Source organism: Chanos chanos, chromosome 2, assembly GCF_902362185.1.
Source record: "Chanos chanos chromosome 2, fChaCha1.1, whole genome shotgun sequence".
In the NCBI taxonomy this organism is placed as follows: domain Eukaryota; kingdom Metazoa; phylum Chordata; class Actinopteri; order Gonorynchiformes; family Chanidae; genus Chanos; species Chanos chanos.
The window spans coordinates 45190547-45261431 of record NC_044496.1 but is presented as its reverse complement, the minus strand read 5'-3'; the positions used below and the strand labels follow the sequence as shown (position 1 = coordinate 45261431).

The window sequence follows — 70885 nt, the reverse complement described above, 5'->3', positions numbered from 1 at the left end:
ACAGAGAAAGACAGACAACAGAGCTGTTCAGAGTCCAGCGGGGAGTCTGCTTATCGACAGTGCTTTCAGCTGGAAATACACACACACACAGACACACGCACATATTTAACACAAACTCACAGAGACCTTCAGTGACATACACGTACCCTGTATGGTCTCTTAATTAAATCTCAGGAGGGGTACTAATGCGTATACCTCCTTAACATTCTCTCTCTCTCTCTCTCTCTCTCTCTCTCTCTCTCTGAGGATAAACAGATGGTGTATCTGATGGGTGGCAGCAACACACTCTGACTGTCTCTCTGTGAAGTCTAATGCACCAATGCTAATAGATCTGAAAGAACGTGCACATTCCCCCTGTATGCCTGTCGTGTTTCAGAAAATGACACAGTGTATACAGATGCTAGAGGGGGTGTCTGCTCTAATACACTACATGCTTTCTCTCTTTCTCTTGTTCCTTGTCCTCTACCAAGGTTGGACCCCAGGGCGGATAAGATTCTTTCTGCACTGTCGCCGGGCAACAGAGTTTCCCCGTTGGGCAGTTCTTGAGCAAACAGGTTAAGCTGTGCAATGTTGTTTGAGCATGAGTGTGTGTGTGTGTGTGTGTGTGTGTGTGCATGTGCGTGTGCATGCAGTGTGTGACTGTCTGGTGTGTGTTAGCCTGGTATGTGCGTTTGGTGTGAATGTAAATGTCTAACGGTTCTGATTTAAACTTCCATCTCTCTTCACTCATGTATTGCACAGCCAAAGCCTTTGTTTTACAACCAGGTATATATGCCATTATACCCCCTCCTATCTCTGTCAAGGTTGGGCTTTACAACTGCAGTGTGTGTGTGTGTGTGTGTGTGTTGAGGGGTAAAGTGAGTTCTAAAGAGAGCTTCATTGTGTGTGTGAGTTTATGGTCTCTCTCTCTCAGGATGCAGAGTAACGACCTGCCAACCCACCAGCACAAGAGCCATTCATCCTTCAGCAAGCCATATTTCATCCTTACACAGAAAAAGTGTGTGTGTGTGTGTGTGTGTGTGTGTGTAGTGTTGGTTGGGTGGAGAAATATGCATGAGACTGCATAAACATATGCACCAACGTGTCTGTGTGTATGTAACTGTACACGTAAACTGAAGACTATGTATGGACATATGTCCTTGCACATACATTTTCTTAGCAACTACATCACTTTTCTGGAACAGTTACAAACAAAAACACCCCTTGTTTCTTCCTCTTTTCTTTTTTCCTGTGCTGAAGTCTATTCCACTGTTTTGTCCTGTTTCTGAAGTAAGATAACTCAAAGAGAACCAAACAAGTTTAAATATGAAAATATGTCTTTTTTCTGCTTCAGTGCAACATAGCTGCATGCTTTCACTCCAAGACTGGAAGTGTCTAATTTATATGAGGTAGACGAGGTTGAAAATTAGAGCTATGATTGTATTCTACTCACTGCCCTGCAGATCCCACACTCCAGGCCAGCAGAGAAAAACGAGTGTGACCTTACACACAAGGTCAGACACACACACACACATAAATACACATTCACACAGAGAGGCACACACTGATGTGTCCTGCATTCTCATTCAGTCATTAAGTCTGCTCCTGGGTCTCTGTCAATGCTCATGCTCATCACAAAGCTAGTCTCACACACACTCACATACATGCACACACACACACACACACACACACACACACACACACACATGTATGCATACAGACTGAAGAATTCATCATTCTTTGTTCATCATTAAGCTGCCTTTGTGTTTCTTAGAGGAAAGTGTTGTCAATCCCATAAACACACACATACATGCACAAACACACACACACACACACACACACATACACACAAACCTGTGAGCATTTATAACTCGGGATAGTTTTGAGTTGGGAGTTGAGCAGTAGTTTGTTATTAACTCCCTGAGCTAAAGATTAATTAGTTATGAAATGGAAGCCACCCACAGGAAATAAAACAGAAACACTTCGGGCTCCAGCTGAAAAACAGCACAGAAAAGTAAAGCAATTCATCTCAAAAACAGTGCAAAGAATTTTGGTGTGACTTACCATCTGCTTACACCACTCTGAGAAAAAGAAAAGAGATTTAACCAATCGAGAGAAAATATAGAACCTCTACACACACTCACCACTGGCTGAGAGAGATAGAAGCAGCTGTCAATCAAAATGTCCTCCAGCAGCTCTTGATCTGAAGGGAAGGAGAAATATCAACTAAAGAAATGACACAATAAATAGACATAGAGAAATATCTGGAAAAAAAAACACCACTACCGACAACTAAATGAGCATAAAGACTACAGGTTAAAATTTAAAGATGTGACATAACACGAGAACATAACAAAAGGTTTCTGAAAAGCACAAAACTCTTTTGTCATAACTGAAATTACTGAACATCTAACACACAGACAATGGTGACTAAGAGACTAAGCCAGGCAATCTTAGTCAAGTTCAATTAAAATTTCACTTTAAAAATGCTTTCTGAATAAAGCTCACGATGCAGTATAATCCGTTGGGCCATATGAAAAGACTGGAAGTCAGAGCATCCGTGATAAAAAGGCTGTGAAATTCAGTCACTGAGAAAAGAGATTAACATTAGTAAATGGACCTCATTTCTTGACTGATGGACAAATACACAATTCACTGTGTTCTTAATGAGATGGCTGTTCCAGGTCCACTCCACGGCAGACATTACACAACCCCTGTCACCACCACTTAGTGCTGAAGGACTCAGCAAGCAAGTGAATAAAAGTTTGTATGTGGGTATTTTATTGTTTAGTTAATCTAAAGACATTTATCTGTTGATTAAGATAGCATACAGACTGATCTACAGACATGGAGAGGAGAGAGGAGGAGAGAGGTAGAGTGAGAGAGAGAGCGAGACAGAGAGATTGTTGAAGACACAGCCAGCACCCTCCACAATAGCACCCTCTCCTAGACCACTCTCCAAAAATGTCTCTGAATTTTCTACCACAGAGTTTTCACTCCATATTTGAACTTCAAGCAGAGAGAAAAAACTTGCCCAAATCCTCTTCATCTAAGGGGGATTAAAACACACTGGCCTGTAAAAATCTGCACTGTTTGCCTGAGCAGTCCCTTTGAGGTGCGAGATAGGGAGCTTCTAGCCAATATGCAGACATCATATGGTCATTTTTTGGATGAGTAACTTTTTTTTAATCGAATAAATACAAGCTGTAAATTTTTCAGTTAGAGTAAGATAATGTAAAACAACTTCACAATCTCTCTCTGAGTGTGTGTGTGTGTGTGTGTGTGTATGCGCGCGCATGTATGTGTGTGCGTGTGTGTGTTTGCACGTGTGTGTGGTGTCTGAATTGAACAGATTAAGCCCTTATCTGAAGTGACAGCCGGTATTGTAACTTTTGTCCATCACCACAGGACCACATGATAATAGTAGTTGCCCTGGTAACCACCACCACCTTATCCATCCATAATGACAACATATGTTCAACTGTGTTGAACCAATTTGTGCGTATGTGTGCAATGAGTGTGCGTCAAAGAGAAGGACCAATAGAACTGACTTTCTAAACTTCACTAACGATGTTGAACATAAACCTTACATGAACACACCCCAAAAAACACACTCACACACACACACATGCATGCCTGCATGCACGCACGCAAACACACACACACACACACACACACACACACACAGAGAAACAGAGTGTTGTACTCCAAGACGATGCATGGCTGTGGTCATGGACTGCTGGAAGCCCGCGGATAGAACCATTAACCTTCAGATCAAAAACACATTATCAGCTCAGAGCCAAACTAATCTCTGCCAACAATCTCTGTTCCCTACAAAATTACAAATGAGCCTGAGGTACCACCTACAAATCAATCAACCTGTTACCATAACAACAAAGGGCGTGGCTAAGACAATGTTTTGAGCCAACAGGCTGAGGCAAAAAGGGGAAACAGAAGAGGACGTGGGAACTCCTGCCAAAAAAGGCAAGACCACAACAAGGGCTGCAAATAGGAGCCAAAAGAAATTTAGTGGAAAAAACAGAGCAGCCAAATCAATCAACTTTATGGAGCTGCACTCACCACACCTGTGGAAAAATGAAAGCAGTCACAACCATAAGATCTTGGAAAGCTTTAACCCGCAAACCGAATAATTTACCAAATAAGGAAGTTCTCGTGTAGAGACAATGGCATGTCACAGTTCCTGTTCTACATTTTCAGTGATCAAACTCGAATTTTCTGCTTTGAGAGTTAATGTTTAACGTGGTAATAAACTCGAAGTTCACATTTTTTTTTTCCAGAAGGTGAGAATTTACGGGAAAAGTACAGATGATGTCATTGCTCCTGGACCTTGTCCTAGAACAACACGGGGACCCGGAGATGGATGGGCACAAGGGAGAAGCAACACAAAAGATTAAAAAAGGAGGAGGGATACAGATGAATACTGGGGTTTTTTTTTTCTTTTTATCCGTCTGATGTGCGTGCTTCTCTCTCGCCAATTAAACATTTATCTGTAGAGAGGACATGAGTGACAGAACGAGAGAGAGCACGGGGAGAGATAATCGGGGCAGTTTTAGATAGCTTACATGTTATTCATCAACACGGGATGATATTTACTGAAGCACAGAGACCATTTCCCTCTTCAAGGACACTATTATTTTTGTCCATTCCTAATAGGCAGTCATTCCCCCACCAGTACTTTAAGACTGAATCTTCAGTAATCTGAGAACCACGTGGCAACCTCCTCGCGGTGAAGAGATCTGAGCTTTTAAAACTGCTAATACGATGTGAAAATGGCATATGAATTAACGTGGAATAATCTTTGGGCCATTTCCCCTTTTGCCGACAAAGGGAGAGAGAGAACTATCACACCCAAGGGAGCAACATAAAGCAAGGTCATTCTCACCAGTAGAATCGCTGCCCTTTATTTTCACACCTGGAGTCATTTGCATATAATGTAATTTCCCTGATGTTAGATGAGGGCACACTACATGCATGACAAACCAAAACCCATCTCTTAGGGGCGATAAGCCTGAACCAGAGGGAACAAAACCAAGGCCAAGGCTTCTCTACATATGGCCGCCCCCCAAAGACATCAAGGACGTCCAGGATCAAGGAGATGGGAGGACAGAGAGGGAGATAGAGAAGGAGGGAGAGAGAAGGAAGGCGTAAAAAGATTGAGAGAAATACAGAGAGCGAGATGAGGCCACGTTGTGGGGGTTAAAAGAGGAGAGGAAAAACAGGAAGGTACATAGAATGTGACAGAGAGACAGTCAGACAGAAAGTGGTAGGGAGACAGACAGGACGAAAGATAAAAAAAAGAGAAAAGCGAAGAGATGGACAGAACTTACTCTGTGTTTGTCTGACCTGCTGATTTCTCTATCTGGTATCTCAACTGGGGGCAACTGTGACTCTGTGTCCTTACAGCTGCCTAGTTCTACCTCGCTCTCTCTCTCTCTCTCTCTCACACACACACACTACATTTCCACCTCATGTCTCTGCAGCATTAGCTCAGACACACGCCGTGCTGTGTGTTCTCTGTGTACTGAACGGATGGGAGCAATAATCAGATAATCAATACTAAAACTCATTCCCGTTTTCACTGGAACCTTTTTTCGCCACTTAAGCGTTTTTAAAACAATCTGGCTTACTTCGATTTTGGATCATTGTCATTCTCCCTGAAGGGTGTGAGGACAGAAAATGTGTGTGTCTGCGTGTGAATGTGTGTCAGTCAGGATGTGTGTGTGTGTGTGTGTGTGTGTGTGTGTGAGCATGTGTCAGTCAGGGATTGTGTGTATGTGTGTGTGTTTGTGTGTGTGTATGTGTGAGTGCTGGGTTGTGAGAATATTGATTTTGTGCCATGGACTGCCCTCCTCCAGATTCAGGGCAGATTAATGCCCGGTTCCCAGGTGTGTCATCTCATTTGAATTTGTGTGACAGACAGAACATGTTCTCCAAACCGACCTGGACTTCATTGATTTCTGTACATTTCTCTTCATTTCTTCTTTTTTTCCATATCTCCAAGCAAAAGCTCCTCTTTCTTACAAAGTTACAGAATCTTAGAGGATATGCGCAGAAACATTAATATTTTCATCATCTGTGAATTATGTGATGGCTTGACTCATGCTACACAGATGGTTATACAACTCATTTAAATTCCATCCCATAATCTGTCTCATATTTTTCATAGTAGCTATGCATAATTACTGCTTAGCACAATTATCATAGTTCTTGTAACCCTGTGTAAACTTCTGGAAGAGAGAAAAAAAGGGGCACTGTGGGAGATGTAGTGCTGATCCACATATTGACATTGATGGATGGGTGAAAACTCACCCTCTTGACTATGGCCGTCCTTCCCATTTGCTTTATACCACATAGTGAAATCAAGCCATCCCCCATCCTGCTTAATCCCGCTGTCACTTAAAGACATAGCCAAATATTCTCCCTCATGTCCTTGCAACTATGAATCTCAACAGGCAGCAAATCCCCAATGGCAGAATATTGGCCCAATTCATGACACATCACAGCCCAGACACCACCACCACCACACACACACACACACAGACACACAGACACACACACACACCAGTAAGGTTTTTCTCTCTATCCTTCCATCAAGAAAACTACCCAAATTCGATTCCCTGTCAATTTCCATCACCAGGGCAAGTTATCCTCGTTCATTACTAGTTAACTGTTCACTGGAGCATTCATTTACATTCGAGGAGAAGCTTCTTTCTGACTCAGAGGACTTAACATGATGGAGTTAAACATGTTTGTGATGATTGTTGTAATCCTATTCTAACCCTGGACTGGTGCCCGACTTACATTTGAGTGCATTGAATGCCAGCTCATATGCCTGGCGTTGTGAAGTCTCATCCTTGGCCTCTGGCATTGTCATCTTTGTCCTTTTCTTCCCGTAGTTGATCAGCCTCTGGGCTGCCGGCTTCTCCACATGTGTACTCTGGAATATCTCCGCAGCCTTGAGGTAAACCCGGTCGGGAATCCCTTGCGGAATATCCACGGGCTCTGACAGGAGCAGGGAAGGTTGGTTGGAGGGTTTATCTGCTCCATTGTCTGGAGGAGCTTTGTGCAGTAAGGTGAGGTCTTTGAAGCTAGAGAGTTGGGAGCGACGTTTGTTAACCTTGGATGAGGAGCGGTGTGATTGATCTGCACCCTGTTTCACCATCCTTTCACCTTCTCTCACTCAGAACAGCAGATACACAGCTCACTATACACAACAGCAATGCAATGCGTCCACGCACGCACACACATACACACACACACACACACACAAACAAAAATACCCTACTTAGAAACATTTTCGCACAAGAGAAAACAAAAGTGAATAATAACATTCACAAAGATGAAACATACGTGATACAATTAAATTTTAAATGTTCAACCAGTCCAACTTGGCAAAATCAAAAGTCTGACTTTACAAAATACATCTCAAATTTCAACTTCACTCCAAAAAAAAAAGTTTGCAGTTCTTCCCTCCTTTCACGGGTCACATCAGCCGGAAAAAACAATTATGTTACACCCCTTGATTATGATAAGTTACCTAAGGGAACAATAATGAAAAAAAGATCTTTGTACAGTGAGTCCAATACGGTCTCACGGATAGTAGGCTAATAAACTGTTATAGCTTTTTCATATACTTTATTAGAATCAAATATTGCTGGTAGGCTATATGACTGATACAAGTTGATTAGCATCAAATTCACTTGAAAACTGTTGGGTATCAATCTCTGGATATTGACTGTTTTCCAAATCCGACACAGTTGACTGATTACTGCTGCACTGTTTAACGAGCCGTAAACATCAACTATTGATAAATTATTCATGGTCCTTCCAGTGATTACGACATCCAAGGGTTAGAAAAACACTCATCTACGCTACTTATTCACCTTCTGGTTGGCATCTAAATTTGAGCTTTGCGTTCAAGTTATGGGACCCTGTTTTGATCAGTGTTGTTATTACATTAAGTTATTTATGGCGTTTGCCGTTACTCACCGGATCCTTGACAACGGGCTTCTATAATCTTTTCACTTTCGAAAACAGAATTTGTAATAATACTTCTCTGGTTTTGTTGGCATGCTGTGTTTTCAAGAGTGAACAATCGGTTTAAATGTTCTTGGCATAGTTGCACCTATCTTCCTTAGCGGCACGTTAAATCAAGCCAAACCCTCCCTTGCCATAGGCGGGCACTGTTAAAGCCTCCTCGCTTTCAAAACATTATTGTAAAAAACATAAAAGAAAAGAAAAAAATAATTAAAAGGACTGTCAAAAATACCAGTGCATTATCAGCGCTCAGCGGATTTGTATTCATCCATCAGAGAAAATGCTACGGGAAGCTAATTAGATAGCACACAAGTTACAGTACCAGAGCTGAACTTGTTGGCACCGAAAAACCCTCGTTACTATGGTAACTTTATACTTAATAAATCAGTTCGCCTTGAACGATTGAAAAAAGCGCTTGGAGTCATGCTGCATATATTAACACAACTCTAAAATCCCTAGCCGACATTTTGTAAATATGCGTTTTTTTGGGATAGTTAATGTACCAAATTGTGACCTAGCCTATATCACTTTTAAATGTTTATGAGACGCACTGGAAAATGCCTCTTAATTTCAAAGTACTTTGAGGGGATATCATGCTTCTGTGTAGAAACAGGTCATAGTGTCCTCGAATTAGGTAAAATCTGAAATATTTTTTCCTTCACTGTTCTCTCCATCTCGCCACATTTGCAGGGACAACTACAGTCACTAATGTGAAAACTGATTGGAGGCAAATGGTGTTCAATTAAAATGTGCAAATTCGTCCCACTTCAGTGTACCAGATGAGATTTCAAAGATTTTCCCATTGCATCCTCACAAAATGAGTTTGGCATGCATTATAAATCAGCTACAAGCAGCAAAATGAAAGTCCTCTCTTAGAGACTCTTTGCAGTTACGCTTTCATGACCAGAAGGTAATGCTTTCATCGACAAGGCCCCGTGTAATTTTACCGTGTAGTTACGGTTTTGTAACATCGACACACTCGATTATAGGCTACAAAACTCCCACAGGTGTGTGCTAATGGACAATGATGCAAGCTCCTTTCATGGTTCTCCTGTCTCCTGTTTTCTCTAACACTGCACTGTAAGAACAATACCCAATAAAAGATCTGCCTGGCGAATTTGAATACGTCGCTCTCAAATAGCATGTAGGCATATTCTGGCGCCACTGGGTTCAGCAATGCATTTGCTCTATTGGATGAGGTAATTAACTGCAATCACGGATATTTTGTATAACAATACGAATTAGGGACGTCCCGAGCAATTTTTTTGTGTGCCTCCAATCCCGATCCGAGTCATTTAATATTGAGTATCTGCCGATACCAAGTCCCGATCCGACACTTGTATTTTCCTAGGTTGCACAGAGCACATTTCAAGTAGGCTACATTAAAGTTATTAAAATCAGTTAAATGTATATGCTTGACAACTGAATAGCAAATTCATTAAGAAAAAAATGCCTGCTGCCAAGATGTACCTTAATTTTATTTATCAATTTGTTTATTTTACAAAATAACAAAGTAAAGCTCCGATAGAGCAGTGTCTGAAATGTAGTGTCGAGACGGTAAGGTGTAGCCTACTATGGGAGTTATACCAGAATTATACATAAGTGTTCGATTTTATTTAATCTTACAATAATTCAAGTGGTTAAATTGTCTAACTGTCAGTTACGGTGATACTTTTTCTGAGGGCCTCTTTTTTGTATGCTATCCTTATCAATCCTTAGCGTTAGTTCAGCGACTGCATTGCTCTCTGTGGTCGTTAGTTTAGGCTAACTCGCATACATCAATTAGGCCTACAGCTAAAGCTTTAGGTGTTTCAATTTTGAAATGATGCCATGGTTGTTAATAGTAGATTGTAAGTGAGCAGTGATCACTGCATCACAGCCACCTATGAAAAAAGTTAGTTCAGCGACTGCATTGCTCTCTGTGGTCGTTAGTTTAGGCTAACTCGCATACATCAATTAGGCCTACAGCTAAAGCTTTAGGTGTTTCAATTTTGAAATGATGCCATGGTTGTTAATAGTAGCCTTGTCATTGGAGTATGCTGGCCTAAAAAACGTTCAAGTTTAAAAGTTAAAAGAAAACCCGTTCGCCTCAATTTGCCGACTTAAAGCACCTCTGTATTCGCTACCATATGGGCTGGTCAACCAAAGCGATTAAGGCCATGTCGCTGTCTCTCTCCTTTTAAAATATATCCTCCAATGTCTGTTGCTTTGGGGCAGCCTTTGCCTGTGTTGCCTGAGTGAACTCTCTGTATTCCACTGAGTGTTTATTTTTTAAGTGCCGTATCAAAGTGGTTGTAGCCTACTGAACGCAGCTCTGTGTTACTATCGCCTCGCGAAATGGTCGCATTGCAAACACTACAAGTGGGTGCTTTCGTTTCCCAATTTAAAACAGATCCACACTGCAGACATTTTAGCCGCGTCCTGCCACAAATTATGCTCTCTGTTTATGACACCTGTGTGACAGCTGACGTAAAACAAAGGATCGGGCTTAGGTTTCTGTTCAGCAAAGCCGATACCCATCAGCTAAAAAATGCCTTGATCGCTCCGATACCGATCTTTGAGATCGGATCGGGACATCCCTAATACGAATCGATAAATGCTACTAATATTAACGGTGCACAAATAGAATAAGTAGTGTATATCCCCTCTTACATTACTCCCTCTCCAACTGCATTGAAGGTTTCTCAGTGGAGCGCGTCGAGAATAGAGCACATACCCTGTTATGTACTTTGCATCAATCATTTTGCTGCAAAGTGACACTCCTCACGGTCTCCACACTGCCTTGTAATAATTATGTCTCACAGAGGCATAATTATCGGATAGTCTTCATACTACTGTGGAAAGACTGCCCCCTGCTGGACAAAAAGGAGTGGTACACTATTGCTTTCGTATAGCAAATGTTACGATTGAGCGACTTATCCTTCCCTTTAATGGGGTAGCCTGTATGCCTAATGCAATTTAGCAGTTTTACCTCATGGTTCATTTGATTTTATTTGAAATGCAATCTAAAGTTTACACTTTTTTTTAAAGATAACTTTCCAAACAGACTCCCTTAATACCTTCCACAATAATCACAACTGCTCTTTATTTTTATTTTTCATTTTTGATATTACTGTCAGTTTCACTTCTGCATAGAGTATCACACTCTAAATGTGCAAACGAGCTCCCAAGTCACAAAGTATTCTGTCAAGTCAGGTCTAGTCAAGTATTCTGTCAAGTGTTTCTCTAAATAAACTCCTGAAGTCACTGCATCCAGAAACAGCACTGTTTCAGGAAAGTACTGCTGCTGAAAAGATCTCCGTATCCTTAAAGTTTGAAATGTGTTTATCACCTCCATTAAGCATTCGATAATAACTTATGTACACCATGAAACTATGATTAGACTCATTTATAAAGGGGACAGAAACAATATGAACATTTCATTTTAATGAGACTGTGATTACACACTGAAATTTTATTAAAGCATTCAGTATTTACAATTGTGATATCCAGCTACTCAGTTTATCATCGAGCGTTTTTTTTAAAGTACTGTGAGTTTTTAGTTGTTTTTTTTTAAGTACTGTGACTCAGCAAGGCTACCTAAATGTGACTCTGGGAGTGGAACTTCATGCTTTGGGTTTTTGTCAGTTAATTAGATGTCAGATTTGCTAAAAACTTGTAGAAATACATACTTTGAGAAGTCATTATACAACCGATTAGTTCTGCACAATATATTGAACAACTGGCTTATGAGAATGCAAGTGTAGATTTATATGTACTTTATATATAAAATTGTACTTATTTTATGACTGAGTCAGGGAACAGATGTGAATTGCTATGTTCTCCTGAGCTGAAACTGCAGGAGAAGCAAATTCCATCATTAGGCATGCACAACATTATTATGAGGAGAACAAAAATCATTCTTGAGTGAGGTAGAGGCATTCAAGCAGATAGTATTGGAGTCTAATTTCAGACCATGCCATTAGATATGCAACAGCTGAACTCATCAGATTATATTAAACCCTATTCAGCAGCAAAGGGGGAATTCTAACTATCACCTTACCAGCTTACAGTACTGAACAGATGTCTCTGTGTGTGTGTGTATGTGTGTGTGTGTGTGTGTGTGTGTGTGTGTGTGTGTTTGTGAGTGTATGCCAGGCTAATATCCCCCCACCAAAAAAAAAAGATTGGAAAAAAAAAAAAAACTCCATCAAAATGACAACTAAGGTTGCCTAGGATTTCATTTGTTTTTTCAGTGTTAGCATTTTAATACACTGAAACAAGTTTTCTAATACACTGAGGCAGGTTTATGTTCTGACCTTTTCTAGGGTAATTTGTTTACCTTACACAACTGAGGCTAAAAGCGACATCACTCACACTGACAGACTGACAACATATTATTCCAATACATAGTAAACACTCAATATCAAGCACTGAATGGATTAAGTGGGAACGCAAATCTTTTTGTCATACAAGCTGAAATTCCGTGTCTCCTAGAATTTTCCAGCCTTCATGGAGCCTTGCCCATGATAAGGATGCTCATGAGGAAGACCATGATGAAAAAGATCCACATGAAGAACCTGTCCATCACCTTGGCAACCTTTTTCCACTCTGCTACCTTAGCACAGGTTGCACGCTGCTCCCGGAAACAGTTAGCGATGTACTCCACATTCCTCGCCAGTTTAGAGTTGCCTCCAATGACTGTCCCATTGCAACAGTGACCACAAAACACACAGGGGTCAAAGTTCAGGACAGAAGCAACAGGGATGTTTGGTGTTTTTTCCTCCGGGCAGCAGGGCAGTGGCGCCCCCCTCAGGCAGGTTGACTCACAGCCTTCAAAACTTTTGGAGGTCTGGGAGAGACAGGAAGCTTGTTGCTTCTGCTCCCCAGGAACAGCAGCCTGAGGCTGGGGAAGACGTGTCAGCGTTTGCTGGTAACATGAACCCTGCTGGTTCTCCTGGCCCATGGGTCCTTTCAGTTTGCCATTGAGCTGAGGTTGCCGGCTCCGACTCGGGTGCTGCAGGTTCTGGTTTCGGGGGAGCTTACTCTGGAGGTAATTTTGGTTCCGGTGGTCTGACTCTTGAGTTTGTCCTACTGGAGAAGCACAGTTCTCTCCTACCTCATAGACAAAGAAGATTTTGGACATGTAATCGATTATTAGAACTTTGGCCCAGTGTGGGACAGGTTTGGCTTCAGCACCACAAAAATGGATGTTCATGATGAAGATGGTAAGAGCGGTTGATGCAGTAATCATTGTCATTGTCGCAATGTAGTACTTCCCTGAGTGATGAGATAAGAAAAAGGATTTGGGTTGGTTTTACTTTGTTTCAACACAATTGATCATTTGACCCATTAATTGACCCCCGTTCTCATGCATTCATTGTTTCAGTGTTCCTCCTGTATGTGACTCAGTGTACCATTATCCAACTCAGCTCAGTTCTGCTTTGGTTAATTCACTTCAGTGCCATAACACAGCTTAATACAATTTCATTTACCAAGTAATTCACAGGCTGAATTTTGGTATCTTAATCACAGTGATGGTAGATTCACACACATTTTATCCTCTATCAGAATAAGTCAGACAGAAAATAAAAAAATCAGACAGATTCACTCATGTACACACACACACACACACACACACACACACACTCCAGCTCTAGATACACAAACCCCCTCACTCACTTACACAAACACACACGTAATCACACTCACCAATGAGCGGGACACTCTCCGAGGGCGGCATGCTCTCAGCAACCATGAGCTGGAACACAGTGAGAGCCAGAAGCACTGTGACCCCCAGAGACACTTTCTCCCCAGAGTCAGCAGGCAGATAGAAGCCTAGCGGGGCCAGAAATGAGATGAGGAAACAGGGTAACAGCAGATTAAAGATGTAGAAAGAGGAACGCCGCTGAAGCAGAACCGTGTAGGTGATGTCCGGGTACGGATCGGAACAGCAACCATACATGATCACGTTTTTAGTCGCCGGCATTCCGTGACATTCCCATTCCACATTCTCCACAAAGTCTGACAGGTCCCCACTGTCCATCGGCATAGTGATATCCACCTGAGAGGGAGAGAGAGAGAGAGAGAGAGAGAGGGCCTAACAATCAGGGTGGAGTTAATGGTGGTGTAAGGCTTTGTGTTGGGTGTGTCACAGCAGGTTCATGGTGATCTGTCTTTGAAGGTGTGGGTTTATCTGTGCATATGGATGCATTTTTACCCATTCCATTTTTGTTCTTCTGCCTGAGTCCATGATTATCACTATGTGTCTAGGATACACAGGTGAGAATGAAGTGCTGGCTGTTGAAAGTGCACATGTGGACACACACTTGATTGCCATTGCAATTACAGGCTCAAAGATGGAATTGCGCATGTGTGTATGTCTGTGTTTGTGTGTGTGTACCTGATTGCCATTGTAGGTCCAGGATCCGAAGGTGAGGTTGCATTGCTGACTATCGAAGGGGAAATAGGAGACATCCACCACACAGGAGCTCTTAGTGATCGCTGGAGCATCCCAAGTGATCTCCCCAGTATAACGCAGAACAACATTAGTATCCACTGGCCCTGAGAAGTCATCATCTGCCCTGCACACACACACACACACACACACACACACAAACACTACCATAATATATAAAGGAGAGGAGAGGAGCAAAAGTATACCTGTGTGCAGCACAACTTAATATTCAGCTGTACTTTTGTGCGTGTGTGCATGCACATACTGGCGTACTTGTTATAGAGGACAATGTCAGGTCTCCAGACAAGACTGCTGGGGATTCGTATGACCTCCAGCCCATCATATTCCTCTTTATCCCACTGCAAGTAGGCATCACGCCATGTTTGCCTTATCCACAGGTATGCTATCAAAACCTGATTCCTCTCATCCTACTCACAGAGACAACCACACACACACACACACACACATGCATTACCTCATTAGTTTGTTACATAAGCAGATGATCCTTAGAGTGAGGTCAGTATAACAGAGTGTAACCCAAACTGTGTTGTCAATATTAGATACATGACCAGACTATCACTCTCTCTCTCTCTCTCTCTCTCTCTCTCTTCCTCACACACACACACAATCAGTCACTCTCTGTGACAGTATGATTATACAGGCCTCCCCGTCTCTCATCCTGAGTAACAAGACACACACAGACGTGTAATGATACTGTTCCTTTGACAGAAAATTATTCACCTGTAATACTATATAATGAGGTGACCTTATTTATCTTTTAACACAATACACTCATTTAACCCGCTGCAACAAATCAGTTTCTTTAAAACTTCTTCCAGTTGCATTTATGTATTTTGAAAGTTAAAGGTCTTCTTAAGGTAAGAAGGAATTTCACAGAGTGAAACAAAGTGAAAACAGCTGAGAGATGGTTGGAGCTCTTACCATATCTTTTATCTGAGAGAGAGTGATCTGCAAGGTAACGTTGAGGGCTTTGTCCGTGTCCTCCACGGGCCGCAGCGCATTGGAATAGTTCTCCATCAGGTCGTTCAGTAGTTTCTGGGCGTAACGACCCTGGGGCGCGTAGGCCACTTGAGCCAACACAACCAGGCGCAGACGGCAAGGGCACATAAAAATAATAATAATAATAATAATAATAATAATAATAATAATAATAAAATAATAATCAAAATAAGTTAAAATAACTCAGCCGCTGAACTTTTGATTTAGAAAACTGGCCAGATGTCCATATAGAACGTGAATATATTACGCTATTCATTGTCTCTTATGTTCATAAAAGCGCAATCAACAGTATGGCACACCCTTGAAAAGTAAACGAAGTAACGTGGAGTAAATAACTGGTAATCTTCTAATGCACTCAAACAAGTTTGTGCGCTCTTACCTTCAAGAAGCATTAAAGCAAAATACACAGTCATGGGCGAACTTCGCATCTTTCGTGGGAAAATTCAGAGGTGGCCAACAGCTAACTTTTCTGAGTAGCTTGTTTATTCTACCCGAAAAAGCATGTGAACCCAGCGCCATGCGTCTCCACGCGCCGCAATTCAAGGCACCATGAGCGACAGAGCACTGGCGGTTTCCGTTTGTCCCATTAAAATCTAGTTCTCTTAACGGTTTTGGCACAGACAGCCCGCTTGCACGGAAAAGGAACCCGGGGCTATCGCATGGCACACGCAGAGCCCTAAAGGAAATAAGATGCCCTCAAACCACAACGCCTCACCGAGCAGCACACCCTATTCAACTGTCAATCAACACTTGGCAGGTGGGCGCGCGGGTACCACGGCAGGTTGGTAATGTAGCCGCCTGATGTGATGAAGATAAACGGATCATAGGGCGCTGAGAAACTGCAATCCGGGACGGCCATGGCCGTCTGCAGCCTGACAAAATTATTCCGCAATTTCCCGAGGAGATCGTTGTAAAATAAGTTCTTTAAATAGGTTAATACACCCAAAGAGACTTTGTGACACCCTCGTTTTTGTTTTTGTTCTGTCGAGACCTAGGCTACACAGTTTGATGAACTGTGAGCCAAACGCATAGTTTCTTCCAGATAAGGTTGGAAAAGTTTCTTGTAGAGACAAACGTCAAATATTATAAAATGTAGACCTTGCACAGTATTTTTCAATATCCTTTTAGAACTGAATTTAGTTGTGGTTAACTCTTCTCTTCCCCTGAACCCACCTGTTACATCCAGTTCTCACAAGTGTGAGTAAGATGGTTAAAACCACAGGCATGTCCTAGCAGAGATAATCATCTGTCCAAAAGGAGAAGTACAAAACGGACTTTTGTCACAGTCGGCGTTGGTGTGAAACCTGAGGCCCAAATGGATTGTAGCTCGATAGTGCACTAACAAGGAAGGAAGGCAACACGGGGCCTCTATCTGAACCTCTCTCCTGCTCTCTGTCTCGCTCACACAATTCCATAGATATATCATTAACAGTATTAGATTTGACTGAAATTTACTACACAGAAATAATCATATCATTAAAATGTAAGAGGATCCTGTTGAAAGAGTAAGAATGTAAGAGGATCCTGTTAGCAGAGATAATACCTTGCTGCAGTAAATATAAGGTGTTCAGTCCTGTGTATGCCCCTTACTCAACAATCTCTAACCATTTTCCTCCTACCATGGTGCATCATCTTCCAGCACCTCCACCACTAACCTGGATCTGGAATCTGTTCAGCATATTATTGCCACTAAATTACTGCAAGAGCAGTGTTTTAAACACAACTATTCAATGGTCTCCATACTATACATGTAAATATGGACAAGAAAAATATGCTTTACGCTGCTTTAATTAACAATTAAGAACAACACACCATATGAATTCTCATGTATTCACCTTTACACGGACTCTCTCACTCTGAACTTAATTAATTTGCTTGTTCTACTTTCTCTGCCTGTTCGGAATGAAATTCTCTGTGGATGTTTTCTCTCTTCTGCCACACCAAATTAGCTCTGTATCCTACATTTTAAACCCCAGCTCTAACATTCTCTCACACTTACACACAACCGTCAGAGAGCTTCCAGTTGAGTTTTGGTTACAGATGCAGAAGTGTTGTCATCAAATTATAAAAGAAAAAGAAAAATCATGAGCAGGGACAAAAATATTTCAAACTAATGATTTACTAATCAGAATGTTCAATGCTGTCACACTGTTATATTTCATTTCACAATGATAAATAAACCATTTGCCACATTCCTTTAATTTATACAGACTTTAATACCTTTATTTACAGATGAGATTTTTTTTTTTTTTGACATTTTGGTAGATGTAGTTCACTGGGAGTGATTCTATTTTCATGTTTCCAGCCTTGATTTGATCAGGTTACACTATCAGTGAAATATGTGGTGTGTTTGGTTTTTTTTTTCCGTGTTTACTTCTTGTTTTAAAAATGGATTCCAAATCTATTTCAAATAAAAGAGCTATGGGATGATGAGGGTGATGACTGCAAAAAGGAGGCGGGAAGGGAGGTGTGGTTTGTTGGGATACTGAGTGCGATTTAGGCCTGGTGAAAGTCACATGAGCAGTCTAAAGTGATGAACATGATGATGATGATGTTGGTGAAAGGTGAAGAGTAAATGGAGCAGAATGGTTGGAGTATCCAGGCAGGGCATTGCTCAGATGAAAGGTCATGGGGCATGAAGAGGGATAAAAGGCACACCCAGCCCATAAGAAACAAAGAGGGGGAAAAAAAAAAAACCCAGATAGGAGGGGATATTTTGGAGAAATGACGGGAAAAGGATGGAAGGACTTGGTCTGGTGAGAAACAAAGGCAAGATGAGATAAGAAAAAGGAGAGAAGAGAGGTGGGCAGAGGAGAGGTAGCGAGAGTGGGAGATGGTGATAATATGATAATGTGTGTCTGAAGATAAAGATGAGGGATTTTGGGCCTGATGGCGCAGAGAGAGAGAGATTTGTGGTGGGGATTTGGTATGGGAGGGACTGGTGGGGGCAGGTATAGTGATAGCCTGATGTCTGGCCCTTCGATTGGAATCAGTTGCTAAGTAACAGCTCTGTTGCTGTCTCCACGTCCCAGGATTTCGACGACAATGCCACTATTACTGCGTTCTGCAAAAGAGGATTCTGGGAGTGAGCATATACCATAGGGTCAAGCTTTGACTGAATTTTTTTAGAATAGTATTTCATCCATATACACACATACAACTGGCCATATGGCAGAAGTGTTTTAAGTAAATTCTTGGACTGATTATTTTAACACAAATGTTTCGAAATAAACAAAAGTGAAGCGAGGTAATGAGTCAATACAGTTCAACATAACCATTCCAAGCAGGCATGCAGAAAATGATTATTGATTAGAGCTAAGCAAAACATTCTTTGATCAATAGTAAAGTCATGACGCAAAGACATAAATAAATAAATTGCTTTTTGTACAGAAACAATTTCTAGAATTACAGCTGCCTTCAAACAGGGACCATTAAAGGAGAAAAACACATTTCAGTGCATTGAATAATTATCTCTGTCAAGTAAGTGAAATCATATAATATTTCTACCCAAGCTGCAAAAGTAACAGAAATGGACTGGACCACCTCATGCCTGCTACTGCTAACTACTTTAACTTACAGGACTTAACATGGAGCATCACCACCTCTGTTCACAACAATACTTTTACAGTCTGAGAGAACACAGTCTCTGCTAGTTTACTAACTTCATTCTAACACAAAACTGTACAACCTTCAGTCTTCATTCACATTTGTTCATATAGCTGACACTCATCCAGAGCAATTTACAATGTTCCTCTATATGAGAGGTTACTTGTTTCAAGAGTAACTTTCTCTGAGTATACCTGTGTGTGTGTGTGTGTGTGTGTGTGTGTGTGTGTGTGTGTGTACTCACTTTGTCAAAGCCCATGGCACAGAGTTTATCTATTTTACGTGTGTACTCTGGACTGGAGACTGGCGCGCCAGCGTAAACGTGAGACCAGAGTCGAGCTGTCTGTTTGAACATTTCTGGATTCTGCTTATACTAGGATCAAGACGACACCGATACAAAACATTAGACAGCATTACAAAATAAATACACTTGGCAAGAACCACACTTACAAGCATTAAAATTCAAACATGTAATTTAAAAGTACTGCATGACTAAAAAATACTGTAAAAGTTGATCTAACAGTGAATATAGTAACATACAGCATGTCACTCTAATCTTGGTAAATGAAGTGACAATAGAAATAATGGGATGTGTTAGTGCAGTTACTGACTCTGTACTGAGATGGCTCAGACTGACATGTAACCAGCTGCTATCAGCTTCACACTGTGCTAACAGGTCTGTTAACAAACACCCTTGAGTGTATTACTGTGACAGTAAAACTAATGTACATAGTCCACTACATACACTAAGATCTGAATGAGCAGAGAGACAAAATGTATGAAACATTATAACTTAGAGGAACTAACACCTTAGAGGAAAGTGCTCTTACATATTTACAAGTTACAGTTGCTAGGTAACGAAACTGCTTTTCAAAGCAGCTGCTTCATACTGGTCAAAAAGCGATTTGATTGATTTGATAGTCATTCAGCTGTGCTCTTATTCTGATTTAGTCGACGTGAATGGGCAAATCAAGAGAATTATCAGAATCTACTCATTTTGCCTTCATTTACATTATCAATACCTGACTAGTATGTTGTTAGGTTTGGTTATTCTGAAAACCATAAGCATGTGTATTATGTCTTAAAATGTGTTCAAAACAGATTTTGGTATGAAGAGTCATATAAAGACTTACTAAAGTTTGGTCACAGGCACAAAGTGACATTCAAAGGACTCTCAGAAAACATCAATCAGTCTGTAACTTTCCATAATGTTTTCAAGTAAATTTAACCTTTGGGTTTTACAATGTATAAGTGACTGTATGAGTCGACATATTAAATTGCTCTCTCACATACACATATTGACTGTATTTGTAGACATAACATTGAATCTTCCTCTCACACACAAACTTGGTTACCTGATTAGCCACCACTGCATCTTGTGGGTCATCTGGTTCTGCAGCTGCCAATAAGGCTTGCAGTGACAGTAAGACTGTCCGGAGTGTCATGGCCGCCGCCCTACAGTAAACACACATACACACACACACATGCACACACACATACACAGAGAGAAAGAGAGAGGACTTTTAAAGTCTAGCAGCTCACCACACCACTCCCTGATAGCTAAATGCTAAATGCATCAATACAAGCAGATGTAGCAGTGTTAATCAACCCAGAGCACAGACACTAGAGACTGAAAGAGAGGGTTCACTCAAGTATGGCTGCAAATGTAACCCAGTTGTAATATCAACGAGACAGATATTGGCAAAAGTTAAGATACCTCAAACAAACAGCAGAAATGATGTGTTTACAGATAAAGAGCAAATGTTCAGAAGACACTGACTCAACATATAGCCAATAACATAAAGCCACTCTGCCGCTAGGTGACCTAATATCAAAATCAAAGCCACTCCCACAGCTATGACCTCATCCTGACACCACACGCCTCACCACTGGTCTTTCAGGATATCCAGACATATGGCCCCAGTGACAGAACTGATGTTAGGATGCCAGATCTTTGTGATAAATCGTACCTGAAGAGAAAAGATGAGGAGTTATAACATCAGCCCGATTCAATAAACTCTCTCTCTCTGCATATTTTTTCTTTTTGGAATAGATTTTAAAACCAGGCATGAAAAGCCTAACTGTGAACAATCTGAGTTAACAGAGCAAAATGCGCTTTTTAAATGTTATCCATTTCCTTGCAATGCACATCAGCACAAATTATGTCAGGACTTTTCGCAGTTAAAAAAAATAAGTATTTAAGAATACATAAGTATTATTCACAGAATTATACATTTCTGTTTTTTTAAAAATTCTTTATTATTATTATTTAGAGTTTTTAATATTTAAGAAATCTTGACAAATCTGTTTGTACTCAGCGAGAGGCTAGAAAAGGCAGAGATCTCTTTCCGGATATCTGTCTCTCAATCACTTAGCTGGTCATTTCGGGTGTCATGTCTGGCCAAACAAGATCTACCACGCTGTAACCTGTCAATCACACTCACCTTTGGTGGATTGAAAGGATATGTCTCTGGAATCTTGATCTCTAACTGATATCTACCACCTGGTGTAAAAACAAAAAGGCAGAAAAGTTATTCTCGAATTCTTCATGGATGTCTCTCTGTTCAGATGAAATTAAACACAACAAAACACTCGCCGTGTTTCTGACTGATCTATCACACATTTTATATTTAAGGTTATCATACTTCAGTCTCAGGTTTGTATCAGTTCAACACTTTGAAACGTGGACAATATATTTACTTTTTTCTCTTTAAACTTTCAGTTGTTCTTTAGTGTTCCTCTCACCTTCATAAGGTGTGTCTGGAGGCCCTGCTATTTCTCCTTTCAGTTCTGTGAAATTCTCATCCACCAAGTCCACCTTGATCTGGTTTTTACTCGTCTGTAAACACAAAAGGGAGTGACACTCAGCCCTTTTCACAATACCACCTGGGTATGGGAGCCCAAAGATAAACTTGTTTTTCAGTTGTTTCTGTGGTTTTTTTAATGGATCATAAAAATCAAGTCAAATGCATTTAAAAAAATATGATGTGATCACTGCACTAATCTGCGTCCTTCAGAGCACATAATGTTGAAGGCTGAAAACTTACATAATGAAGGAAAGTAAAGTTACACAACTAGTGAAAATGTGTGGATTTCACAATAAGGACAACTACTTCTGAGTATTCAGTTTAAGTCAATCCATATTCCAACCTGTAACACGTATTCGTTCCGTGTTAATGTACTATTAAATGTACAAATACGTTAGGCTTTTGGGGAAAGTTGGGTACATACAGACAACGCCATGTCACAGCTCAGGGAAAATAACACGAAAAGCACACTTTGCAAACTTATTTAGGGATTTCACAAACGTATTCTGCTCTGGTGAACTCTTATCCTTAAAATTTTGTTTTTCTGATCTAAATGTGTCAAAGACAAACATCTAACTGCCTATCGATAAATCTAGGCTGTGCAGAATACTGAAGAGAACGAGACACGCAGGTGACACCCCAAAACAGCTTGTTAGCACCCCCGCATAGCAAGAGGCTATACTAGCTAACGAGCTATCAGCTAGCAAGTGAGCTAACAGCAACTGCCAACTGTCCGACGGATTGTGTTGACATTTCGGTGGCAATAGTTACATTTTCTTCAAAAGAATATTTAAACAAATAGCTGGAGAACAAACTAAACATTGCTTTACAAACCTGACTGCATAGCCAGGGCAATGTCTCTTGTTAACCACTGTAACTGGCCTGACGGTGTTAGCTGCTCCAGGTTAATATAGCGGCTAACCAGCTAGCTATTGCAGATATGGCTGAGTGCGAAACATTCTGCAAGTGAATGTGATTTGATAATCTCGACACGCACGAGTAAGTACGAAATGCTACAGTTTTAAACCTTAAATGGAGGGGTGATGGCTCGAGTAACATTTAGCCTTTCTTCATCGTAAATATTTATCGTTGGACCATAGATTTATTCCAGAGAGCCCTGTACTGTAGGTAAAGGTACAGCCAAATTAGCAACCCCATACATGGCCTTAACATCATCTGTGACACCTAGGTCTAGTATTGGAGCCTCAATAACATGGTAAGACACCAAGCAAAACAAACATGTACATGTTAACTGTTTATGGTTAATGTTATATTAACATATATTCCTAGTTAGCTTGGTAACACTAGCTGTAAAACTTGGACTGAAGGGGACTCAGCATACGAAGTTCATTTGCCTATAACATCATATATGCAATTATGAAGAATATCGCCACAGAAATGAGAGGTCACTGTCGTCGTGGCACTGTGTCTTGTTTAAAATACATATCGTGACATAACGTACCTCTTCACTCTTGAGCACCTCTTTAAATTCTCGTTTTATCCTTTGCACCGCTATGTTGGCCATGGTCTCTGAAGTCCGGAGTCGGGGCCTTGTACACACAGCACACACACATACACACACTCACTCACTCACTCACGCTCTTCCACTGTTAACCTCTCTCTGTGTTACTTTTTCTACAGCTGCAACAGTAAGAACACGATTTCAGTCGCTCAGCACTGCAGTGACAGTTGAAGTGAAAATATACTTCTGCATTGACGTTGCAAGTGGTTCCCTATAGGTCGGAAAAGGCGCAAAACAACTTTGTATTATTCCAGCAAAATGCAGCGATGGTGCTGTGTCAGATACATTAGGATTATTTTAATACAAGTGCCGTGAGGCTAGCTGCACTTAGTCACATTATCGGGAAAACTCGTGTCAATATAAAAGTCTGTAATCATATTTAAATAGAAAAAAATCAGTCTAATGAGATACATTCAAGGCAGTTGTTGAAAAAGTATTTTTTGATGGTAATACATACCACAACAAAAAATTTTAATTTTATCAGTATGTACCTTTGGGGGATTGTCCAAAACAATTCCCACGGAACTACCGATCTGAACTGTAATAATAAAAAAGCGCCATGCCGAAGACGTTTGCAACGTGCAGCACTCACACTGGAAGTTTTTCACTGGTTTTGATGGGCTTTTATTTTAATAGTAAATACACGATTGCCCTTTTATTGTGGATGGAGGCACGGAGTTCTTAATGTTGTGCGGGAGTAAAAATGCAAATCATATGATCATAGAACTCTTGCCATCGGCGTGATACACAGGGGTTTTACTATGGCTGGGGTGAATGAAGTACTCATGAAAAGGATGAAAAATACACCGGGATAGGTCCACTCACACTTTCATCAGAGACACGTTAATGTGCCAAATGTAACTGATGAAAACCGGTCGATAAAGCTACTGACCCACTATGCCAATTGACAGTTTGTTCTGGGGCTATATTTTAAACCTGTTTCTTAACGGAATTCTTAAGAGTTTGTTTAGAAATTTGATGCATGTAACGGAATTCTTAAGAGTGTGTTCACTCTTCGAAACTTCAAACTTTCATACGTGTATCAAACTTCTGAACAAACTCTTAAAAATTCAGTTAGGAAACAGGTTTAAACGTTTTTTAAAAAAAGTTTCTCCCTGGGAGTTTCTACTGAAAGGTTATAGAATGCTCACTATCTTATGGCGAATTGTATCAACGGAGATCCATCTCAGTATCTACGCAGCAACGGATCGTAAATAAGGCTGTGCGGTTGTGTGGTGTAACGCACCCATACTCCCAAATATATGATGCCATTTATGACCTTGGTAAAAAGCAAAATCCGAGATTGGTTAAACAGTACTGACTATTTAGCACCGGTAATGTTTCCGACAGCCAACAGTGATATATATAAAAATACACTGCCATTCACCATTCAAGCATTACTTATGATATAAGTTGCCAATAACACTAAGCTACAATAAGATTTTAAATACACACAGCGCATTACAGATCTTGCACAACACAACATGCAGATTGCAGGTTACTGGTCATTGTAATAATGCGCACAGCAACAGAGTCATTTCAGTCCTCTTAGCTGTTGCTCAGGCGTAGAGTAGAACATAATAGCCATTTACCTCCACAAAAATGAGGCTGTGTACAGCAAAACCACAATGCTCTAATAACTGTGCGATCGCATTGTGTTACAGGTCCTTTTCCACGGAATATTTTATTGTTCGTGGGCTAATTCTATTAAATACGATATTGATAAAGCTTCCCATCTTCTCACTAGATTCCCCATTGGTCCTTGGTCCTTCATCTACCTTAAATTTTTTCAGACTGTTTTTGGCTACCCTTTAGAGCGTAGACTAACTTAAAATTGAGTTAAAGGAGAAACATAGGCTTGGAGACCTTTAACACTACGCTTTGTAAAGCTGTGAAACAATGTCTTAAAAACCTATAAAGGCCTGGCGTCTCGCTCGCCTCAACGAAGCCATCGACTGCCTCCTCTGCGTTGATCTCCTTTCGATCAAAGTTGAAATTTAAGGTAAAAAAGTGATAAATCTTTGTTAATTGTCCTGGTCCTTCTACCTAGAGACAAAAGCATTAGGAGGTACACATTCGAATTAAGCAAGCGTTTTCTTTTACGATTTTTCCTGGGTCAGTCAAGTAACATTTGTGCTTATCAAAGTTTAGACACGAATAAGGTGTGCATGACTGCAGTATCCTTTACGTCCACAGGAGCGCAGACTTGTCCTTGCACTGAGGACACATGAAATGAACAGACTAAACTCAAACAAGAAATGTATTCCCTTTGACTGAATCACCAAATGAAAAACAGTATGCATTAGAACACCATTTACTTAACAGGAATAATTCAAATACATCTATATAATACAGCAGACAATCCTCTGAAACACTTTCTGCAGTGTGTCTCAATATCACTTCCTCATACAGTCCTTATAAGATCAAGAAACATTACAATTCAGAGATGCAGTGCATAAGTGTTCAATTTTAGTCTGGTATAACAATACTATACAAAAGATCCATCTTACAATCTTCAGGTTTTAGAGACAAGTTAGAATTGTCTCAAGATGTTTTAATTACTAAATCATTTCTATTTAAAGCATTGCTAATTTGCTCTGCTTGATTGTGGGGATTCACCAGGGTTTCACCACTCACATTATGACGAAAGATAAACAACTTGTTTTCTCTTGCGAGATGAATTTTCAACACTGCAGGCCTGTATTTTTTTTAAGCCTCAGCTGTGTTAATAAGGTAACCTTGTCCTTAATAGTGAGACTTGAAATTAATTTCGTTTTCAAAGTAATTTGGTCCTTGGAGATGACCATAGACTATTCTAGTCAGTAAGCGGTAGATAGCAGCACAAGGCCCAAAAAGCCCAAATTTACACAAGCAAAAATTGACAGTCACGTCCTTATATTCACAATCATCCCTTGCTCTTGCTTTCAGTTCCGAAGGAGAGGGTTAATGATAATGTTAATGATGTCCGAGCATTAAGGGGAACTTTCAGAGTAAGATTTCCTCATTTCAGAGCACTGAAGCTCCTACAGCCTTGGTCCACAAATCCTCTCCGGCACCTGCTGCATTGCAAATTTCTGTTGCCGTCTCAGCCTGGGCTGGACATTATGAACCGGTACTTTTCTCCTCCTCCTTCTTCTCCTTTTCCTCATTACTGTCAAGGGGATCACCACTGTGAGCATGGAAACGCTTATGAACACACACACTCCAAAAAACAGAAGAGGTTTATTTTCTGCCAGTTTTGCACAAAGCGGGCAGCTGGTGTGGTTAACAACCAGCTGGCAGGGTGTAACCGTGGCATCAGCTGCAGGGAAGCCACGGCGGGTGATGATCTCTCGGTAAACGTTGACAGATCTTTTGGGTTGGGACTGGAAATGTGAAGAACTGAAGAGCCCAAACTGTGGAGCATGCCGATCCTGCAGTCTCCACACATAGAGCCCTCTCAGATCAATACCATCCAACATTTGAGCTACAGAGAGAGAAGAGAGAAAAGGAAAGAAAACTGTAGATGCGCTTACATAAAAAGAGCTATTTTTTTTACTTTGAGGGCATGTCGTGAAACACGAGGTAGAGTAGTGAACTGAAGAAAATTCTGTCATTGCTTGGTGACAGAGACATTTAATCATGAATGTTTAACCTTTTAAAATGAACAGCTTGGAGCAGAAGTTTTGTGTGCTCGGCTTCAGTGTAAATATAATTTTCCAGTCAAACTGGCTGCATCATCTCTTGCAGTTACTGTGTAAGGTCACAGCTGTTCATACCCCAAACACACTGAGATCAGTCAGGCCACTGCAGTTGCACGAGGACAGAGAATGGTATTGAAACACACATGATGCATCAACAACCAGGCTGTAAAAAATGAACTGCGACCCAGGGACCATCATACAGCTCACCCCGGGTTAATGTGTTGGTCTATTTAGATATATGAGATCAAAGGTCCCCCATAAATGCCGGTTTTAGGAGGGGTATCGAATGATAAGACTCAGTGTTAGGAAATACTTTGGCTTTGAATGAGTACAATGTCCTGTGATTACAGTCACCACAGATGGCAGAAGAGTACTGAATGTTGTGTTAATCTCAGTAAGCTAAAAAAAAAGTTTTTATTAAGGAGATTACGACGGTATCCTGTTCCTACACCAAAGATTAATTTAGTACTCAGTCTGTCAGACTTTAAGAATTGCATAAACAATAAAGGAGTCACTCTTTTTAGACCATGTTTTTGATCTGTAGTTATGTATACTGAAGAGACACCCAGTAAGGGTAGGAGTAGATGGTATGAGAAAGTGGAGTAAGTATGTTTTGGTATTTGGTGTTTCATAAAATGGCCCTAACACACACAGAGAAGAATTTGTAATATGGCATGCCCCAAGTTTACCTTACTGTAGCTTGCACAGGTTCATGTTTCAAAGCATCTAAGCAGAGATTTCACTCCCATTGGCAGTGGGCGTAAAGTTAAGACAATGAATGTAAAGGTCTCTGAGTTAAAGCTACAGCATTTGCATGAATGTTCTATTTCTAAAATTTGATATTTATTAGACTGTAGAATTTCTGAAAAGTTTCTGATTTTCAAATTTACTATTTAACAAGATGGTGAAATTTGCTGCATTTTCCAGAGCTCTAGCCTTTAACACACAATGTTCTGGAGTGTATTAACTGCAAGAGCGTACCTTTCAGTGCCTCCTGTAGGTAGCTCCTTATATAGCTCTGTCTCAACTGGTCATCATAGGACGCCTGGTCATCCACCCCAGTTGCTGTGACAATGATGTGATGAGCATCACCATAGCGATCCCTCACCCAGCGCAGAACCCTGCGGAGTCCCCAGGGTACCAGCGACTGTCCCATGCTGGAGGAGGGCCAGGTGGGGTCAGACAGAAAGGAACAGCCATGGGCAGAATTTGAGGGGGAGTCTCGCAAGGGTGAAACTAGACGAGTGGTGAAATGATTCAGAGCAATAAAGTCCAGAGCTCCTTTTAGCTCAACCGTCCCTTTCTCACTGGGATGTGGCAGAGCAAAGATTTGGGTCTCTCCAGAGCCCTGTCCGTCTCCAACTCCATCCGCCGGATGCTCTCCAGCCTTTCCGATGAGAGGGTCCAGGAAACGCCCAAGTTCAAATGACAGGAATCGGTGGGCAGCCTCTGCATGAGACTCAGCAAACGGATTTGCTGGTTCCACCCAATCAGCATGCAGTGCAAAGCTTACCATTCCCCCTGTTTGGTGGCGAGAATCAGTATCATAGATATGCCAAGCCCGGGCATGTGCCTGGAGAAGGTTTTCGGTGACTCTCTGCCGGTCTTCCACACTCCCATTGTATGATTCTGCCAACCGGTTTGGCTCATTTATGGTGATCCAAAGAGAAACCCACTTGCCCAGTTCCTGGTAACAGAGATTGGCATAGCTCTGAAATGCTTTCACTGTGCTGCGGTTCATCCAGCCACCCTGGGCATGCAGTAGTTTTGGCAAGCCTAGTGTCGGAGACTTGCGACTGGGGTGATAAAGTGTGATGGCGACATGAACACCTTTCCTCTGGAGCTCCTTCAGAATGCAACGGTAGTATCGCAAGGCTTCAGAGTTGACTGACGGAAGGTCACCGTGTGGCAGGAGTAGGGCCCAGTCCAAGGCAAAGCGATAGTGAGATGACCCAGTGATCTCAAGGATATGGATATGGCGACGAATAGCCAGGAAGTCACTGCACTGTGGCCCACGGGTATGAAGGGAGACCCCAGCAACTCGACGCAGAGCACCATCACCAGAGAAGTTCCAGCGATACACATGAGGGTCACTGAATTGTGGAGAGAATGGGCGGAAGTGCACCTGCCATAAACCAGAAGACACACACACACACACACACACACACACACACAAAATCTAAGATTATATTCCAGAAACATTTGCTCTGCTTCTGAGTTGCTTTTATCACACAGTGAAGCGAGGAATTGTAAAAGTATATTTATATATATGTATCATTGTTATTACAACAGTTTTACATAGTTCTAGTAAGTTTACTTTCAGGATGTGAAAGTATGTATATTTTGGTATTGTTAAAACACTACGCTTCATTCTTCTGTCTTCTCTCACCTGTAGGACTGAGTCTGCTACTCCAAATTGGAAGTCACAGGGGAAATGCCCTTTGATATTTTCTACTGTCTCATCAATGGGGAAACCATTATTACTGATGATCTGCCTGTAAAATTTTGCAGTGGTCTTGGGAACCCTCGGCCGATCAGGTTTGCTGAAGTCCACATGGAACAGACCTCTTCTCACACTGTAACCATAATTCCACTCAAAACCATCTACCAAAGACCAGGCAGTGTAGCCAAACACTTTGACGCTGTCCAGAGTTATAGCTGTTTGAGAAAAAAAGCAGACACATGCATACAGTGAGACACCGTCATATGGAATGACTTGTACATAATATGATAATGAGAGTTAAATTAATAGCCTGATACAAATGATGTTACCATTAACACACATGCACACACACTTGCACATAGACCTTTTGTACCTTGTAGCACCTGACTGATAAACCTCTTCATTAAATAAATGGCCACAGTGTCTTCAAGCTTTACTGATGCATCAGAAAACCAGCCGCTTTCTGCCACCAGAACCTCTGGATCCTTATACTCCAACCGGATCCAGCCCAGAACCCTTCTTAGATCCAGAGACACAGTCTGACCAAACCGGGGCAAACCCTGACCCACACGCAGAGTGTCTGGTCCAAAGGCAAGGGAGAAGAAGTCAGCCGTGCCCCGAACCCAAAGCCTTTCTTCTGCTGTGAACTCTGGGACAAGTCCCTGGTTTGAGGCCTTTAGTGAGGCTGGGTAATCCCCACTTCCATAGATTGGCTCTGCAAACCAACCAATCACAGCTTCCATGGACCGCTGACACAGATCTACATTGGCTGGGGTAGCCTTTCCTTTGAATGGCTCCACCCAATGGGAGCCCAAAGTGATGGACACTCTGCCCTTTTGTTGGGGACGGAAACGAGAGTTGTACACGTGCCATGCTTTAGCATGTGCCTGCAGATAAAGAAAAACAAATAAGTCTCATTAACAAACATTTTAGACAAGAAGGAAGTAACATGTGTAAACTTACATGAATGAGACTCAAACAAATATCATGTCTAAATGCGTTGGCATGCAAAAATCTGATTAAGAAATATGATCAGATAATATCAAAGTCATTTTGTGTAGCTACACTGATGTTGCCTATCACAAATTAATTAAAAGCATCACATATTAATCCTTGTATCCTCTCATTGATCCTAGATTGCTCCACACATGCTCCAATACAACATCCTACACATAACATTCTGAACTTTAACCCCCACCATACCTCTTCCCTTAACCAATCACACTGTTCAATGAGATGTCGAATTACAGGGAACTAAGCCTATATTAAAGGGAGGACTGAGGCTCTCATAGTTACAATTTGACAATTATTGATCATGTAACTCATACTGAACTATTTACCTTCAACATTAAGACACTCCGGTGCCATAACTGATAGTTGATGTAATAAGTACACAGTTTATTGCAGTGTAATTTCTGTTAAGCATGTAATGTTGCACTAAAAAGCATTTTGTAATGATGCGTGCTGTACTGATTAATTCACGAGAGTTGCAATTGTAAAATCTCACAAACAACTTTTGGTACCGGACACTGTTTCCTCATCTAAGCTTACAAGAGATGCAGTTGAACTGCTGACGTTGATTGAAGTTTGTGAGCGAACTGCAGATCAGGACTCATATGTATCAGATTTCCCAGAGTAAGACAATGATCTGTGATCTGTTTTTTTTCCTGGCACAAATCTGATCATTGTAACAACCAGTTAAGCAACCGATTGATCAATCTGCATTTTTCACAAAAGCAGGCAATGGAACAACTGACCCGTAACCCACCTTGATCAGGTTGTGAGCAACCGTGAAAGGAGTTTTGGGGTCACCAGTCTCCCCTGGTGCATGCACTCCTGTTCCATATCCCTGCAGAGCCAGCAGGAACGGGTTATGCATGGTCAGCCAGATCTTCACCTCTGTACCAAAAGTAGCAAAACAAAATGCTGCATAATCTGCAAACACCTCCACTATGCTACTGTTCCTCCAGCCTCCATACTGGTCTTGCAGAGCCTGCGGAAAATCCCAGTGAAACAGAGTCACAACGGGTTCCACACCCCGCAAACGCAGTCCACGAATCAAACGTTGGTAGTGCTCCACTGCGGCACGGTTGGGATGGCCCGTGGGAAACCCATCGGGGAAGAGACGTGGCCAGGAAAGGGAGAAAGCATGGAACTGGACGCCGAGGTAACTGACAAGTTTAATGTCTGTCTCCCATAACGCGTAACTGTTACTGGATATGTCAGCCGTTTCTGAGATGATGCCTCCAGCAACAGAGCTGTGGGTAAAGTGGTCCCAAATGGACGGTCCCTTGCCGTCAATGTTCCAAGAGCCCTCAGTTTGGAACGCAGAGGATCCAACACCCCAGAGGAACCCAGCAGGGAATTCCACTTGAAAAAACTGGCTATGGTTCTGTTGTTGTAGCCACTGCTGCTTGCCCTCTCCAGATACTCTCTCCACAACTCCACACATACACCATCCCACAAAAAAGGAGAGGGAGATGGCACAGGAAGAGAAAACGCAGGTCATCGTGACAGAACAGAGAGATATGATCCCTCTACCATTAAACGCTGGGGCAGGAGAGTAAAACATCAATCCTTTGAGTTAAGGAGTGATACATGTTGTACAATATTGAGAAAAAGAGAGAAGAACAGATGAAAAACAAATCAGTGAAGCGCAGAATAGAAGTATCCATCTGACTGCTTTACCTGCCTGGACTTTCCTCTTTCTCACTCACTCTCTCTCTGGCTCTTACACACGCACAAACACGTAAACACTCAGGAGCTCCCTGATTGCACAGAAGGAGAATCTTTAAGTTAACGATTAACTTGAACTCTGATCCTCGCGCTCATGACAGGCTCTCTCTCTCCCTCTCTTTCCCCCATTGTTCTATCTTTTTCACAGTCCTCCTTTCCTCAATTATTTCACACCCCCTTACCTCCCTCAACCTCATCCCCGTTAAAGAGAGGTAAGAGTAAAAAAAACATTACGGCACGTTTGCTCTTCAGCCTGTCTGTTCACTCAGATGATCGCAGAGGATACATCACAAACTCGATTTCATCTGTTTGTCCCGGTCTGAGAAACAGCCCCAATATCCCTGTAAAATGGTTAGATGTCTGTTGTCTGAGCTTTATTGCTGTGTCTTGCTCCAGGGTACAAAAACAAATTTATAAATGCTTCCATACACCAACAATAGAGATGAGGCTAAGGTGAAACCCAATTTAAGTTATATTGTTTGTGTTGAAAATACGATTGTTCCAAAAAAACATCTGTTTTTGAGGAATTAAAAGTCTGTTTTATGAGGTGACATAATTGTTCTTTTGAAAATGAAACCGGGTACTGAGAACATTGAAAGAGGTCACTGTGATATTCAGAAAGCCTCAGGCAGAACACAGTGAATGGTCAACTGAGTGAACAGCAAAAATAAGAGAAACGCTGAAGGAAATCAATGAGGTATAGTTCTTAACTAATCAGTCAGTTCTCATTTATAAAATGTTAGGCAAGTTTCCATTCTAATGAGAGTGGTTTATTCCAGGTTGACATTGTCCCCATCCATAGAGAAAAACTGCAAAATGATTGATTTGTTTGGTATGAAAATAATATAGACCATTTTCTAGGACAATCTCAGTTACCAGATTTCAATTCAACCAATCACTGTTGAGACGCTCTAAACAATACCTCAGTCCTTTTCTTGTGTCACCATCAGCAAAACACCAAGTGATGGATTTCTCATGGAAGAATGTTGTTGTAGCCCACCGTTAGTTTCAGACTTTTAACAGTATATATGCCATCGTGCACTGATGCAGTTCTGGCCACTCATAACTGCTTGATGCCTTATGAAGGTACTTTACGTTGGTTTTTCCTTTATTTTGGCGCCTAGATATTTTGGTTGCTCGGCTATAGCTCAGTGCTTGAACAAATATGGTGTTTATCCAACCTGTGTGCACAGGGATCCACTTCTGTAAAATGTTTTACATCATATTTGCAGTATCCAGGAGCTCTAAAAGCATTAAAAAAGAATTTCATCAAATTACACTTACATGAACACTGTCTTCTATATAACTAATGTCATAAGGAAATAACTCCATTACTGAAATAACAGAATAGCCTCCTACTGTAAAACTATATTTGGACAGATTACTGTTTCTATAGGTATTCTGTACTATAAGGAAATGAGACTACAGAAACCTGAATTAGAAAATTGTTACTGTTTTCCTTACAAATGCCATATCAGGTTGAAAACTGAACCCAACACATTTGGGTTTTGAGGAAGTAAGAAAAAAATGTAAAAGCAGAAGTAGAATTTGTTATTTAACTGATACAGTTTCACTTTTGTCTAATTTCCTGTCGTACTCCCAGTCCTACAAAGACACATCAGTCGACACATGTCGACAACGCATTCTCACAGCACAATACGTTTGCTTCAAATTTAATCAGACCATAGGATTTAAGAGGAAGCACTGAGGAGGTTTGTGTGCTAATTTTTTTTCCCCTGATGACTAGGTGAACAGATTGTATTTATATTTAAGCTGAATTTGAGCTCTTAAGGCACCATATTCCTATGGAAGGAAAAATAAATCAGAATTAACAGATGTATTAAGATGTGCATTTAGTAAAAATAACAAGCGTCAGTATAGTGTAACCTTGCCCAGTTTGTGCATATGACTTTATAGTGGTGCTAGCTGTTGTTATGATGCATGTGTTCAGTCAGCCTTTTCTCAAATTGAGGAAGTCTGTAAAGATTACTTGACCATAAATCCCTGAGAGGCCATAGATTACAAAACTGCGTTCAAACCATGTCTGATAAGACAGTATTACACCGATTTATAGCATAAGCCCCGCCAAGGGCTGATATTGTCATGACGGTAGGGAATATATTGTAGTTTGAGACTCCAACAATTAGAGTACTATGTAATTGTGCCAAAACTGTGAGCATTTTCAAATTCTACTTAAACAAAATACATGTACCCCAAACCTTTGCAAAACAATAAATACACCTCTGTGTATTTCAAATCTGTGGATTTTCAGCTCAAATAAAGCAGAAGAAAGCTATAGATATCTGCAAAAGCATTTACATGAGTTATGCATGACTCTGCAAAATGACTTCTTCAGCGCCATGAGAGGGTTTCTCCAAATCATGGTGATTTGAAGGCATTATACTATAGTCCTTGAAATAGGAGTAAAACTACACCTAAATTTTGCCTAAATCTGATGCTGCTTTGATTTTGTGTTCAAATTCATCCCGAATTTGTTTGATGTGGGTTGAGACCACTGGCTGGAGTTGGCATGGCAATTAATACTTGGCTTTGTGACATGCACCACAACTGAGTAAAAGTACAAAAACTGACAGAACCTAGGTCTTACAGCTGTCCTATTACCTACGGTAAGGTGATATTAGTCAGTAATCAGAGCAACAAAAATAGAAGTCTAAGACAAGTGCATTTATTCCTGCTCTTGTGTTTCAACATGTAATATTGGAGTAAATATATTATGCCATTAAAGTGGTACATAAAACTAATTTCATTCCATTTTGTCTCCATTTTCTGAGATGAATATTCAGTGTATAAAATCAATTTGTTTTGTGCCGTTCACAGACACTCCTGTACCACAGGAATGATGGCTCTACTATATGCATTAGGGTTGGTGGCTGTGTTCATAGGCTCCCTCTCAGTCTCCTCCCCCTTCCAAATAGAAACGCTTATTGTCTACCTTGCCTCTAAAAATCTCACCTCTGTTCCCTCCGACCTCCCTTCAACAACTGAGGCTTTGGATCTCTCACAGAACCGTATTCAGTCTCTGAGCAAACAGGATTTCCTCCACACACCCGGACTCAGGTTCCTAAACCTCTCCTGGAACATGCTGCAAGACATTGATCCAGAAACGTTCCATTCAACTCCCGCTTTGCAAACTTTGGACCTTTCACACAACAGACTCCTGAATCTGTCTGACCAACAGTACCTCAAATGGGTATCAAGCCTTCAGTACCTGAACCTGTCATTCAATTTATTTACTGTTATGACTCTAGGAAAAGAATTTTCAGGTCTGGGAAACTTACAGTGGCTCAGTCTGAGTGCAGATTTGATTCAGAAAGAGGACTTTGTGAGTGTCAGAAACATTCATCTCCAAGACCTCACACTTCACCTTGAGACCTTGAAAGGATATGAGATGGGAAGCCTTTCAGAGACAAAAGCCAAGAAGATTGTCCTCATGGTGAGTAATCACCAGGTTGATGAAGACATCATTGCTGATGCTTTTGAGTCCTTCATAGAAGTGGAACTTACAGGTTTCATTGGATTACCACATTACTTAAGAAAGCTGATAGCACAACAAGGGGTTCTCAGAGTCACGCACCTATACATATCTGCACTGAGGGTGACCTGGTTGGAGCTAACTAAGACTGTAAATGCCATTTTGCAGTCTACCATTCGTAAACTGAGCATGTCCAATATCACCCTAACAGCCATGAGTATAGGAGACCCCGTGACCCAACAGTCCAGTCTGGAGTCCTTCAGCATCGAACAAGCAGCAGTGACTACATTTATTTTTGACCAGCGTGCCCTTTATAACTTCTTCATCAATATACATGCACAAAATTTAACCTTAGCACAGACTCCCATTGTCCACATGACCTGTCCTACTGCATCTAGAAAAGTTTACATGTTGGACCTTTCTTATGACGCCCTGTCACAAAATGTATTCTCTAGTGACAAAGGGGAATGTAAAACTCTGGATAATTTAGAGATCCTTTTGCTGAGAGGCAATAATCTTCACCATTTGCAGCCCCTCAGTCTCAGAGTTCAATACATGAGAGCACTGCGACATTTGGACTTGAGCCAGAATGTACTGACCTACAGCGAAGACCAGGGGACTTGCCTTTGGCCTTCAAACATAGAACACCTGGATCTCTCGGCAAATGAGTTTGACCAGTCCATATTCAAGTGCCTTCCTCGTGGTGTAAAAGCGCTTAACCTGCAAAACAATCAGATTGCAGCCATTCCTTCCAATAGCTCATTTCTGTATGCCCTCGAAGTTTTGGACCTCACCTCAAACCGTCTTGTGGACCTCCCATGTTGTCTAGACTTTCCAAGCCTAAGGGTCCTGGGAGTGCAGCGGAACTCACTTCACGCACCATCACCAAGCGCCCTACAGACCTGCCCATCACTGAGCATTCTGGATGCCAGTCGGAATCCCTACATCTGCACCTGTGCCCTAAGGGGGTTTACTGCCCTCTTCCAGGAAACAGGCACCCACGGTGGGAAAAGGGAGCCTAAAATCACTCTCTTCCACTGGCCAAATGGATACCTCTGCAGCTACCCAGAGTCCTGGAGGAAGAAACCTCTTAGAGACTTCCATCTACCAGAAATCTCCTGCAATGCTAGCCTGCTGGCAGTTACTATCTTGGTCCCAGCAGTCACAGTAATGATCGCCATAGCAATGCTGTGTCATAAACTGGATGCACCATGGTACTTGAGCATGATCTGGAAATGGACCCGGGCAAAACACCGAGCAAGGATAAGCCAGAGCAGATCAGAAGATCTACAGGGGGTGTACTTCCACGCCTTCGTGTCCTACAGTCAAAGGGATGCAGAGTGGGTCAAATCTCAACTCTTGCCAAAACTGGAGGGCGAGGGTTCCACATCAACCCCTGGCGCGCTTCGCATTTGTCACCACGAGCGACATTTCATCCCGGGAAAAAGTATAGTTCAGAACATCCTGCGCTGCACTGAACAAAGCCGGCGCTGCATCTTTGTGCTGTCCTCTCACTTTGTGCAGAGTGAGTGGTGCCACTATGAGCTGTACTTCGCGAATCATCAGAGACTAACGCGTGGATTAGACAGCATCATCCTTGTTCTGCTGGAGCCTTTGCCATCGTATCTCATCCCTGCCAAGTACTACCAGCTGAAAGAAATGATGGCTCGCCGTACTTACTTAGAATGGCCGCAGGACAAAGCGAAACAAAGACTATTCTGGGCAAATCTCAGGGCAGCACTGCAAGCTAACCTAACGTCGCAACCACAGACAGACACGGGAGTGAATGAGAGACACTGAGCAAAGAGGAGAGAATGGCACAGGGGATACAAAAATTTATTAGAAATACACAGAGACGAAACTGACATTATAATAAACACTTCAAAACAGTCTGTAACATTACAAAATATGTTCGTTTTAACAGAATTGTGAAAAATAATAATCACATTTGACAACAAGAGAGGCAAGATTTCATTTTTTTATGAGTTCTGCTTTCCAAATGACGATGCTGCAAACAGATCATGTGACGACACAACACTACCTCACTAAGGTTTCACAACCTAAAAGTGTGGTCATGATTTATATCACCACACAGCTCAGGACAGAGGGGTGTTCAGGAGAGGCTGTACTGAGAGTCTTTCAAAAGGACAGGGACGTGGACAAAGACAGGTCCCATTGAAACACTGTAATCTTTCTAAACACTCCTCCTTTCTGGGATTACAATAAAATTAAACAGGATTGAATGATGGTGAGAAATCCACCGGTACAATTTAGCCCTCATCAAGCAAATCTGGTCCTAATAGTCAAAGACTAATTCAGGCCTTGATTTAGCTGAACCAAGTGTGTTTGTTTAGGCACGCAGAAAAAGTCTGCATACAAAACAGCTCTATAGAGGAGGGTCATCTATGCCTGGCAGGAGAGAAAGTAGTGTATATGAATTACCCTTTGTATTATTTTTACAGAAAATTCAAAGCACTAGAAGGTGACATTTCTGTTTCCAGTAGGACTAAACATTCTATTGTCTCTAAGCCTACACTGCCTCACTGTTGGCAACCTTGTCCTCTCATTTGTTTTGTTTTTCCATGTTTCTCAGTGAGGCTGATATGGGAACTGAATAAGTAGTAAAATGGAGAAATCTGAAGACAGTTGAGGGCTGTAGGATATATTTATGGACCCAACCCAACACATCTGATTTTGCTAATAAAAGCCTTGAGAATTCAGAGCCAGAACCAAGTGTGGCAATTTAGGGTCGGAACGAAATATTACAGACCATGGATCCCAAGGAACGGGAATGACTGTCTCGGGGGATAAAGGGTTATGGTCAGGGTAGGGATTGGATGAGAATGACTTTTTCATTGATGCAGAACCGGTGGAGAACTGTAAGAAGGTTCTCTCCACAGCGAGACACCTGTCGCTCCATCGCCAGACGAAAATCCTCTTTCACCCCCTTTGTTATGCCCCGCGTCACAGTATGGTGCCTACGGGAACACAAACATAAAATATATATGTGCATTTGTGTAGCTGTACCACTCATTTTCAGTGTGTTATTACTTCAAATCCCCATCAAGAATGGCTAATATATGGGATGAAATAATTTGCTGATAAAATACTGAGACAACATGTTTTTAACTGTATGTTTTTACACGCTTTTGACATGAAATAAACTGATCCAGCAAAGTCTGAATCACTCTTTTTCTATGCCAAACACACCTTAAGTAATAAAACGATCCTTGCAGGTACAAAGATATGATGTTCATCTAACCCCATAGCTCTATTCCCAACCTGATATACATACAAGGTTAAAGTTGAACTGACACAGGAAGTTCAACAAAAGACTGAAAACCAACACACGTAACAAAAAAACAAAAACAATGCACGAATGTAAAATGTCTCGGTACACTTAAAACCACAGATACAGTGATTATGAAACCAAAAACAGACAGTTCCTTCACCACGGTAACGATAAAAACAAACACAAACCAAAAGGAACCAAAACCAACCATGAGTCCACAGGAACACTCTCAAAATGAGAACGCTGTTTGAACGTAATGATAAGAAACACTAGAGAAAAGGAAAAAAGGGGGGACTGAAAAAATAAAAAAAAGAGATAAAACTGACACATTGAGGTTGATGAGCAGACTGAGTGGGGTGTGGGAAGGGCGGGGTGGGTGGGGGGTCAAGGCGGGGTCATGTGGAATGGGGGTGGGGTACCTGTCAGCCTTCTGAGCCCCTGGAAGCAGCAGGGTGTTTAACTCCACCCCCAGGGTGGGGCTGGGGTTCCTATGGACAGCAAACACCATTTCATCAACACCCTAAACACAGGGCTGCATTCAAGACCTCTACCGTTTTTGCAATACTGAACTGAAAGGTACTGACACGACACAAGCAACGCCAGGAACAGGATTACAAAGCCAAAATATGTCCCTACAAATCCACAAATAGCAGGCCCAACACTCAGTGTTTTGCCTTGCCTGCCCTCTACTGGTTACTGCTTGCAAGGTAAAAAAAAAAAAAATCGGACACTGTCGATGCAGATGTTGGCTACGGTACGACTAATTTATCATTTCGGGTACAAACTGTTGTTGTTTCATCCTAAAACCAGAACTTTTTAAAAATGAAACCCAGAAGAAACTGTAACCTGCCCAAGTCTAAAGATTTATAATTTCACAAATACAGGGAGAAAGGCACTGACAGACAACCCCCTCCAAGTTGTAGAGTACACAGGGAGAGCTCAGAAGGTTAGGTGTGGGGATAGGCGGACTGCCCAGGCCAAGAAGATGTTGATAAAAATTATTTCTAGCTGGACAACCCCCCAAATAGGTCCATGAGTATATCCAGTTGGCTTAGGAGACAAGCTACAGAGGACAGTCCGTTCCATGACAGTCAGTCAGTCATGACTAAGCGTCTCTACTGTCTCACTTCTTCATAACGTTGGCTCTTCCATCGTGGCTATGCCAGAACAGTTTATGTATCAATTCATGTCTTGAATGCATCCCAGGTTAGAACTCTGAGGACAGTTGTTATTCACAGCTCAACCAGCCAATCAGAAAGCGGGGAGTGGCACACACACACAGTAAACAGAAGACCTATCTTTACCAACGGAAAAAAAATACAAACTGTTCATTCATGTTTAAAATAATAAAGAGAGAGAAGGGAGAAAGAAAATTGCTTGGTAATAGACTTTTCAATCTCTTGGCAATGAATGCTGCAAACTAAACTGAACAAATTGGTTGAGACTTACTTGATTAGCATCCCTTGATTGGGTAAAAGCTCCAATTGGACCCGTCCACCTTCTGTTGTGCGGAGGTATGCAAATTCTTCCAGCATGTCAATATCTGATTGGATGCATGAATGAAGGAGCGAATAGAGACAACACAAGAAACTGTGGCATAATAACATTACCACCATTTGCAAACAATCAACACCATATCTGATATACAGGGCTGGTAGCTGCTCACATATGATGGGATTACATATGTTCATGTAATGCAAAATAAACCAGCTAATGCCCTTTAAGCTTAATATATTTAAGCATTAAAGAGTGCTTGCATACTACTACTTTTAATCTTGAAGTGATACTTACAAGCTGATAATTTGGAAGGGTTTCATAAATTTTCATGAACTTGAAAGGTTTATGATATCCTAAACCAGAGAGTACTAAGGGAGCAACGACCAGCGGGATGTCTAGCCTTGAGTGTCTGTGTGTAAGGATACTTGTGACGTAGTTGAAGAAATTTTCATATTGGAAACAGCCCTGTTGACAAATCTTATCCACGGCTTTAAGGAAGAGAGTCTCGCCTTGTGGCCAGTCATGCTGCAAAAGAACAACCACATGACCAAGGGCCAGGTCATCCCTACCGTCTGTGAATGCCCGCAGCTGAGAGAGAGAGAGAGAGAGAGAGAGAGAGAGAGACGGGGGAGGGGGGTAGAGAAAGCAAAAATGTAAGAGATAAAAGCAGAGGAGAGAAAAATAGGGAGAGCAAAAAGAAGATGCATAATACCAGGTCAAAAGATGATGACTACAACAGTACCTTGAAGCACGCCAGCATCAGTTGCAGACAGAATGGGAGTATAGCCTTGCTTGTGCAGGGGAGGAGCCTTAAGTCATTTCCTAAAAAGAGGGGGATACACATAGATGTTGATTTATGAAATTACGTTCAAGAGAACTGGATAAGGATAACTGTGGCTCACATTTATTGTTAAAGTTTGGCACGATAGTATGCATCTAAATTATACTCTGAGCTGGATATTCAGGCTAAATATAATGCAGCAACAGCATAAGTCAGTGTTAATGCAAATAACGAGACAGTTTTATGGCTAAGCCTTAACCTCTGTGAGGCCCAACTGAGTCCACATTAACACACCTTTCCTGGGCTTGGTGCGGGCCCGGCCTGCCTCCTCAGTGCTCTTAATGGGCTCCTGTGTGGGCGGAACCAGGTTTCCAACAACCTCCAACAATTTCTCACATGCCAGCTGAGAGGAGAGAAGGATACAGAGAGAAAGAGAAAGAGAGAGAGACAGAGAGAGAGAGAGAGAGAGAGAGAGTTACAGAGTTACTACATGGATAAAATAATAAATCTGTATACATACCTACCACTTGAGAGATCTGTGTGTGTTTGTGTATGTTACCCTGTGCTCTTTTAGTCAGGATGTGTGTGTGTGTGTGTGTGTGTGTGTGTGTGGGGGGGGGGGTGTGGGTGTGTTTGTGTTACCCAGGGCTTCCCCAGCGAGTTGTGACAGAATACGTGCTGTATGAGAGCACTGTGCATATATGTGTGTGTGTGTGTGTGTGCATGTTACCCTGTACTCTCCCAGTGCGTAGTGACAGGATGCCTGCTGTATGAGGGCTCTGTGGTTTTCCAGGTTAGAGGCAGCAGCAGAAATCTGAGTCTGAACAGGCTGGAAGGATGCCAGCTGTGCCAGCTGTGCCAGGCTAGAGAGAGCCTTCCTATACTGACCCTGAGACAGACAGACAGAGAGAAACATCAATACAGTGAGTAAGAGAGCCTTCCTATACTGACCCTGAGACAGACAGAAAGAGAGAAACGTCAATACAGTGAGTCAGAGAACCTTCCTATACTGACCCTGAGACAGACAGAAAGAGAGAAACGTCAATACAGTGAGTCAGAGAACCTTCCTATACTGACCCTGAGACAGACAGAGAGAGAGAGAAATGTCAATACAGTGAGTCAGAGAACCTTCCTATACTGACCCTGAGACAGACAGACAGACAGAGAGAGAGAGAAACGTCAATACAGTGAGTCAGAGAGCCTTCCTATACTGACCCTGAGAGACAGAGAGAGAGAGAAATGTCAATACAGTGAGTCAGAGAGCCTTCCTATACTGACCCTGAGACAGACAGACAGACAGAGAGAGAGAGAAACGTCAATACAGTGAGTCAGAGAGCCTTCCTATACTGACCCTGAGAGACAGAGAGAGAGAGAAACATCAATACAGTGAGTCAGAGAGCCTTCCTATACTGACCCTGAGACAGACAGACAGAGAGAGAGAGAGAGAGAGAGAGAGAGAAACTTCAATACAGTGAGTAAGAGAGACTTCTGTTTACTGTTAAACCTGTGTTGTGAATCTGCAGACACTCTGACCACCCAGACTTGAAATACGCATCTAACACCTCCTTCAGGTTTAACATCTACTTCCCCGGTGTTCGGGACCATTTCATCACTTAAAAAGCAAGACGTCACTCTATCATGAGCGGAATTATGTATCGGATACATATCTACTACAAGCCTACAGGATATGCATACCTGATAAATGATCATATCTGTGAGGAAAATGCGAAACCACAGCCAGCTCTCAGTCTTCCAGGCTGTACACAGCTTATTAAACTCTGAGGAGAGATCGTGTGCTTATCAGGATTCAGTCATGATGAAATGCATGTTTAAACTGTCATGACAAAATACCGGACTGTATGCTGTGTACTTTCCCTTTTCCTGTGGGCAGATGGGAAAAGCATACCAGTTTCCAGTGCATCGTGGGAATGTAATAAGTCCCAGCTCTCCCTTGCGGTGCGGAAGCTCTCCAGAGTTTCTGCCCAGCCAGGAAAGTCTGACTTATTAACCAGTATGTGCCGGCCGCGCCCCTTTCCCAGACCCTCCTCATCGTCTGAACTCTGAAAACACACACAAAGTTTTATATGCACACACCAGCAAACAAATATGAACATGAAACAGATTAATACATACTCACAAAGTCATCATTTATAATTTACCCACACATATGTTTAAATGTTAATTGCACGTGAATGAATGATCTGGAATGTACAAATTGTCCCCCCCACACGTTGTCTCGCACCATAGTTTTCTCTCGGCCGTCTGTGAGTTTGCGTTTTTTGTGGGCGTGTTTTCCTGCCGATCTCTCCAGCTCCACCTCACTGTACACAGAGGACAAATCCTCCAGCAGGATCCATGGCCCACTGTCCAGGGCACTGTGACCTGATACACACGCGCGCGCGCACACACACGCGCACACACACACACACACACACACACACACAAGAATGAACAAATTTAAATCCCTCATGTAAAGGAATAAAGGACAACTGAACAGCATGAAGCCAAACAGTCTTCTCTGAACATGCTATAAATGACAGATGGTATTGACTAGCCAACATGTGAACAGAAACTGCCAAATGTTAAGACAACAAGCAGGTATCTACAGTCTAGATAACCAGAGACAGTAATCAGGAGCAGGTACTTCTATAATGAGGAACTTTCTGCATGTATACATCAAAGGAGAATCGAAAAGAAAATCTAGATAATCACAGAGAAGTACAGACACACATATCCACATCAATCATACACTCTCACACACTAGAAAAACAATATTCAGACTCAAGCACAAATACTACATGTCAAACTCTCTTTTTTTTGACTCAAGTAATAAATCCATAAAACTGTGGACACACAGTGCCTTCAGTGATCCATTAAACTCTCTCACACACACTATTAAAACACAAACACAAATATAAACACACACCCAATACATAAATACAAATACAAACCCACACACCCAATACTGGCAAAACCGCATCACACACACGAGGCCATTTGGATACAACAGTTGCATGACTCAAACACACATGCACGCACACACACACACACAAATACAATACTGACACAACCCAAACATGTCTATCCTCACATACAGTATGACTAAAGAACATAAAGAGACTCACCCTGGAAGAGAGAGGGCTGAACTGCGGACATGTAGAGGTAGGCAGAGCGGAACAGGACCAAGGCAGAGCATATTACAATTTGACCGCAGCATCGTGACATTGGCTCCGCCTCCAGACTGGGCAGGTATCGAAACAGCTCCCGCACACGCTGCAACAGCTCTGTGTAATTCCTACAACAAAAGACATTATGTTTAAGACATTACGTACATTAAACACACACCGTAGGAATAACACACAAACTTTCTTATATGTTGTAATAGTTCTGTGTAACTCATCAACCACGTGAACACACACGTGCTCTTAAAAATACACAATATTTTACCAGCACAGAGAAAACCCCTTCACATACTCCAAAAAAAACTCTGTGTATCTCTTACAATACATGCAGACAAACTTTACATCACACACACACAGATTTTGAAAACACAAATGCAAATTCCCAAGACACTTTGGCTAACTCCTAAAACCAACACACATCATAGCTTAATATTACATATACACCCAAGCACTGACATCTGAAAAGTTTCATTTACACAATTTCATATGAATATCAACATTCCACTTGATCACTAAGGCCAGAGTAACAGTTTTCACCATTTGTTAAAACTGTTACGTACACACACACACACGCACACACACACACACACACACACACACAGAGTGTGTAAGCTCTGACCTGCTCCCTTTATCTCCTTGCCAGTCACAGCGAGCACCCACTACTGCCACTATATCCAGCAGCCTCTCCCAGGGCTCACACACCACTGATGATTTCTCTGACAAGCCGTCAATCACAAACCGCTGCCCACCACGCCCAACCCCTGGAGACTTGAGCCCGCCCACCTCCTGAGAACCTGTAACAGACAGAGGCTCATTTGAATTATTAGCATGATCTACGACCCCTGTGTACCACAGACAGAGCAAAATATAGGGGACTGAAAAGGAACTGAACATCCTGGAAAGATAAAAGGGTTTCCAATTTTTGCAGATATTCTGCAAATGAAATGCATCAACTTGTCTATGTATTGCTAAAAGAAGGTATATGATAACACAGTACAGCACGGGACATTTCTATGACATTTGACATAAGTATCTGTGATGAGAGGTACCTTGTATCTGTCCATCTGCAGATGGTCCTCTGGTGACATAGCTGATGTAGAACTCAGCTGCTTTGTGCATATACTTATACAAGAGACTGGCAGGAAGTCGCATGTCCAAATTATTCATTATGAGAGGCAGGACATCGCACACTGACAGACAGACAGATCGAAAGAATGATAGATAGAGAGAGAGAGAGAGAGAGAGAGAGAGGGAGAGATAGAGAAAATCAGATTCTATATAACTTACCAAAATAAACACTTTTGGGGCACTTTTGGAAGTACTGTAAGTATTCCTGTTACCTCTAAAAAAATGGGTGAGTATAGATAATATGAAAAAATAAATAAATAAATAAATAAATAAATAAAAGACCTACAGCAGATATAGTATGGTTCTGCATGCTCTCTACGCTTTTATAACGTGACTCTCCTAAAGTTCATTAGGTAAAACATTTGAATAGTACTGTACATAAATACTGTGATGCTTTGTTAGAGTATCAATACCATAAAAAAACAGACATGAACAATTCTAACCAAAGAGCTTTCTGAAACAATTCACAGGTGTATCCAAGTTCTCCACATTCTCCGCTTCCAAAAGGGATTCTCCCAGGCTGACCTGGAGCGCAAGGTAGAGGTACAAATGTCACAAACAAGAAATAACTGTCGTCAAAACACAACATTATTACCCTGGCTGGCTGGACGGTGTTGGATATTGAGATAGAGAGAGAGAGAGAGAGAGAGAGAGAGAGAGAAAGAGAGAGAGAGATATTTGCCTCATGTTGGATATGGAGAGAGTGAGAGATACTTGCCCCATGTTGGATATGGAGAGAGAGAGATACTTGACCCATTATGAATATGGAGAAAGAGAGAGAGATACTTGCCCCATGTTGTACTACAGACTCAGGGAATCTCTTCAACAGCAGCAGCAGCATTTCAGCTTTCTCCAGCGTGTTAAAGCATTGCTCTGTAGCCTTCAGTAACATCTGACACTGAACAGAGCCTGGAAGGGTCTCAAAGAGACCTACAAAAACACACACACACACACACACCAACATTTAACTCTGACATGCTCCACAACATATTTCTGACATGCAGTATGATTCCAGTTAAACAATTACAATTCAATTTGTGCTAATATTAATGTCACATGTTCAAAGTGTACACTAACTGCCCTAAAATACTCTGCCTCTCTGCTTACACACACACACACACGCACATACACATACACACGCACATACACAGGGGTCCTCACCTCTGAGGAACTGAGTTTGTTTGTCCTGGCTGTCACTGCGCAGAGCAGCAGTGATAACCGTGATCTCACGCCACACTACAGGCTGCTCTGGGAAACTGATAAAACTGTCAAAGAACAGAATGAATCAGTGGGCACATTGTACTGCACAGTCTCCGAATGATCTCTAAATAATTTATATTCCTCTCAAAGGACCAGATAAACCTCTCTCATCTCATTTTATCTCCTTTTGCTTCAAACCTGCTTTGGGCAAGAGCACTGGCCAAATCTACATGAGAATGTTTTAAAGTTGAATTACCACTTTCACTGAAGAAAGGTTTGCGGATTGGAACAGTGATAATGCAGTGGTTAGCACACATATCATTAAACACATCAGTTGGCTGCCGCTCGTCCATAGGAAACTCACATATCATACAGCAGTCTTCCCGCCGAGGACGTTCGCTCCGCGTTCCGCTCAATAATGTACATTTCGTACTGTGCAGGAGACAGAGAATAAGTACCACAGTGAAAGGAATGTGGTCGATTCAAAATCGTCCTGATATTCCTGCTAGATACGGACTGAACGTTTGTTCATTGTTCAAACCATCAAGTGAACAGATTCTCCTTTCAAAAACTAGCAAATAAAACACGCTCAATAGAAGCCAGATTGTATGACTGCAGAACTTGTAGACTGTCAACTAAAAATCGTTTAAAGAGAGATATGCATTTATGAAGGCACAACACACCACCATAATTCATGAAAGGCCGAGCTGCGAACTGGCATTGTCGTTAAACAAAAAATAGGTTCGTTAACCCTACACAAATGAATGATTCATCAGTAATCGCACTGTAATCTACAACAAAGAGGTGCATATCTGTGTGAAAAGGCTTGACTCCTGGCAGGTGGCTTTGGACCGCTCATCTACCTGGATGTTGAAGTCTGAGGGGTATAGGGTCCGAGCTGTAATCAGCCACGCTTTGGCCGCCCATGGATCCTCAGAAACCAGCTCTCGAGCTCGTTTGACCAGGAACTCACAGTCACCTTGTGCCGACATTTCGGTCACGACCATCAGTGAAAATAATCAAATTATTCTAATGAATTACTCATGCACAACACCAGCAGTACGAAAAGCAAAATTTTCACCATGGAGGGCTTTGTTTTACTTCCGGAAGGCACTAGATCCGGAAAGCAACAAAATAAAAGTCTTCATTTGAAAGTTTTCAACGGGTCATAAAACAGTTTGCTCGAGAGGGTGGTCCAGAGAGTAAGGACCACACTAGTTTAAATAGACATTAATGCTTTGTCTCAAGTTATTTGCCCAGTAAGTAAGTGTCGAATTGCACTTGCACTTCAGGTTCAAAAAGAGCCACAGCAACAGCACAAGTTATAACAATAACCACTATTATTCACCATGTGAAGACAAATAGAACAAAAAAAACCCCAAACAAAACAAAAAACAAACAAACAAAAACAGAAAACAAAACAAAACAAACAAACAAGCAAACAAAAACCACAAAAAACTTTAAGTAGTAAAGGTTCGAAGTTTTAGGTCATGACACGACACTTCAGAAAATCTAATCAGATGTTGGTAACACTGTCCCCCAGAGGGCAGACTTTTCGTTTTTATCCTGTTGTATTCATGCAGTGTACAGCAAGTACACAACAAAAAAGTTTAGACAGGGCTTAAGTGAACCAGTGTTACAGTGGATTAAATTGAAAAACTTAAAAAAGAAAAAAAAAACACCACCAGCAACAACAACAAAACTTGTAAGTAAGATGAGGGAGTGTGTGAACACACCAAGACGACTGAATTACTGAATGAACTTTATCCATCTATCTATCTATCTATCTATCTATCTATCTATCTATCTATCTATCTATCTATCTATCTATCTATCTATCTATCTATCTATCTATCTATCTGTCTATGCATGACAAGAAATTAATTAAAAGTAAGCTTCTGCTTTGAATTTATGCAATTATATATATTTGAATATTTATGTCTGGATCAAATTGTATTTCTCTTCTAAACAGACAAATAAAGTGTGTTTCACTCAGTTATTGTTCTGCTACATACAAAAATGTAGTTCACAAAAGTGATACAGAGAGTAATACAATCTATGAATGACACAAAGAAATAATAGAGAGATGAAGAAAAATAAAACAACATGAAATTTAAAATCAAACAACTTAAATTCCAAAGCAATCTTTAAAACAACACCTTGAATTTTGTTTTAATTGTGACAACTTCGCTTTTATACAGTATATTGGCATGTTTCACAAAAGCAACATTGCACTTGCTTCTTTCTTTGGATAATCTGAATGAATGTCAAAACATAGAGAAATCACAAGTAGAAAGTACCTTGTAATAAAAGGGGAAAAAACTCAGTTACAACATCTAATCTTCTCCTTTTCCCTTCTTTCCTTCCTTCCTTCCTTCATATAATCACTCTTCCCTTGTCCTCAATCACAACTGTCCCGCCTCTCTCTTTCACTCTCTCTCTCTCTCTCTCTCTCTCTCTCTCTCTTTCTGAGAGGGTGTGTGTGTCTGGTCTTGTATACTTTAAAAACCTCCTTTCCCTACTCTGATTTATAGTATCTTCAGTAAAGTATCGGAAGGACATTCAGCTGCATGTCACAGTGTGTTCCAGTGATGAACACATTAACGTTCCTTCTCTTCCTTCATGGAATGCTGAAGGTTACCTGGGCAATTCAGAAGACTCAGGAAATCTTCATAGCCGCTGAGGAGACTAAATGGGATTACATATACACAGACAGCACAGACCCAGCATCCAACCAGAGGTGAGAGAATGTAGATAATAACACAGCATAATAAGGTCAGTGAATGCAGTTTTTGTGATGTAATTGTCTCATACAGTAATTATGGATGTTTCTGGCAAAAAAAACCACCTACCATACACAGTTCTGTCAATTAAAATGATTCAGAATGAATACTGCTTACTCAAAACTTCTAAAAATTTTGTAAACATAGAAACAGACAATGAGCTCAGTAGGAAAGTGAAAAGTATTGTTATTAAAATTACAAAATGCTCTCTCGCAGAAATTATGAATTTCATCTCCTTATACAGGTTAGGTTTATTTATGTTATTATCGATTTCTGATGCATTTATTACATTATGAGACATTTTGTGGCAGAACAAGGAATTTTTCTATTTCACACAGATACATACTAAGAGCTCATTTGCAACAGATATGTGCTGGTTTTATTGATTCATTGCTTGTCCAAGCCTAATTAACATCTATGAATGTAATATAACATTTCTCAAGGAGGTATGCATCTGGTGTCCAGAAATATATCAAAGCAGTTTACAAGGAATACACAGATTCCACTTTTACAGCAGAAAAGCCAAAATCACCATGGGCTGGTCAGTATGTCTTTAATATTTCCCAGAAATTATGTGTTTATTTATATAGATTAAATTTGGAGCTCATGAACCTTTAATTAGTCATCATTACCAACAATTGATCATTACATTGTTGTGGAAGTGTCTTACTAACAGTGACGTTTCTCCATGACTGTGTCCATTACATCCATATGCTCAGTGTGTTTGTATCTGCTCTGGCCAATCATAGTAAATGTTACACATTTATGGGTTGCAGGTATCCAGGGTCCAACTATCAGAGCGACAATAAATGACAGAGTGATCGTTCATTTCAAAAACTTCGCTTCTCAACCCTTCAGCATCTCACCTGTTGGTATTCCCTACTGGAAGCAGTCTGAGGGTAATAATAATAATAATAATAATAATAATAACAATAATAATAATAATAATAATAATAATAATAACAACAACAACAATATGCTGATAGTTGTGTAATACTGGAATTTCCATATCCATATCAAACGCAAAATTTCTCAATGAGAAAAGCGGTGCTTTTAATCGTTATTGTCTGATTAAAGCCACGTGAAGTCATGCCTTAGCTGGGAGTAAAAGAGAGGGAAACTGCGGTTGGATGTATAATGGTTTCCGTGGCGTGCGTACTGTCATACAGTCAGGATGACTCCACGATTATTGTTACTTATAACAGCGCACTCCCCCAGATTGCTGCGTGAATGTGTTTTAAATAGGAAAAAATATGATTCATGAGGCTGACAGATAATTTGGAAATTTGCCACATGGACAAGAATGTCTTTCACAGCCATGAGTCGCTCTACTGTGGTAATGCCAGAGTGCCTCTCTTTCAAGGGCTTTCTTTCATGTTTTTTATATATGAAATTGGACATACTGACTAATCCAATGATGATGCATTGTAACTCTGATCATTCACTCTAGAGAGGATTTTTTTTCTCCAAATATTTATTTTCCTCTTTCATAAAATAATTTTACATAAAGGTGCAGGTTATGATGACTCCACATCCAGTAAAGAGAAAGAGGATGATGCGGTACCTCCTGGTGGATATTATAAATATGTTTGGGACATTCACCCCAGCAGTGTGCCAACCATCAGCGACCCAGAATGCCTCACATACTCATACTCCTCTCAAGTGGATGTCGTCAGAGACATTAACTCTGGCCTCATCGGTGCACTCTTGATCTGCAAACCAGGTATATCACAAAGAGACCAGTCTAAAAATGCATGATAATTGCTAAGGACCTGCTTAGAATTTTTATTTAAAACTTACATACATACATACATGCAAACACATACAGTACATACATATGTACGTTCATACATACATACGTGCATAGACAGAGAGGCTGTGTATCTCATTTAAAAGTCCAAATGCAGAAACTTGTCTCTGAAATGTGAAGCAGGTGAGACAAAACTCTTCAACTCAATAAAATATTCGTCCAAAAAATTGAAAGGTCATGACAACCTCCATCATTGAAAAATGTCTCAGGCAAGCAGTCAGGAAGGATGTTATGAAAGTGGAGACATGAAGACAATGTTGTATATTTTCTCAGTTAAATCTGTACTAACTCTCTGTCCAACTGTCCTGACTTCACAAAGAGGCTCTGACAGAGGACAGAAAACGGAGAGTTCCAGAATTTGTGCTGTTCTTTGCTGTGTTTGATGAGGCTAAGAGCTGGTATAAGGAGGTGGGGATCCCTGGAGACAAATTCAGAAAAGCTGTTCCCACACCTCAGCAGTACCACACTATCAATGGATACATCAACTCAACTCTTCCAGGTTGGTGTAAAATGATTATGAGTCAAAGACCGTCTGGAATGAATCACTTCAGTACCTGAGCCGTTCTTTTTTTTTTTCCATGTCTAAAACCTCAAAGAACATGACTCAGTATGACTATGAAAGAACATTGCAAAGATTATGTATTCTCTCTGAAATACTTGCCTCACTTCTCTCTAGGTAATCTAAATAATAGTAGGTAGTAAACAGTGAATAATTACTTTTCTAGGTGTCATTACAAAGAAAGTAATCATATTTCAGGGTTATTGCATAACCGAATCATGTTGTATTGTGCTATTTAAAAAACAGTGTAAGGAATTGTTTACTCAGATTTACAAAGTCCTAATCATCACTCACATCAAGTTCACATTCCATTTGTCCAGGTCTAAAAATGTGTCAGAACACTTGGGAGGTTTCTTGGCATCTGATTGGTCTAGGCTCCACTCCAGATATTCACTCAATCCAGTTCCAGGACCACACATTAAAGGTCATGGACCACCGGAAGATTACTGTGGAGATTACCCCCATGACGTTCACCACTGCTCAAATGAAACCATTTTCTGCTGGGAATTTTCTGATCTCTTGTAGGATCCACTCTCACCAGCAAGGTCAGATTAACTATCAAATTGCCTTTAAAACTGAGCCAACTAGCTTCTGTAAATCCACAGACCTAAGCACCAGCAACATCCAACTAGCTTCTGTAAATCCACAGACCTAAGCACCAGCAACATCCATAAAAAAAAATTGACATGGGCACATCAACTATTTACCAATGCGGTTTAGTTGTTACTTTCGTAAAAAGAAAAAAAAAACATAGCTATTTAATTTTGCTTATTAATGGTGTGTGCGATCATGGAGATTTACAACGATTAAATCATTTGGATCGATTCATAATAATTAATTGTCATCAATATTTGTCCTCAGCTGGTATGAGTGCCTTCTTCACAGTGGAGTATTGTCCAGAGTCAGTGGATAAGAAAGACAGGCGAAGACCTGACCCCTCCGTGGTAGAGGATGAGTATGATGACATCACATTGAATGATCTAGTGTCCATCGTGCTACAGCCTCGTGGACCACCATCCGTGCTGCGCTCTGGTGTAAAAGGAACACCAAAAGTTTGGGTTCACTACATTGCTGCTGAGGAGATCACCTGGGATTACGCTCCAAAGACAAATGACTGGTACGAAGGCATATATAGCAGTGTATTTTTGTCAAAGACAGAGACATTACAAAGAGAGCTGCTGGTATGTTCAAGAGAGAGGTGTAAAGAGTTCAAATGAGATAAATATCAAACTAATAGAAATACTGTTTTCATAATGAGAGGAAGAAGTTTGCATGTATGTGATACGTATATGTTAAATTATGGAGCAGCCTGCGATAACGCTAATTCTAATTCATATCGGTGATCTTCTTTTAGGAGCCCCCAGTACCTAGGAAAACAATATAAGAAAGTTGCATTTGTGGAGTACACTGACAAGACCTTCACAGTCAAAAAGACAACAGCCAATAGACTGATAGGTCCAGTGCTAAGAGGGGAGGTTCAGGATCAATTTCAGGTAAAGCCACACAAGGCCATTTATGTTAGTTCTCTAAACAGTAGCTAAGCAAGCATTGTGGGGAATAACAGCTGTTGGACTTGTAGGTTTATCAGTTTACTGACATAATTTTGCTGGTGGCGTCCTCAGATCTTTTTCAAAAACCTTGCCAGTCGTCCATTCAACATTTATCCAAATGGTCTGACCAGTGTACGCACACTTAAGAAAGGAACCAAAGACAAAGGTGAGAGAATCATCAGCTAAACCAGCCTTGACATTTACAGTTATATTGTAAAAATTCATTAATGCATGAAAAAGCTTCACACGTGAATGCTTTAGATGTAGAAGTTTGATATATACTTATAGCTTAACTATAGCTGACGTTCAGAGTGTGCCCTTCAGAAGGTAAAACAGTTGATCTAAGCACCCTGGCTGTGCCACCGGGTGAGACCATGGAATACCTCTGGAAGCTGACACCTGATGATGGCCCGACTGACTCCGACCCACGATGCCTCACTTGGCTGTACCAGAGCACAGTGAATCCAGAGCGGGATGTGGCGTCAGGGCTAGTGGGACCACTCATCATCTGCAAGGCTGAATCACTGGACAAGACAGGCAGAGTGGTAAGATAATCTACTGTCAACATTTTTCAGTTAAAAGACTGGTCACAAAGTCAGTTTGGCAATCAATGAACACTGACTTAATAGCCATTTGATTGGTTGACTGGCAGACTGGTATATAGAGCTGGATGTCTCAATAATCAACTAATAGTCAACAGGTTGGTTGATAGGTGGGTTAGTATATACAGATGGATGGATGTTTATCTGAATGGAGAAATGGAAGAATTGTTGTGCTGATTAATAAATTAATATGTTCTGATTCCACAGGTAATATCGGATAAAGAGAAGCACCTGATATTTGCCACATTTGATGAAAACAAAAGTTGGTACATTGATGAGAACATTCAGAAATACAGCAAAGATCCATCCAAGGTTGATCTTAATGACCCTGCTTTCTACAACTCTAATATCATGTACAGTAAGTAATATATGATAGATTCCTGTAAAAATATAAAAAATAAAAATGCATTTTACTGATAACATACAGTGATCTTATGGTGCTATACAATACCCTACAGAGTTTTTACATGTCGCTCTCCCTGTCTCTCTCTCTCTCTCTCTCTCTCTCTCACCCTCTCTCTCTGTCCATCTGCAGGTGTTAATGGCTTCATGCGCAACAATTTGGAATTCCAGATGTGTGCTGGTGATGTCACATTCTGGCACGTGGCCAATATTGGCATGCAGAATGACTTCCTATCTGTCTACTTCACAGGCAACACTTTTGAGAAGGACAAAGTGTATAATACAGTTCTCACACTCTTCCCCATGACTGGGGAAACTGTCTCCATGGAGATGGAGATAGCAGGTAAGAGTAAGGTCATGATTACTGTTTTTAATTCAAAGGTAGAATAGTTAACAACAGCTTCTGGATCAGCATTAGTCTCCAAAAAGGGGTAAATCTATGGTTCTAATAGGAGATCACAATCAATCAACAGTAATTATCGTAACAGCAGACGTCTGTTAGAGAGTCTGAGCAGAGTCTGATTACAGATAGTTTAGCATAGCCTTATTGTGGTTAATTTATCTTCATCACTTTCTCTGCAGGAGAGTGGGAGATCAGTGCTTTTGACCCCAACCTTAAAAAACGAGGGATGAGCGTTCGTTACTTTGTCAAAAAATGTGATGAACTTCCCCTGAAGGACGAGGAATATGATGATGAGTATTTTGAGGACCTCTTTAGCATCCCACCAAACTTTCTAATACCCAGAGGTACTAAAGGTCAGAACAAGACCATTGTTATCCAGGTCTGCAGAGAGCGGCCAAGGAACATAACTGCAGCTGACACACATTTAGGACAAAACAATACAAACTACACCACTAATGGAGAAAGAAGCAGTAAACTGAAGGACTGTGAGACAAAGTTCATCTCAGTGAGCACAGATGAGGATAAGCGAGTACTCTCACAAGGCGGGATTCCACAGGATATTCTAGATGAACTTGATCGGGAAATGGACAGAATCAATCCAAAACGACAGATACGATCCATATCTGTGGAGAGCATTCCAGAGGTTGGAACTTATAATTATGACTCTCTCTCCAGCCAAACAGAACCAGAGATAAGCAGTGAAATGGAATTTCCATCTGGTTCTGATGTGTCAACCACACCAAATCAATTGGGACAAGGTGAGACAAGGCAGAAGCAGAAATTGGCTGAAGACAGTGAAATGATTACCATGATGATGCGCAGAAAGAGAATTATGAAAGACCAGGAGCTAGATTTAGATGAGGATAAATCAAAGAAACCAAAGGAGAGAACATCAAATGATCCTTTTAAAAAATTTCTTCAGAGGATGAGTACCAATGCATCACTTGAACCCATTCAACATTTGAATCACCCTAGGGATGAGTTAGAAACCAGCAGAGAAGACAGTCCCGACTGGCAAGACCGGAATAGGCGAGAGGCACTGGGCATCAGCAAGGATGACCAAGATCACACAAAAGCAATGAATCCTCTGGCTGAGAATGAGGTTCTGAAAGATTCGGCTCTGGATTTGGATGGGATGGAGCACGATATGGATCTCCTTGCCCATGCTAACAAAGATTTGATCAAGCTCAGTGAAGACGCAGAGACTTTGAATTTGTCATCAAACATGACCAATAAAAAAAGTGTCACCAGGATAGCTCTGAACCTGGAGTATGATGACTACAGTGATGAGAACGACACATCAACAGGCTTTTTATACGAGGATACTTTTGACATGAGGGCCTCTGAACCCAAGTTTCGAAGCTATTACATTGCTGCTGAGGAAATTTTGTGGGATTATGGGATCACAAAGCCACCTCAATTCATTAAACTTAGGTAATGCAAGATCCTTGAGCAATAAATAAAGTCTCATAACATTAATGACCCCAAAATAGAAGTGAAACACATCATTACAGTTCTTACAGTGATTGCTTAAAGAACTACTTTGTAAAAGCGGAACCAAATATCTATAATTAGGGAGATATTGCATGTGTTTGCTCCACAGAGAGATGAAAAGGGGGATGAGGAAGTACTTCCCAGCCTATAAGAAAGTTGTGTACCGAGCCTATCAGGACAAAGACTTCCAGCAACCAGTCAAACGTGGGGAGCTAGATGAGCATCTGGGAATTATGGGTCCTGTGCTGAAAGCAGAGGTTAACGACATTCTCACTGTGAGTGTGTTCGGATACCACGGACTGTTCAGGTTCAGATCTATCACTTAAGAAAGTTATGCCAGATAACTGCAGAAAACTGTTTCATAGACATAGTATAATAAGGTTTAATAACAGTTGTGAATTATTAAGGATAAGAAAGTTGATAAGTATAAGATTATTGCCTACAGACAAATATACATTTAAACACTACTCAATATTCGGCTCAAAATTGCCTTACTTCCATCACAAAGTTCTATTAGTGTCCTCTGATGGGGTTTTGTTGATGTGTCGTATTCACTCATGAGTCTCACTGACACTCCCCTTTCACCTCTCACCACCAGGTTGTGTTTAAGAACATGGCCTCCAGGCCATACTCGCTACATTTGCATGGAGTGTACGATAAGACCCAAGGGCAATCTGGCAACCTGGGAGACAGTTTTAAAGTAGGAGAGGCTCCTGGTCAACCCGTTCCACCGGGGCATAAACGTGTGTACACCTGGACCATCTCCAAACGACAAGGACCCTCCTCTAAAGAATTTGACTGCAAGGCTGGTGCCTATTACTCTGACCTCAACATGGCAAGTTCAGCATTCCTTTCAGGGATGAAAACATATTCAAGCATGCCATCTCAGTTATCAGTATTACTGAACTCTTCCAGGCATGTCGTTGTCTACCAAGCGTTCATCTTATCTGATAATACTTCTCAACCTGTTGAGTGTAAAAGTGATTGATTAGTTTCATGAGAGATAGAGGAAGTGTGTGCCACCTTCACTCACCTTAAATGAGATAACTGACATGCAAGGGACCTCCCAGAATATTAACCCAACGACAATTGTACTTAAGTTAACTCAGTATCAGCATTTAGCTGCATGATTGTTTCTAAGATATTTTCAAAACTTATGGTAATTTAATTCTATATTTCATCCACCAACAAGGAAAAAGACATAAACTCCGGCCTAATTGGTCCCTTGCTGATCTGTCGGCCAGGAACCCTGCACCGACGCCATCTGATACAGCCAAATGTACAGGATCTCTTTCTCCTTTTCACTGTCTTTGATGAAAGAAAGAGCTGGTACATGGAAGACAACATCAGGACCTTCTGTTCTCCTCCATGCCAAGCTAAAGTAGATGATCCTTGGTTTGAAATCAGTAACAAGTTTGCAGGTGCAGTAAGACTGAATCGTTGCCTGAGTTGATCTTGTGGGAGAATTTTATATTAGATGCATTTACAACACAGTGTGACAACATAGTGCAAAACTACATTTCACAGCAACAACGTTATTTTGTTTACTTATGCAATAAAACTACATAGTCACCTGTGTATGTATAAGTCACAAGACAATGCACAATTATTAGTTTTGTGTAAGCATTTCCAATAGATTTGTAGCAAGTTCATAATCATTTGTGACTATCAAATTGTGAATAAAATGTGTATTCACTAATAAGCTCGCTAATTCTCTCTCTCTTTCTTTCTCTCTCTCGCTCTCTCTCTCTCTCTATATATATATATATGTATATACGTATTTCTGCGTGTGTGTATATGTCTGTAGCAATAAACGGTTACGTGGCTGAGACTCTTCCTGGCCTGATTGTGGCTCAGTATGAGAGGGCTCGTTGGCACCTGCTGAACGTAGGGGCTGGAGGGGAATTCCACTCTGTACACTTCCATGGATTGCCCATTAGCACTGGAAAAGATGAGGAGCATCATTTAGGAGTTTTCAACCTCTTTCCAGGTAAACATGGAATTCCACAGCTTTGATATGGTTAATCCAATGTAACATTAACTCTGCAACTTTTCAGTGTTTTATAACAGAACAGTGATCCTCTGCAGTCCTGTATCCTCCCAATGCTGACCTCTTTAGACATTAACTACACAGTAAAGTATGACTTAAGAGATCTCTGCACTTCTCTGCCCCACTCTTATTCTCCCTTTGTTCCTCTATGTCATTCTCTCACTCCAGGTGTGTTTGGTACAGTTGAAATGAGGCCCACCATAGCAGGTACCTGGATGGTGGAGTGTACCATAGGAGAAAATCAGCTATCAGGGATGAGGGCCAAAGTCCTTGTCTACAACCCAAGTATGGTTCTCACATATGCAGCAATACCAAATACACATGACAAAAACACAAATGTTGCGTTGTCAAAATAATGTTCATCACCTGTTGATATCACCTTCTGTCATCTGCTCTGAAAAGCATTGCGATTGATTGCATCTTGTAGGGTGTAATCAGCCCCTTGGATTGCAGTCTGGGAGGATAGCTGATGACCAGATAACAGCTTCAGATCATTATGGTAAGATCTGGCTAAATACGCGCTGTAGACTCTTCATACATGCTGCTGTATGTAACTACACAAAAGCCATTCTGTTTTACTCAGTTCATTTCAGTTAGGTTCAGTTCGGGTTCAAGTCAGTTCAATGCCATTCAACTCCTTTTCTGATTTCTTTTTTTTACTTTCTTTCTTTCTGTCTTTCTTTCTTTCTTTTTCTTTTACAATAGGAGTGCAAGGTAGTTTTTTTTAAAAGACACTTCTACAGTGCATGGTACTTGTCTTGTTCTAATTATCAGGTATGCAGTACTTAGACCTTACATATAATCTGACTGCATTAAACAATGCTGAGTGGACCTCAGGTGGTGCAGCAGTAATTTACACTGCACATCATCATTTAAATGCCAGCAATGCTGTCAGTACGGTTAGACATCAGAAAGAACATTAACTGGCTATAGTCTGAGAAGGAACATAACTGGCTATAGTCTGAGAGCTTGGCCTTAGCCAATTGCGCAGGGCCTTTTCCTTGTCCTCCAGCTATTCCTAATGCTGGAGTTGAATCATGAGGAGGAAATAGCATTTGTTTCCTCACATTAGAACCTGCAGTGGATTTGCTTCTGAACTGGACAGATGAATGAAAGAGATAGCTGACTTTCCCCGTCTCACAGGACAGATTTGTTAGTCTTTGTCTTTTGATGTGACAGATTAATATGACAACATGACATATGTTGGGTATTATCCTGACTTTGCTTGTATATTGTCTTTATTTTTCACTTCCTGTCTTTCTCTCTGATAGATGACTGGGAGCCCAGATTAGCCCGACTGGAGCTATCTGGCTCTGTGAATGCGTGGATTGGCAAGTCCAAGCAGTCCTGGATCCAGGTAAAACACTGGGCTTGTTTAAACAGGAAACTTTGGGTGCATTTTAATTGGCCTTACACACGCACATACACGCATGCACACACACACACATGCCCGCATGCAGACACATAACCAGTGCATCAGCAGTGCAAGGAAGACCTTCAAAAGACCTTTAGTCCATTTACACATTTACACAATCAAGAAACACTCTCAGACATCACTTGTGTGTATGGTAACAAACCTATTTTCTCAAAATCAAGTCATCAGTCAAAGCCTATTGAGGGAAGTCAGAGACTTTCCAATGTTCAGACGTGTTTGGCACTAATTGACCTTCTGTGTTACGGTATGTTAGGTGGATCTGCTCAGGCCCATGCTGGTCCATGGGGTTCACACCCAGGGAGCGAAAACATCTCTGGGCCTGTCTGAGAGCTTCACTGTCCTGTATACCCTCTCCTACAGTCTGGACAATGAGAAATGGAAAACATACAGAGGCAACAACACCAAGCCCAACTATGTCAGTACCACACTGACGACACACAACACAACACAACTATCCACAACAAGACACACCAACAACCATTGGCGTCATTTATGCTGGAGACGCTGGGGACATGTCCCCACCAATTTTTTCTCATGGACCAATTTCGTCCCCACCACTTTTAGTGGATCTAGCCATTAGTTAGCTGAACGTAATGATGAATAAAATTATGTTGGTACATATGTCATTAAGAAATGGACCCAACATGCTTATTGATCGATGAATCTAAATTGAAACACTTCCGTTGCTGCTGTGCACTTTTTTATGTACGATGCAAAAATGTAGCTTTAGTTTGGACACGAATACACCCCCAGGGAGGTAACGTTAGAGCGATTTCTCTGCAGTTCTCTTCTGTTCTGCAAGTTTGTTGGCCACAGTCAAAATGAAAAGGAAGGAACAGGGTTTATGAGTGGCTGTGTGCAGTGCATGAGACTTGTTAATGGGTGGTGTGCTTGACAGACAGAACTTAGACATGTCAGTTATGTGGCTTTCATTGTTTTACAGTGACTTTCAAAACAGTAGTATAAGAGACGCAAATGCATCTACCTTACCGTGATGTGTTATGTCATCCATGTAAGCAGCTTAACATAATAGCATCGTAACACACATAAAAAGTGTAAGCAGCTTTTGAAGGCGATCCTTAAAGGGATGCCGTTTACATCTATCTGCAGTATATGGCCCACTGAAAAAAGGTGTGAACATGTCAAACCCGTCGCTGTCCCCAGCACTTTTCGAAACAAACTGACAACCATGTCAACAACATAGAGATGCAGCACATTTTCAAACAAAAACACAACACAATCTGGGTCAAAACACAGTGCAGCAAAATACAACACAAGAGAAAAACGGTTGAAAAATGGATTTCAGTCTTCAAACTAGGCTGATCCTTGGTAGCCTACCTACCATTCACAAATTAAAACACTAGCATATGACAAGAACTCTTTTTTTCCTAAATTCTCTTACAATGAACCATTTATAATGTAGCATCATTGGTTGAGTGAATGTTTTTTTTTTCAGTGCATTTTGCGTGCTGTGGTTAACAGTGAACTCGATGGTGTGTTGCATTTTTTTTTCCATCAGATTTTTAGCGGAAATATGGATGGGTCCAGGATAAAGCAGAACTACTTGTCTCCTCCGGTGGTTGGCCGGTACATCCGCATTACCCCTGTCACTTTCAGTAAACAGCCTGCTCTGAGACTAGAGCTGCTTGGCTGTGATATAAACAGTGAGTTCATCACGCACGCTCTCATTTAGACACACTGCTGCTCAAATTGTCGTTACTGCCCCAAAATTCCAGCTCCTCTTTTCTTGGCGTGAGTACTTGCTGCTGGAACTAGCTTTTTAAACACATTTAGTCTCCACGTCTATGTGTTTGTTTTCCTCTGCTTTCTGTAAATGATGATTTCATTCCCTCGACTAAGATTCTTTTGCTTTCTGTAAATGGCTTTGTTGGACGCAGATGGGATATTTTGAAAGTATTTATGTTTTACATGTTTCTCAGTCTCTCTCTCCCTCCCTCCTAGGGATATACTGCTGAATTGCATGTCAACATCAAGTGATTGAACAATGCATATCTTACCTCTCTTCCGTTTCAATTATCAAACATCCTTTTTTCCCTCACTCTCTCTTTCCTGGGTGTGAAGTGTCAGATGCCAACTGAGTTCAAAGCAGTACTTTTGATGTGTACAAGTAAACAGTTTCGGGCATTATCGAGTGCTCCCTAAGGCTTTTCAATTGATGTAATATTTAAAGCAAAGTTATCTAGGGTTATAATCCCCCAATTTGTTTGATAGTTTCCAGTGTTTTAATGCATAATGGATCAGACAGAGCAGAAATCTTCTTTCAAAGGCAAACAGAGCTTCTGTCACACTGTATAATGTTCAGCTGGGTAAACACATTATATTTTTTAAATTGTGTTATGATTAATGAGTGCATGTTTATGGTACAAACAGAGAGAGAAAGTATTTCTTTCAGGCCAGGCTTACACATCTGTGTTCAGTTACTCTGGTATGAGCCACGTTTTCCTGCTTATTCGTGCAATGAGTCTTATTTCCTGAGTGCTCGCTGGTAGAGTAAACATAATGGAAAATCAGAGCTGTCATTTTTGGTCTGCATTTTGTATTGAGAGTTTCTCATACCGGTTCATTTTCATACCAATCACATGAGTGAATCAAAATTTTTGGTGTAGGTCACTTGTACTGTAGGCAGTTCGAAATGTTGTTTTTGTTTGTGTTTCATTTATAGTTATTGCTACCCCTTTTTGTTTACTCAGGCTGTGGGATGCCTCTGGGGATGGAGAGGAGGCTGATTCCTAATAAGCGTATAAGTGCCTCCTCATTCTTGAAGACGTGGCTTCTGTCCTGGAGCCCTGATCTTGCACGCCTTAACCAGGAGGGCCGTGCCAATGCCTGGAGACCCAAGGTCTGTGCATTCATATGAGCTCTCCCAATCTGTCCATCAGTCAGTCAATCAATGAGATAACCAACTGGCAAATCAAAAAAAAATCATTCAATAAGTCAGGCAATCAGTCATTCAGTCAGATTCAGTCTTTAATTTGTTCATCTGCAAACTGATCCGACATAATGATCCTTCCATTACGATCAAGCGATCAGTCAGCCACCCGATCGACCATCCAGCAAATCAGTCGGTTTGGAAAGTAGTCAGTCACTTGATTTATCAATGTCATAAGCTTGGCAGCCTACTGACCTACAGAACCCTCAGTGTGCGAGGATCATAGTCTTCCCTGTCCTCTAATACAATCACTGCAATTTCCTGCCGTTAGTATTAGGTTGTATCACAATCCCCACACATACAAGCCGCATATCTGTCATTTGATGAGGGAAAAAATGTAGTGTGACGTTTTATCTGGTTTTCACTGTGAGTTTTGTCTGCTGGTGCTGTGTCTGTGCCCATTGGCACTGCCCAAGCTAAACATCATTGTGTCTCAGACAAGCAGCAGGAAGAGGTTTTCCACAAACCACACACCATTGTCTCACACGCACTCCTGTTCCCCCAGTTCCGCTCTTATCAGACTCTCTCCTTCCCTTCAAAAACTCAGGGCCACGCACGGGTGAAGGCAATTTATGTGCTGTTTTTGGAATGATTCGGTCTGTTTATTCGGCGACATTGGGAATTTACAAGGAGGAGATTATACAAAAGACACACCCTATCAGAGGAAAACAATATAGTCTACTCTTTCAAAAGCTTGCTCTTTCGTGTAATATTATATACCCTTTCAACACATACAATATATATTTTGGTGAGGATTAAGAAGAAGATACCTCATAGTAATAAATTTGTCACTTATTAACCATACAGGCATAAGGCTCTAATTTTACAATAACAGTTCTATTTATCATGATACTGTGGCTTCTGCCAATCAAGGTTTGTTGCACTTTCTTCATGTTCCATAGACTAATAATCCTCACGAGTGGATCCAGGTGGACTTCCTGTCAATAAAGCGTGTGACGGGTGTGTTAACTCAGGGAGCCAGAGCGATGCTTACACACATGATGGTCACTGAGTTCACCGTCTCTGTCAGTGACAACGGGCACACCTGGAGTAGCGTAACTGAGGAGGGAAAGCAAACAGAAAAGGTAAGTCACTCCAAAAAGGTCTTAAAAGGAGGCTGAGTAATCATTGCTCACTCCAGTCTGCGGTCATAAGCTATTGGCTGGCTGTATTTTTTGATAGTAAAACATGAAATATGCTTCAGCGGAAAGCACATTTAAGTCTAGGACAAGGACTCACTCATACTCACTCAATTTTATGTTCCATTTTCACCCAAAATAACGTCAGTTTCTGTGTAAAATTCGTTTTGTTTTTCCTCATCAGATGTTTGAAGGAAACAGTGAGTATGACAGGGAGAAGCTGAACAGGTTCGACCCTCCATTATTCGCACGGTTCATTCGGATTCACCCGAAAGGCTGGATGAACGACATCGCACTCAGAGTTGAGTTTCTGGGCTGTGACACCCAACAGAGACTCTGAGAGAAAGAGAGAGAGACAGAGAGAGAGCAAAAACAATATACACCACAATGTCTCATTTGTAAAACATAATCACAAGCACTACATAAACACTCATATACGCTACATAAACCTCATTAACACTGCTGACGATGATGAAGAGTGTATTAATTTATATCTTATGGTGATTAATGTGCGGGACATGTGGCCTGTTTGTGGTTGCGTATACTTATTTCTGGGCTTCCTATGAAGCGGTTACAAAGGGCTTGTCGAGCCCATTTAAGAAGTTTTAAGGGACCCTGTGGGGTTTTATACAAGACTGATCTAGCTGCTCTATCACATCTAGCATTCTATATGTATTATTTTGTATTATTACTATTACGGCATTATTTGACAGAGAGTAAATATTGTCAGGTTTTCAAGTCTTTCAATTCTATTTATACCCTTGTGCTCAATTAGTGTAATAAGAAGTTTGATTTCAACACTGGTAACCTGTGTAAATACTAAATATTAATTCTAATATTTCTGGGTGTGATATTCTGTAATAACTGATAAATGTACACTGTGAAAGAGAATTTATTTTATTTTATATTAAAAAAAAAATAAACTTTAACTATGAAACAGAGGAAGTGTTGGAGTGTGAGTGTGGGAAGTGAACCATTGTCCCCTCTGTCACTGACCTCCTGTGTCTGAACACGTTATCCTCTTTGTGCAGTGTCAAGGCCCTGCTCCTTGTCTTCTTGACAGAGAACAAAACAACACAGAGGCTGCTTTTCTCTGTTTTTCTGTTCTTAGGAACTTTTGGCACAAAATCAAACTCTCCCTCTCTCCCTCTCTCTTTCTCTGTCCACGCCTGAAACAATATCTCTGCTGCTGTCCAACTTTAAGAAGTATGTTGCCTCAATCTATCTTCTCTCTCTCTCTCTCTCTCTCTCTCTCTCTCTGTCTCTCTCTCTCTCCATTTTTTTTAACATCAATATCTCCTGGCTGCATCCTTTGTGCCATTTTCACATAAAATAAAATAAAATAAAATAAAATAAAATAAAATAAAATAAAATAAAATAAAATAAAATAAACAAACAAACATGAACATTCATGCTCCGCAATACAGTAATACAAAGCTTTACTTCGAGATACACTTACATAAATATTCAAATTTGGTGATTATACAATTATGTAGAGAAGGAGGGGTATGGGTGGAGGCGGGTTAAAGGTGGTGTGGAAGTGAGAGAGAGTGGAATGTTTTTTAAAGAATAAAGAAAATGGAAAGCACTGTCAGTTCTGTGCTCAAAGGAAGCTGTATCTTAAACATATTTGCCTTGGAATTAAGAAGTCACTCTCACACCAAATATAGCCCCGCAAACGGATGTTACTGACCTAAACTGTCACCTTTTATCACAAGTAAAACAATAAACAACATTTTCTTGTCAAGAATGGGTTGAACTTATTTAAAAATATTCTATTCCTGTGTAATTGTGTTCTAAATCCAACGCTGTCATCCTTGGTCATTGGCAGACACTGCACTTAATGCAAAAAACGTACCCAAGGTTAAAAAATATGGGTATATTTCCAAGAAAGAGGAAACGGAGGAGTATAAAAACGCTGAGAGGAGCACGTCCAAGCTTGCATCTGTCTTGGCCATGAACGTAACATGACTCAACACATAATGACTTTTGTATACCGCATTAACTGAAAACACTGGGGTTCAGTGAAACATGAGAGTACAGGAACATGTTGATGTGTTCATCGTGGAAAGTCAAATTTTGGAAAAGGAAGTCTGCGAAAGATTCGCCAGTATGATGAAACGAGCCACAAGACATCACTATCATTCTTAAAAAGACGCAGAGATTTCTTCTCTTACACAACGGCATGCTGTCATTTCACAAGAAATGTGAAGTACAGTGGGAAGCAAAGACGTAATGATAAAGAAAAAGAGAAAGAGATGGAGATGAAGACATTTTTTTGAACCTTTAGAGGCCTTTTTTATTAACCATGACATCGGGGCTCCTTGAGTTGTAGTCTGTGACGGCATGACAGCATGTCACGACATCGTCACCATTACTGGCAAAACACAGTTGTTGTGTTCTGACACAAGGTCAGATTTCTATGCAGTGAGCAATACAACATCAAAGTACTGAAAGCTCCCTATGGTCTACTGAATCGAACTTATTTTATATTAATATTTTTGGCACAACAAGCCTTCGAGTTTTGGTACAACTCAACAAAGCAAAAGCAGGAAAAGAGAAAAATGTAACAGTACCACTGACATCTAACAACAACAAAAAAGATCATTAAACCCTCAGACAAATCAAAATAATAGAGAGAGTGCATATTTTTGCTTCCTTTCCTAAAAAGAGAACTGAAGCATTTCCTGTGAAAGACAGGAGAAAACAGAAGCCAGCTCCCATGTAGTCTGAGGTTACATAAGAGGAGGAAAACATGATTTTTTTTATCCTTATACTTTTGTATTTGGTTTGGCCCAATGAGTACACTCTATGCCTGATACGGTGCTGAGATTTCCAAGCCTCCTAGATATATGAAGGTTTTACTGGTCCTGCCATACCAGAGTCACCCTCAGAGCTGAGGTCAGTGAAGTGTGTCCTGTATAGACACATGAAGCTGAAAGGTACTGGGAGCAATCCCTCCCTTACACAGGGGGGCAATGAGTTTTATTTTTTTAGTAAGAATTTATTATAAGTTATTAAGAATAATTATATATGTTGTAAATCAGCCTCGCCTTCCTTTAGTAATCCAGTGTCATTTAAACTGAAAAAACAACATGGTGTTTGCCCTAAGCTTAACCAAAAATCAAAAATTAGTCTTCCAAACTGGGTGCTCCTGTGACAGAGAATTCACTCCACCTGTTGGTCACAGATGGTCATTACATTAAAGTGCAGGTGTAATTCTGAATTTATTACCAGCTCCAAAGAGAATAAGAACTGACTGCATCTGCACGCTGACAGAAAGTTATAATTGTCTGCCACTCAGAGGGCATTTAATTTAGAAGGTAATAAATGGTGTGATACTTATTGCTGAATCTTATCTCAGTATCACTTCCAAAGAGCATTTATCATGCAGGATTAATGCTGTAAACAAAGCATTATAAATCCTCGCATTTTAACACTTGGCATAGGAATTCATTATTAGTCACATTACAACCTGCATAATTTAATATACATTATGTACAGTTACTGCACTACAACATACAAACTGCAAAAGACTGATAGGACAGCATGTGTTCAAATAGCTTATATCAATGTGCTTATAAATCACTAATGAGTCAGAACTGCCGTAATGAATGTGATGTCTCCATAAGGACCATTGTGCATTTATTGCTGTGTTTCATAATGGATAATTATCCAACATTCATTGAGGATTAATGTTATATCAGTAGTTATTTGGACAGCCATTGATACAGTAACAGGGACAGCCATTGATTATGACTGTTTTATGATTTATGGAGAGATTATACATTATAAATGCTCTCTGCAGGGTTTAAGATAAACAGTGCATGACACACAGCCCCACAGGACAGACATGACCTGAAACCACTCTCTGTCAGGCCCACCAACGGATGTGGAAAAACAAAAAACACGATATAAAATATTATAAAATAAATTAAATACAAATATAGCAGCCACATTTAATGACATTAGAGAAATTAGTTACATGTGATCAAATAATCACCTAGCGGTTGTTTTCCAATCCTTTAATCGTCATTACATTTCCTGCAATTCATATTTTCATCATCTTATATGTAAGATGTAGTAATCAGCAGTTAGTGCATGACTTCAATCTCCCATAATCATATATAACGTAAAAGTTAGACAAGATACAACTGACAACCAGCACTGTGACCATCATAAAATTCTTAATAAAATTAAAATTATTGCAGCGCACATGTTTTTCAAAACCAAGTAACAGTTTTCAAAACCATTTAAAAAGAAAGTCTGATCTTGAGCATTGGAAATTTAATCAAGAAAACAAAATTAGTTTGTTTTTCAAATCAAATCCTGGCACTTTCATATGCCTAATGTGCTTGGGATGTGTTTCAGTGGTTAAAGAATATTATTCACAATGACATTCATAAGACATTTTTAGTACGTAACTGACATCACATTAATGTAAATAAAAAAAAATCTATATAAAAAGTTATTTGAATAAATTTATAAAAAAATGTCATGTAATAAGGTATAGTGATGGAGCGTTGTATCCCTTTGCTGGAGATATCCTCCTGAGATGAGTCTTTGTTAAAAAAACAAACAAAAAAAAACTGCTTTATGAGAATTAATGTTATTTTAATGGTTATAATAAAACTTATTCACCATTACAACAGACTCTCTCAGAGGAACTGGCACACTTACAGTTACACACTTACATACTTACTCTCCAGTCAGCAGGGTGTCAGGTGGGCGTTCCTCACTGATATCTTGCCTCTTGATCTGATAACTTTACCACATTGCTTGAGACACTCCCAAGCGGAAAGCAAGAGGAGTTGGCAGCCCTTGCATCTTCCAGATCCTTCTTCATGTTGTAGGCTTGTGTGACAGCTTGTCAATCTGTCTGGACAGATGAGAAACTTTCCTTTACATTTAGAGACAAAGTAGAGCGATGCCCCTAAATCGTTTTCCCAGTGTGTGACGGACACGTTCCTTTGCCGAGGGTTTGATTTGGGGCGAAGCCAAAAGGGTTTATGGATCTCCCAAGCCTAGATGTGAGGTCTGTGACAGACGGTGTATCAGGGTTTGGAAAGCGCTCATCTGTAATACAGAGGAGTAGGTCCTTACAGGCTTGCCTCTAGGCTTCCTCACGCCCAGCAGACTCACTTTGTTCTTGTTTCTTGTCTACATCAGAGCTGTCAGAAGACTTTGCTTTTGTGTACAGACTATAGCATCTCTTATGGTAATGTGCCCCCCCCCTCCCCCCACCCCCCGCAGCAACAAGATTTCTGCTCAATAAGGCAAGTATTCTTTGATCAAGCACTCTGGTTGCAGCTTTAAGGACACAGCTGTCTGCATGCAAATCGAATGCATCCACGCGCTAAATTAAGAGTAGTCAGACAGGCATTGACTGAGAAACATCAACAATTGGACATGCCAATCCTGACAGCTGGAAATGGGGAAATGGGTAAAATGGTAATCCTACAACTAACCAACATTAAACTCCTAACTAAAGAAATTAACAATGTAGTCTACCGTTTGTTTGTTTGTTTTTAATGACGCTGAAGAGCTCGGTAAATTTCTGCAAAAAAAAAAAAAATACAGTTTGCATTTGATTCTCTTCATGCCACAGCACATGCTAACAAGCAAAACATCAGGGACAATGATCGGCTAATCACATCCCTCACAGCAAAATGTACCAAGATGGATGACTGGAGCTGCAAATGAAATCGTGATGAGTTTGGTGGGTGTAGCAGAACCTGGAGAGAGCTCAGGCCCGGTTGGGTTCCTGATGATGGGCCAGCCATGATGGATGCCTTCCCTGTTTGGATGCGCGATTAGAATTGAGAGAGAGAGAGAGAGCACATTTCTTGTGTAATAAAAGAGAGAGAGCACATTTCTTGTGTAATAAAAGAGAGATGAAAAAAGTCTTACCCAAATACTTTGATTTTTAAACTGTTTGACGACAGTGACTGTCTATCCATCCTGAAAGGAGCGAGAGATGCTTATCTCATTAAAAATAAATAATATATCCTATCCATCGTTCCCAACTGCAGTACTAAAACAGCAAAGAAGCAGTTGGAATTCAATCAAATTCTGAAGAAGATGATTGCCTTTGCTCTAAAACTATTTCTCATACATCCAGACAAGCTCAAGCTGTCACACCAAAGCAACACCTTTGACTTCAAGTCTCTATAAGACGCAGTGAAATTTCTCAGCGGGATGCACACGTGGATATTGCAGCCAAATAGCAGAGCCAGCAAAACAGAACAGCCTGCAGAGATATAGTAAACTGGAGATGGATACCTCTTTACCTCAGGGCTAAAACAACACAAGTAAAGTTTTTGTTTGTTTATAACATCACACATGGTCCTTCAGCATCATAAAGCCATGGGCTGTCAACTTGAGTCAGGTTTTTGCCGTATGTTCAATGTGCGGTGCATGAGAGATGTTGAGTTACTGGGGATGGGACTGAGGGTGTGCTTACCGCATTGCTGTTTAACGAATCATGACTCTCTATGGTTTTCTTTTCTTTCATGCCTTTGGGCTAAAGAGTTTGCCCCGGCAGCTTGTTAAAACTGTGTTCATGGTCGCAACCATCAACACTACAGTTAATCAAATATATTCATAATGCAATAATATATATGAATAATGTTTGTATGTTTCATTAGCATTACAGTCTTCTCTGATACAGATGAACCATTTCTCAGAGATAAACCCAACCACAGTCTGTTAGATACTCTCATCAGGCTACAACAATGCTTCATATGATCAGTTGGAATGTAAGAGGTCTGGATTCCCAACAAACGCACAAGACTCATGTGTAATATCCAGACTGGACTACTGCAACTCTATAGTGGGGAATCTAA

At 40.9% G+C, this 70885-nt stretch overlaps 7 protein-coding genes across 12 annotated transcripts in view; 2 read left to right on the top strand and 5 right to left on the bottom strand.

Annotated features, from left to right (window-relative positions):
• Positions 1–7162, bottom strand: part of LOC115804899 (putative methyltransferase NSUN7) — an 18497-nt gene extending 11335 nt beyond the window's left edge. Inside the window, exons 1-2 of the mRNA XM_030765386.1 lie at positions 6802–7162; positions 2124–2182 (exon numbers count right to left, since the gene is read on the bottom strand). Coding sequence (XP_030621246.1) covers positions 2124–2182; positions 6802–7162 — 420 coding nt within the window. The remainder of the gene's footprint in view (positions 1–2123; positions 2183–6801) is intronic.
• A 5364-nt stretch (positions 7163–12526) lies between these two features.
• LOC115805855 (neuronal acetylcholine receptor subunit alpha-9-II) lies at positions 12527–15921 on the bottom strand. Its single transcript, XM_030766550.1, has 6 exons — positions 15873–15921; positions 15416–15561; positions 14747–14901; positions 14420–14600; positions 13729–14080; positions 12527–13296 (listed from the first exon to the last, which is right to left on the bottom strand). Exons 1-6 carry the CDS (start codon positions 15919–15921, stop codon positions 12527–12529), a joined length of 1653 nt encoding a protein of 550 aa, XP_030622410.1.
• A 1777-nt stretch (positions 15922–17698) lies between these two features.
• ube2ka (ubiquitin-conjugating enzyme E2Ka (UBC1 homolog, yeast)) lies at positions 17699–23703 on the bottom strand. 4 transcript variants are annotated; one of them, XM_030765618.1, is made up of 7 exons: positions 23369–23703; positions 21845–21938; positions 21544–21602; positions 20987–21069; positions 20455–20554; positions 19344–19472; positions 17699–18557 (listed from the first exon to the last, which is right to left on the bottom strand). In XM_030765618.1, the coding sequence occupies exons 1-7, from the start codon at positions 23429–23431 to the stop codon at positions 18483–18485; spliced, it is 603 nt and encodes a 200-aa protein (XP_030621478.1). In that variant the 5' UTR covers positions 23432–23703; the 3' UTR covers positions 17699–18482. The 4 variants fall into 4 exon arrangements, with proteins under 4 accessions (XP_030621478.1, XP_030621479.1, XP_030621481.1 ...); XM_030765619.1 differs by lacking the exon at positions 19344–19472; XM_030765621.1 differs by lacking the exons at positions 20455–20554; positions 20987–21069.
• A 2748-nt stretch (positions 23704–26451) lies between these two features.
• Positions 26452–32063, bottom strand: klb (klotho beta). The gene is made up of 5 exons (XM_030765385.1): positions 31323–32063; positions 29928–30441; positions 29501–29769; positions 28093–29236; positions 26452–26894 (listed from the first exon to the last, which is right to left on the bottom strand). Exons 1-5 carry the CDS (start codon positions 32061–32063, stop codon positions 26452–26454), a joined length of 3111 nt encoding a protein of 1036 aa, XP_030621245.1.
• Positions 32064–35150: 3087 nt separating this feature from the next.
• tlr1 (toll-like receptor 1) lies at positions 35151–37568 on the top strand (the record flags this gene model as incomplete). The annotated part of the gene is made up of 1 exon (XM_030765384.1): positions 35151–37568. A coding segment is annotated over exon 1 (2418 nt), but the record flags the coding sequence as incomplete, so codon positions are not given.
• A 151-nt stretch (positions 37569–37719) lies between these two features.
• Positions 37720–47855, bottom strand: ints10 (integrator complex subunit 10). Of its 3 annotated transcripts, none has more exons than XM_030764749.1 (18): positions 47727–47855; positions 47228–47295; positions 46825–46928; positions 46454–46593; positions 46107–46188; positions 45576–45725; positions 45155–45335; positions 44479–44648; positions 43596–43735; positions 43260–43413; positions 43049–43131; positions 42084–42242; positions 41648–41756; positions 41315–41394; positions 40998–41160; positions 40525–40618; positions 39495–39563; positions 37720–38761 (listed from the first exon to the last, which is right to left on the bottom strand). In XM_030764749.1, exons 1-18 carry the CDS (start codon positions 47853–47855, stop codon positions 38605–38607), a joined length of 2232 nt encoding a protein of 743 aa, XP_030620609.1. In that variant the 3' UTR covers positions 37720–38604. The 3 variants fall into 3 exon arrangements, with proteins under 3 accessions (XP_030620609.1, XP_030620610.1, XP_030620611.1); XM_030764750.1 differs by having other exon boundaries at positions 45155–45329; positions 45585–45725; XM_030764751.1 differs by lacking the exon at positions 39495–39563 and having other exon boundaries at positions 45155–45329; positions 45585–45725.
• A 1553-nt stretch (positions 47856–49408) lies between these two features.
• On the top strand, positions 49409–64981 carry f8 (coagulation factor VIII, procoagulant component). The gene is made up of 25 exons (XM_030766717.1): positions 49409–49603; positions 50090–50187; positions 50423–50545; positions 51157–51369; positions 51776–51955; positions 52336–52560; positions 52877–53132; positions 53370–53508; positions 53638–53731; positions 53890–54110; positions 54375–54525; positions 54703–54912; positions 55152–56406; positions 56576–56741; positions 57065–57301; positions 57659–57887; positions 58274–58456; positions 58685–58801; positions 58944–59015; positions 59788–59873; positions 60205–60366; positions 61471–61615; positions 62663–62811; positions 63804–63986; positions 64225–64981. Exons 1-25 carry the CDS (start codon positions 49434–49436, stop codon positions 64378–64380), a joined length of 5220 nt encoding a protein of 1739 aa, XP_030622577.1. The 5' UTR covers positions 49409–49433; the 3' UTR covers positions 64381–64981.
• Positions 64982–70885: the final 5904 nt, after the last annotated feature.

Excerpts from the sequence above, each read along its gene's own strand:
- LOC115805855 (XM_030766550.1), bottom strand. The coding sequence starts at position 15,921 with ATGCGAAGTTCGCCCATGACTGTGTATTTTGCTTTAATGCTTCTTGAA. Across the intron at positions 14,081-14,419 it reads GGACCTACAATGGCAATCAG|GTGGATATCACTATGCCGAT; the intron begins GTACACACACAC and ends TCTCCCTCTCAG. Across the intron at positions 13,297-13,728 it reads GGAGAGTGTCCCGCTCATTG|GGAAGTACTACATTGCGACA; the intron begins GTGAGTGTGATT and ends CTCATCACTCAG.
- ube2ka (XM_030765618.1), bottom strand. The coding sequence starts at position 23,431 with ATGGCCAACATAGCGGTGCAAAGGATAAAACGAGAATTTAAAGAGGTG. Across the intron at positions 21,070-21,543 it reads ATCCTTTCAATCCACCAAAG|GTACGATTTATCACAAAGAT; the intron begins GTGAGTGTGATT and ends TTTTCTCTTCAG. Across the intron at positions 19,473-20,454 it reads ATGCAGTGGTGGCTAATCAG|TATAAGCAGAATCCAGAAAT; the intron begins GTAACCAAGTTT and ends TCTTGATCCTAG.
- klb (XM_030765385.1), bottom strand. The coding sequence starts at position 32,063 with ATGACCTGCGTTTTCTCTTCCTGTGCCATCTCCCTCTCCTTTTTTGTG. Across the intron at positions 30,442-31,322 it reads TTGCTCACAACCTGATCAAG|GCACATGCTAAAGCATGGCA; the intron begins GTGGGTTACGGG and ends CTTTATCTGCAG. Across the intron at positions 26,895-28,092 it reads CCTACAGGAGGCACTGAAAG|CTCAAATGTTGGATGGTATT; the intron begins GTACGCTCTTGC and ends CTCTCTCTGTAG.
- ints10 (XM_030764749.1), bottom strand. The coding sequence starts at position 47,855 with ATGTCGGCACAAGGTGACTGTGAGTTCCTGGTCAAACGAGCTCGAGAG. Across the intron at positions 46,594-46,824 it reads ACAAACTCAGTTCCTCAGAG|GTCTCTTTGAGACCCTTCCA; the intron begins GTGAGGACCCCT and ends GTGTTTTTGTAG. Across the intron at positions 40,619-40,997 it reads TTTCTTCAACTACGTCACAA|ATATTGACATGCTGGAAGAA; the intron begins GTATCCTTACAC and ends GCATCCAATCAG.
- f8 (XM_030766717.1), top strand. The coding sequence starts at position 49,434 with ATGTCACAGTGTGTTCCAGTGATGAACACATTAACGTTCCTTCTCTTC. Across the intron at positions 53,509-53,637 it reads AGGTTCAGGATCAATTTCAG|ATCTTTTTCAAAAACCTTGC; the intron begins GTAAAGCCACAC and ends TGGCGTCCTCAG. Across the intron at positions 58,802-58,943 it reads AGTCCTTGTCTACAACCCAA|GGTGTAATCAGCCCCTTGGA; the intron begins GTATGGTTCTCA and ends TGCATCTTGTAG.